Raw genomic sequence first — 70669 nt, 5'->3', positions numbered from 1 at the left:
CAGGGTTTGGAAGGCGGCCCATGTGCTCCCTCTCCACAAAGGTGGTGACCCCTCCGACCTAAATAATGATCATCCTATCTCAAAATTGTCTTGCCTAGCAAAAATGTTAGAATCATTATTCAACTGTCAGCTAAGATTCTTCCTAGCTACGAGATGCATTCTAAGTGTTCACCAGTCTGGCCGGGTCATAGCACCATCTCAGCTGCAACCTTGGTGTAGAAGGGATACTTCGGGATTTTGCCAATGAGGCCCTTTATCTACTACCCCAGAGTCCCTTTAAATTATGTGGTAAAGGGTATGGATAGGAGGAAGCAATGTGCTGCCCTCTTTATTGACTTATCGAAGGCTTTTGACACTGTTTATTGATTCAAAGATTGTCTGCAATCGGTATGGATCAGGTGTGATGTAATTGGTTACAAAATTACTTGACCGATAAGACACAGTGTGTTTTTTCTGATGGTGTTAAGTCAGGTTTCCTTTATATTACGAAAGGTAAGAAAACAGGGATAGATTTGAGGTCCTGTACTTTTTACTGTCTATATAAACAATGTTGGTTTATTTGCAAAACATTTTAACATATACCTGTATGCAGATGACACTGTTGTGTAGTATGCTATTGCACCCACGGTTGACCGGGCTCTTTTGGAGCTTCAATTTGGCCTTCATTGCTTTGCAGAAAGCCTTTGCAAACATCTTGTCTGAATTTAAAAGTAATCCAAGAAGTAATCAGCTAATTATAGAAAAGTATCTGTAATCTGATTACAGTATTTTTGCTGGTAACGTAACGGTTTCAGTTACTGTTTTTTTGTAATCAGATTACATCTAACTGATTACATGTAATCGTCACTCCCCAGTCATGGTATCATAGTGCACTACGCATAATTACAGGCGATAGGTTCAATATGCGTGACTTGATGACTTGGAATAAAACAATAGCCATCAAATTAAACAAATGAAATTTACACAACAACTGAAATATTTTATTAAAGTAATGTGAATAAATGATGGTTAATAAGTGATAAGCATTAATGGGCAAACACTACCATCATGGGACTTGTTTGTTTTATTCTGTGTTATTACAGCATTCAACCTACATAATGCATAGTCATAGTGCATTTAATGTCTAAAAAAAAGAATAAAAACCGAAATAGAAAACGGTGAATATTTTTTAAAACCGAACCAACCTCAAAAAGCACTAATCGCTCAGCACTAGCATACTAACACTTCTAACTCATTACGTTTGTACAAATACAAAACTTCCAATCAATCATTCACTGGTGTGTCATCACTATAATTTCCATTCCGACATTACATGTATCCATTACAGTGCCATTATATACCGTCAAAGTACAGTTCTAGGTAATTGTACATAACATACTGTATGTAGGTCACATTTTTCAACAGAATCGTCAGAATGAATACACCCCTGATCACCCACAAACACAGTTCACTTTCATAGCAGCCACATACAAACAGCATCATCACTTTGCTTGTTGTATAATTCCTTCTCGATATCCTTCTCTCACCTTTTCCTTTCGCTTGTAGACTTCAGTGCATAACACAACAGCTGTCTGTGACCAGGCGAAAAAACCTTTCCAAGCCAAACCTTCATACCAACCGCTACACAAAGCATACATCGTTGTCACCATATTAGCTAATGTCATAGTCAACATAGCTACTAGCTAGAACTAATGCATTAGTAAACACACTACAATCATGCAGGACAGTGTACTGCAAGCAGATTAGCAGTTACACCGGCGGGCCCATGTGGCAATAAATGAATAAAGCCAAATGTTTACCATGACAAGGAAGAGTTCCAGTGTTGGATAGCCATAGTCAGCTATCTAACATAGCATCCCTTTCTGTTTGAGCCGGGTGTCTGAGTAAGCTAAACTAGCTAGCTGCATTAGATGACCAACTTCACATAGAAATGTGTGTTATAGATCTGTCAATATCATTGAAAGCAAGTCTAAGAAGCGCTAGATCTGTTCTGTGTGCGCTATTTCTATGCTTCCCGTTCTTAAGTTTCGTATTTGCGTCTTTTACTTTCGCTTTTGTAATCCAGCTTCAAACAGCTGAATATACAATATTTTTGGTTATGGAAAATATATTTCACAGTGGTTTCGATGGTACAATGATTCTTTACAATATACTTGCTTGCTGAAATTAAGCTAACTATTAGAATTTTAGCAACCAGGAAATAGAGGAGGGATTTCTGCATAGTGCATCTTTAAGTGAAAGTGAAAAAAATACAACGAAATATAGCAAATATAAATATCTCTCTCTCTTTCTCTCTCTCTCTTGCTTCTCCTTCATTTTTGAAGAAATTCTCTCTCTTTGAGTCAACTACTCACCACATTTTATGCACTGCAGTTCTAGCTGGCTGTAGCTTATGCTTTCACTACTAGATTAGTTATCTGATCCTTTGATTGGGTGGACAACATGTCAGTTCATGCTGCAAGAGCTCTGATAGGTTGGTGGACGTCCTCCGGAAGTTGTCGTAATTACTGTGTAAGTCTATGGAAGGGGGTGAGAACCATGAGCCTCCAAGGTTTTGTATTGGAAACTAGATGTCTTCTGGCTGGCTACATCATGGTGCTACCCCAGAGAGTGCTGTTGAGGCTACTGTAGACCTTCACTGCAAAACAATGTGTTTTAATAAATGATTTGGTGACGTGAATATATTTAGTATAGTTTTATCTAAAAATGATAACTTTTTTATGTTATAATATTTGTAGATTTATGAAATTCACTGAGGAGGATGTTCCTCCCCTTCTTCCTCTAAGGAGCCTCCACTGGCAGGTCATATAAACTTCATGCACAACTTCCGAAGACAAGGTTGCATGCACTCTCCCATATAGCGTTCTTGTCTTCCTCCACAACCACCGATCTGAGACCCATGACTGTTGCCTCGCAGATTTGTTCCTCCGTCCACCACAGTCTTTAGCGGGCACACGAATGTCAGAATTTGAGTCTGTTTTTGTTGCTTCTTGAAGACTAGAACTAGCTAGCTAGCTAGCTGGTAAATTAGTATTTTCCCAAAAGCCCGTTGGCAAGACCTCCCCCTTTTTCAAGCCGGAGTTTCCAGACCAGTAAGTCACAGGTCGCTGTGTAGTCACATGGGTCATGCATCAGCCAGGCTAACCAATCTTTCCTCTAAACACATTTAAATGTTGGGGCACTACTACCAACATACAGTGGGGAAAAAAAGTATTTAGTCAGCCACCAATTGTGCAAGTTCTCCCACTTAAAAAGATGAGAGAGGCCTGTAATTTTCATCATAGGTACACGTCAACTATGACAGACAAATTGAGCATTTTTTTCCCCAGAAAATCACATTGTAGGGTTTTGTATGAATTTATTTGCAAATTATGGTGGAAAATAAGTATTTGGTCACCTACAAACAAGCAAGATTTCTGGCTCTCACAGACCTGTAACTTCTTCTTTAAGAGGCTCCTCTGTCCTCCACTCGTTACCTGTATTAATGGCACCTGTTTGAACTTGTTATCAGTATAAAAGACACCTGTCCACAACCTCAAACAGTCACACTCCAAACTCCACTATGGCCAAGACCAAAGAGCTGTCAAAGCACACCAGAAACAAAATTGTAGACCTGCACCAGGCTGGGAAGACTGAATCTGCAATAGGTAAGCAGCTTGGTTTGAAGAAATCAACTGTGGGAGCAATTATTAGGAAATGGAAGACATACAAGACCACTGATAATCTCCCTCGATCTGGGGCTCCACGCAAGATCTCACCCCGTGGGGTCAAAATGATCACAAGAACGGTGAGCAAAAACCCCAGAACCACACGGGGGGACCTAGTGAATGACCTGCAGAGAGCTGGGACCAAAGTAACAAAGCCTACCATCAGTAACACACTACGCCGCCAGGGACTCAAATCCTGCAGACATGTCCCCCTGCTTAAGCCAGTACATGTCCAGGCCCGTCTGAAGTTTGCTAGAGGGCATTTGGATGATCCAGAAGAGGATTGGGAGAATGTCATATGGTCAGACGAAACCAAAATAGAACTTATTGGTAAAAACTCAACTCGTCGTGTTTGGAGGACAAAGAATGCTGAGTTGCATCCAAAGAACACCATACCTACTGTGAAGCATGGGGGTGGAAACACCATGCTTTGGGGCTGTTTTTCTGCAAAGGGACCAGGACGACTGATCCGTGTAAAGGAAAGAATGAATGGGGCCATGTATCGTGAGATTTTGAGTGAAAACCTCCTTCCATCAGCAAGGGCATTGAAGATGAAACGTGGCTGGGTCTTTCAGCATGACAATGATCCCAAACACACCGCCTGGGCATCGAAGGAGTGGCTTCGTAAGAAGCATTTCAAGGTCCTGGAGTGGCCTAGTCAGTCTCCAGATCTCAACCCCATAGAAAATCTTTGGAGGGAGTTGAAAGTCCGTGTTGCCCAGCGACAGCCCCAAAACATCACTGCTCTAGAGGAGATCTGCATGGAGGAATGGGCCAAAATACCAGCAACAGTGTGTGAAAACCTTGTGAAGACTTACAGAAAACGTTTGACCTGTGTCATTGCCAACAAAGGGTATATAACAAAGTATTGAGAAACTTTTGTTATTGACCAAATACTTATTTTCCATCATAATTTGCAAATAAATTCATAACAAATCCTACAATGTGATTTTCTGGATTTTTTTCCCTCATTTTGTCTGTCATAGTTGAAGTGTACCTACGATGAAAATTACAGGCCTCTCTCATCTTTTTAAGTGGGAGAACTTGCACAATTGGTGGCTGACTAAATACTTTTTCCCCCCACTGTATCTGTTAAATTGGTACAGCACTCTCAACAAATGTAGCCTCTTACAAGGCAACCTCAAAATATATTCATGAGCCAGAAACAACAATACCACGCACCCAGTAGTGGCCAAAAGGTTTTCGGCGCTCCAAAGATACGGTAGGGTACTGTATTCTATAAAATAATGTACTGTTAAACCAACATTTCATTGGAATTTATGATATAATTGACCAGTTACACCCAAAGTGCATTGCGATTTATGGCAATTTACCGTAAATAATTAATACGGTACATTGCTGTTAGTTTATTGTATAATACTGTAAAAACAACAAGATTTTTTAACAGTGAAAGAAAGAAACGTTGCACGGGTAAATGGGTCATATATTTTTAACAGTTGCTAGAAACAAGGCGTTTTCTCTGTAGCAATGGTGCATAACGGTCACGAATCTGCACTCCGTTTATTCACTATGGCACCAAGAGGTCACGGTTCAGTGAAGCCTGATCCTGTGTAGCTCAGTTGGTAGAGCATGGTGCTTGGAAAGCCAGGGTTGTGGGTTTGATTTCCACAGGGGACTAGGATGAAAAAAAGTATGAAAATGTATGCACTCACTACTGTAAGTCGCTCCGGAAAAGAGCGTCTACTAAATGACTAAAATGTACTACAATTATTATCTGGGTGATTTATTTTGTATTTATATTTACTAGAATAGTCTCACCCGACAGAATGAGGTTGGCGCCTGAAACTAAACATTTTAATCTACAGTAGGCATAAGCTATTACTGTAAAGAAATACAGTATGTTAGAGAAATATTAAAGGAATCTTCCAATTAAAGTTAATAACAGTATTTCTCAGCATTTTACCCATAATGCTGTGTAATCAACAGCATTAATTCTTTAAAACACATTCAAGGTTTGTTACTGTGCATTCTGCAGTGTTTTACTATTGAAATTACAGAAAGGTCTTACAGTGAAGCTGTATTTTATTTATCGCCTTTCCTTTTCTATTTTCTATTTATCGCCTTCCTCTCAATATTTAAAGACAGTATTATTGTAGTAAGATCTAGTCATTGTCTGATTGCAAAGAGTTTGCGATCATACACTGCTCAAAAAAATAAAAGGAACACTTAAACAACACAATGTCACTCCAAGTCAATCACACTTATATGAAATCAAACTGTCCACTTAGGAAGCAACACTGATTGACAATAAATGTCACATGCTGTTGTGCAAATGGAATAGACAACAGGTGGAAATTATAGGCAATTAGCAAGACACCCCCAATAAAGAAGTGGTTCTGCAGATGGTGACCACAGACCACTTCTCAGTTCCTATGCATCCTGACTGATGTTTTGGTCACTTTTGAATGCTGGCGGTGCTTTCACTCTAGTGGTAGCATGAGACGGAGTCTACAACCCACACAAGTGGCTCAGGTAGTGCAGCTCATCCAGGATGGCACATCAATGCGAGCTGTGGCAAGAAGGTTTGCTGTGTCTGTCAGCATAGTGTCCAGAGCATGGAGGCGCTACCAGGAGACAGGCCAATACATCAAGAGACGTGGAGGAGGCCGTAGGAGGGCAACAACCCAGCAGTAGGACCGCTACCTCCGCCTTTGTGCAAGGAGGAGCAGGAGGAGCACTGCCAGAGCCCTGCAAAATGTCCTCCAGCAGGCCACAAATGTGCATGTGTCTGCTCAAACGGTCAGAAACAGACTCCATGAGGGTGGTATGAGGGCCCAACGTCCACAGGTGGGGGTTGTGCTTACAGCCCAACACCATGCAGGACATTTGGCATTTGCCAGAGAACACCAAGATTGGCAAATTCGCCACTGGCGCCCTGTGCTCTTCACAGATGAAAGCAGGTTCACACTGAGCACGTGACAGACGTGACAGAGTCTGGAGACGCCGTGGAGAACGTTCTGCTGCCTGCAACATCCTCCAGCATGACCGGTTTGGTGGTGGGTCAGTCATGGTGTGGGGTGGCATTTCTTTGGGGGGCCGCACAGCCCTCCATGTGCTCGCCAGAGGTAGCCTGACTGCCATTAGGTACCGAGATGAGATCCTCAGACCCCTTGTGAGACCATATGCTGGTGCGGTTGGCCCTGGGTTCCTCCTAATGCAAGACAATGCTAGACCTCATGTGGCTGGAGTGTGTCAGCAGTTCCTGCAAGAGGAAGGCATTGATGCTATGGACTGGCCCGCCCGTTCCCCAGACCTGAATCCAATTGAGCACATCTGGGACATCATGTCTCGCTCCATCCACCAAACCTTGTTGCACCACAGACTGTCCAGGAGTTGGCGGATGCTTTAGTCCAGGTCTGGGAGGAGATCCCTCAGGAGACCATCCGCCACCTCATCAGGAGCATGCCCAGGCGTTGTAGGGAGGTCATACAGGCACGTGGAGGCCACACACACTACTGAGCCTCATTTTTACTTGTTTTAAGGACATTACATCAATGTTGGATCAGCCTGTAGTGTGGTTTTCCACTTTAATTTTGAGGGTGACTCCAAATCCAGATCTCCATGGGTTGATACATTTGATTTCCATTGAAAATTTTTGTGTAATTGTGTTGTCAGCACATTCAACTATGTAAAGAAAAAAGTATTTAATAAGATTATTTCATTCATTCAGATCTAGGATGTGTTGTTTAAGTGTTCCCTTTATTTTTTTGAGCAGTGTATATATCATGTTGAATTGATGTGAATGTGGCTGAAGATTAGGTATTTAAAATGTTTTAATAAAAGGAAAATGTACAACTATGTACTCAATACAATACAACTTAATCAAACAAGTTATGTAAGCCTGAATTTCTTCAAAATAAAAGGTTATATCTATCTACAGTTGAAGTCGGAAGTTTACATAGACTTAGGTTGGAGTCATTAAAACTCGTTTTTCAACCACTCGACAAATTTCTTGTTAACAAACTATAGTTTTGGCAAGTCGGTTAGGACATCTACTTTGTGCATGACACAAGTAATTTTTCCAACAATTGTTTACAGACAGATTATTTCACTTATAATTCACTGTATCACAATTCCAGTGTGTTTACATACACTAAATTGACTGTGCCTTTAAACCGCTTGGACAATTCCAGAAAAGGATGTCATGGCTTTAGAAACTTCTGATAGGCTAATTTACATCATATGAGTCAATTGGAGGTGTACCTGTGGATGTATTTCAAGGCCTACCTTCAAACTCAATGCCTCTTTGCTTGACATCATGGGAAAATCAAAAGAAATCAGCCAAGACCTCAGAAAAAAAATTGTAGACCTCCACAAGTCTGGTTCATCCTTGGGAGCAATTTCCAAACGCCTGAAGGTACCACGTTCATCTGTACAAACAATAGTATGCAAGTATAAACACCATGGGACCACGCAGCCATCATACCTCTCAGGAAAGAGACGCGTTCTGTCTCCTAGAGATGAACGTACTTTGGTGCGAAAAGTGCAAATCAATCCCAGAACAACAGCAAAGGACCTTGTGAAGATGCAGGAGGAAACAGTTACAAAAGTATCTATATCCACAGTAAAACAAGTCCTATATCGACATAACCTGAAAGGCCATTCAGCAAGGAAGAAGCCACTGCTCCAAAACCGCCATTAAAAGCCAGACTACGGTTTGCAACTGCACATGGGAACAAAGATCGTGCTTTTTGGAGAAATGTCCTCTGGTCTGATGAAACAAAAATAGAACTGGTTGGCCATAATGACCATCGTTTTGTTTGGAGGAAAAAGGGGGAAATTGCAAGCCGAAGAACACCATCCCAACCGTGAAGTACGGGGGTGGCAGCATCATGCTGTGGGGGTGCTTTGCTGCAGGAGGGACTGGTGCACTTCACAAAATAGATGGCATCATGAGGAAGGAAAAGAATGTGGATATATTGAAGCAACATCTCAAGACATCAGTCAGGAAGTTAAAGCTTGGTCGCAAATGGGTCTTCCAAATGGACAATGATACTTCCAAAGTTGTGGCAAAATGGCTTACGGACAACAAAGTCAAGGTATTGGAGTGGCCATCTCAAAGCACTAACCTCAATCCTATAGAAAATTGGTGGGCAGAATTGAAAAAGCGTGTGCGAGCAAGGAGTCCTACAAACCTGTCTCAGTTACACCAGCTTTGTCAGGAGGAATGGGCTAAAATTCACCCAACTTATTATGGGAAGCTTGTGGAAGGCTCCCCGAAATGTTTGACCCAAGTTAAACAATTTAAAGGCAATGCTACCAAATACTAATTGAGTGTATGTAAACTTCTGACCCACTGAGAATGTGATGAAAGAAATAAAAGCTGAAATAAATCATTCTCTCTACTATTATTCTGACATTTCACATTCTTAAAATAAAGTGGTGAGCCTAACTGACCTAAGACAGGGAATTTTTACTAGGATTAAATGTCAAGAATTGTGAAAAACTGAGTTTAAATGTATTTGGCTAATTTGTATGTAAACTTCCGACTTCAATTGTATATATATATATATATATATATATATATATATATATATATATATATATATATATATATATACACAGTATATATGAGGATCAACAAAGGGAGAAGATTACAATCATGAAAAAAGTAAGCAATGATGAAATTAAACAGTAACATCTAGGCCTATCTACAGAATTTACACGTGTAAGGTGCAGAGGATGCAGAGGGTTCTATATACAGTAAATGGAAGACCCCTATGACCACATACTGTTCAGCTCACAGTACTTCCTGGAGAGGAGAAGGGGGGGCTTCTGGGCGTCCAAACCTGATCTTGTCATACAGAGTCTGCGGCTAAATGTGACAGACAATCAAGAAGAAACTGTTTCAGCATCAAGAAAGGAATAGACAATTCTAAAATTCCATTCAATCACAGACATTTTAAGATTATGACCTTTTATATCTTACCTTGTTCAATCTTGGTAAAACCAGATCATTGACAGTCTCATAGAATGACATTGGGTTTACCTGACTGTTTGATCTTGTCTGGAATAAAAATACAGTCCATTACAATACAGTACATACAGCTTCCACATATTCAGATACAGTGAGGGAAAAAAGTATTTGATCCCTTGCTGATTTTGTACTTTTGCCCACTGACAAAGACATGATCAGTCTATAATTTTAATGGTAGGTTTATTTGAACAGTGAGAGACAGAATAACAACAAAAAAATCCAGAAAAACGCATGTCAAAAATGTTATAAATTGATTTGCATTTTAATGAGGGAAATAAGTATTTGACCCCTCTGCAAAACATGACTTAGTACTTGGTGGCAAAACCCTTGTTGGCAATCACAGAGGTCAGACGTTTCTTGTAGTTGGCCACCAGGTTTGCACACATCTCAGGAGGGATTTTGTTCCACTCCTCTTTGCAGATCTTCTCCAAGTCATTAAGGTTTCAAGGCTGACGTTTGGCAACTCGAACCATCAGCTCTCTCCACAGATTTTCTATGGGATTAAAGTCTGGAGACTGGCTAGGCCACTCCAGGACCTTAATGTACTTCTTCTTGAGCCACTCCTTTGTTGCCTTGGCCGTGTCCCCTTAGCAGAAAAACACCCCCAAAGCATAATGTTTCCACCTCCATGTTTGACGGTGGGTTTGGTGTTCTTGGGGTCATAGGCAGCATTCCTCCTCCTCCAAACACAGCGAGTTGAGTTGATGCCAAAGAGCTCGATTTTGGTCTCATCTGACCATAACACTTTCACCCAGTTCTCCTCTGAATCATTCAGATGTTCACTGGCAAACTTCAGACGGGTCTGTATATGTGCTTTCTTGAGCAGGGGGACCTTGCATGCGCTGCAGGATTTCAGCCCTTCACGGCGTAGTGTGTTACCAATTGTTTTCTTGGTGACTATGGTCCCAGCTGCCTTGAGATCATTGATAAGATCCTCCCGTGTAGTTCTGGGCTAATTCCTCACCGTTCTCATGATCATTGCAACTCCACGAGGTGAGATCTTGCATGCAGCCCCAGGCCGAGGGAGATTAACAGTTATTTTGTGTTTCTTCCATTTGCGAATAATCGCACCAACTGTTGTCATCTTCTCACCAAGCTGCTTGGCGATGGTCTGGTAGCCCATTCCAGCCTTGTGTAGGTCTACAATATTGTCCCTGACATCCTTGGAGAGCTCTTTGGTCTTGGCCATGGTGGAGAGTTTGGAATCTGATTGATTGATTGCTTCTGTGGACAGGTGTCTTTTATACAGGTAACAAGCTGAGATTAGGAGCACTCCCTTTAAGAGTGTGCTCCTAATATCAGCTCGTTACCTGTATAAAAGACACCTGGGAGCCAGAAATCTTTCTGATTGAGAGGGGGTCAAATACTTATTTCCCTCATTAAAATGCAAATCAATTTATAACATTCTTGACATGCGTTTTTCTGGATTTTTTTGTTGTTATTCTGTCTCTCACTGTTCAAATAAACCTACCATTAAAATTATAGACTGATCATTTCTTTGTCAGTGGTCAAACGTACAACATCAGCAGGGGATCAAATACTTTTTTCCCTCACTGTACATAATAACGGCAATGCATACTTACATCTTTAATTATTGTGTTGTCCATAACATCAGCATATATTGTGTTGTCAGGTAGATCTGCTGTGTTTGATAAGAACAAAATATCAACCAATCAGATACATTTTAAACAGGATATCAACAAACATACCCAGGAATTAATAAACAACACTGATGAGGGGTCTCACACTTTTTTCAATTTCTAGCAAATCCCCAAATGGAAGAAAAAATAAATCATATCAGCTGAACAATATTTCTAGAACCACCTGAAATGTAACTTTAAGTATAGTTAAGGGCCCTAAGCTGTACATACCTGTGTCACGGCGGCCCCTGCAGTAGCACACTGCCACAGCTACAGTGAGGATCAGCACCACAGCGCCTCCTACTGATACTCCGATGTAGATGGTATACCATGCCAGTCCTGTCACATATTGTACAACACACATGATTAGACTATACAATACGATGAAGATTACAGGGCTCTATATCTTATACAGGTAACTGCCAAAATAAACGAAACCCTTGAGTAAATGAAAATTGAAACCAGGTGCTTCCACACAGGTGTGGTTCCTGAGTTAATTAAGCAATTAACATCCCGTCATGCTTAGGGTCATGTATAAAAATGCCCAGTTGCCCATTCTTTTCGCTACCATGGCTACAAGAAGACATCTCAGGGACTTTTCAAGAGGGGTCTCAAAGGAGCATAGGGGGTTTAAAGGGTGTGTGTCTGTGTGTCAATCAGTCAACAGATCTCAACCCAATTGAATACTTATGGGAGATTCGGGTCTGGAGTGGCGCCTGAGACAGCGTTTTTCACCTACCATCAACAAAACACTAGATTATGTAATTTCTCATTGAAGAATGGTGTTCCATCCCTCCAACAGAGTTCCAGACAATTGTACAATCCAAGCCAAGGAACGCCTTATTAATACACTTTATGTTTGTGTTTCTTTTATTTCGGCACTTACCTGTACACACTACTGTACTCCCCCTCCCACACACACACACACACAGTTTAGAGCATGGGGCCATTAACCGAAAGGTTGTTGATTTGAATACCCGAGCCGGATAACAGTGTCTGCTAAATGATGTAAATGTAATCATAAGTATTACATATTATATTTGACAACATAAGTGTATAAGCACCCTGAAAAGTGTTTGGAAGGGATTATTATGATATCTACGGACCTGGGTTGGTTGTGTCATTACTACACTTTACTGTCGCTAAGGCAATTTTCCAACTGATTATGTTGGAGGCGTTGCACGTTACACTAATGTCTCCCTCTGCTGGTGAGAGAGAGAAGTGAATCTGCTGGACGTCCATGTACATCTCATTGTCTCTCTTCCAGATGTAGGTGAGGTTGGAGTAACTGGATGCGTTGCACACCAGCCACACTGAACAGGAGTGGTTGGCCAATAGCTTGATGTCTGTCTGGATCACCACCTTGGATATAGGCTCTGAGAGAGAGAGCGAGAGAGAGAGAGAGAGAGAGAGAGAGAGAGAGAGAGAGAGAGAGAGAGAGAGAGAGAGAGAGAGAGAGAGAGAGAGAGAGAGAGAGAGAGAGATGTAATCAGTCGTCAACAAGATGTTACCAGAGTGTAAGACAAAGGATGGAAGATGTCATTAACACTATAGTCATTGAAAAGTAGCTGCCTACCGTGAACCTGCAGAGTCACAGCCTTAGTGGGAAGTTGCTTGTCTGTTTCAGCAATAACTACATATTCCCCTGAGTCTTGCAGAGTCAGTTTCCTAATTGTTAAACTGAAGTCATTGGCATTCATTTCTAGTCTCCCCTTGAACTGGGATCCATGGAAATATAAAACTTCTGAGTTGAATTCTGCAATATCCTTTTCGCTATACCTCCATTTAACTAGGGTGACATTTTGCCCCTCTAAGCCTGCAGGCATCGTCACAGAGTCCCCTACTGTCTTGTGGAATGACAGGTATGAAGAAACACCCACACCTGAAACACAAAAATTGACATTGGCATTCTGACATCAATCAATGGTTACACTTACTGCTGTGTAATTATTCATGTATGTATGGTGTAGCAAGTATTGTAATTACTCATTTTTACACTGTAATACTTGTTACAGTGTGCCTACATGAATAATTACACAATAATACACTGCAATGCAAAGAGAATGGCGCCAGAGAAGATGGCTGCCGTTTTACAGCCCTCTAACCAATTGTACTATAATGTGTGTTTTTCCGCGTTATTTGTAATTTATTTTGTACATGATGTTTCTGCCATCGTCTCGTATAACCAAAAAGAGCTTCTGGATATCAGGACAGCGATTACTCACCTCGTATTGGACGAAGATTTTTTCTTCAATGAGGCGGCCGCGAAGGATATCCTATAGACACCCGACAAGGCCCAAATCCCCGTCATTCGCATGAGAAAGAGACGGAGATATCGTGGACGTAGGTCGGGGTGCCTTGTAAGGATCCGACGGCGAGCGAGTAAACTGCCTCTCCCATCAATCCTATTAGCCAATCTTCAATCATTTGAGAATAAATTGGATGACCTAAGATTACGGTTATCCTACCAATGGGACATTAAAAACTGTAATATCTTATGTTTCACCGAGTCGTGGCTGAACGACGACACGGACAATATACAGCTAGCGGGCTATACGCTACATCGGCAGGATAGAACGGCTGACTCCGGTAAGACAAGGGGTGGCGGTCTGTGTATATTTGTAAACACCAGCTGGTGCACAAAATCAAATACTAAGGAAGTCTCAAGGTTTTGCTCGCCTGAGGTAGAGTATCTTATGATAAGCTATAGACCACAATATTTACCAAGAGAGTTTTCATCTATATTTTTCATAGCTGTCTATTTACCACCACAAACCAATGCTGGCATTAAGATTGCACTGAATGAGCTGTATAAGGCCATAAGTGAACAGGAAAACGCTCATCCAGAGGCAGCGCTCCTAGTGGCCGGGGACTTTAATGCAGGGAAACTTAAATCCGTTCTACCTAATTTCTACCAGCATGTTAAATGTGCAACCAGGGGAAAAAAAACTCTAGACTACCTTTACTCCACACACAGAGACGCATACAAAGCTCTCCCTCGCCCTCCATTTGGAAAATCTGAACATAACTCTATCCTCCTGATTCCTGCTTATGAGCAAAAACTAAAGCAGGAAGCACCAGTGACTCGGTTAATAAAAAAGTGGTCAGATGACGCAGATGCTAAGCTACAGGACTGTTTTGCTAGCACAGACTGGAACATGTTCCGGGATTCTTCAGATAGCATTGAGGAGTACACCACATCAGTCACTGGCTTCATCAATAAGTGCATCGATGATGTCGTCCCCACAGTGACCGTACGTACATACCCCAACCAGAAGCCATGGATTACAGGAAACATCCGCACTGAGCTAAAGGGTAGAGCTGCCGCTCTCAAGGAGCGGGACTCTAACCCGGACGCTTATAAGAAATCCCACTATGCCCTCCGACGAACCATCAAACAGGCAAAGAGTCAATACAGGACTAAGATTGAATCGTACTACACCGGCTCTGACGCTCGTCGGATGTGGCAGGGCTTGAAAACTATTACAGACTACAAAGGGAAGCACAGCCGCGAGCTGCCCAGTGACACAAGACTTCCAGACGAGCTAAACCACTTCTATGCTCGCTTCGAGGCAAGCAACACTGAAGCATGCATGAGAGCACCAGCTGTTCCGGATGACTATGTGATCACTACAGGAAAAATAAGAGGACTGAGCACGCCCCCATTCTCATCGACGGGGCTGTAGTGGAACAGGTTGAGAGCTTCAAGTTCCTTGGTGTCCACATCACCAACGAACTATCATGGTCCAAACACAACAAGACAGTCGTGAAGAGGGCACGACAAAGCCTATTCCCCCTCAGGAGACTGAAAAGATTTGGCATGGGTCCTCAGATCCTCAAATAATTATACAGCTGCACCATCGAGAGCATCCTGACTGGTTGCATCACCGCCTGGTATGGCAACTGCTTGGCCTCCGACCGCAAGGCACTACAGAGGGTAGTGCGTACGGCCCAGTACATCACTGGGGCCAAGCTTCCTGCCATCCAAGACCTCTATACCAGGCGGTGTCAGAGGAAGGCCCTCAAAATTGTCAAAGACTCCAGCCACCCTAGTCATAGACTGTTCTCTCTGCTAACGCACGGCAAGCGGTACCGGAGTGCCAAGTCTAGGTCCAAAAGACTTCTCAACAGCTTCTACCCCCAAGCCATAAGACTCCTGAACAGCTAATTATGGCTACCCGGACTATTTGCACTGCCCCCCCACCCCATCTTTTTACGCGGCTGCTACTCTGTTAATTATTTATGCATAGTCACTTTAACTCTACCCACATGTACATATTACTTCAACTACCTCAACTAGCCGGTGCCCCCGCACATTGACTCTGCACCGGTACCCCCCTGTATATATAGCCTCCCTACTGTTATTTTATTTTTCTCAACACTTTTTCGTTGTTGTTTTATTTTACTTTTTTATTAAAAATAAATGCACTGTTGGTTAAGGGCTGTAAGTAAGCATTTCACTGTAATGTCTGCACCTGTTGTATTTGGCGCATGTGGCCAATAAAATTTGATTTGATTTGTTATCCAATCAATTCATAGATAATAATGGATTGGATTTATATAGCACTTTTCCAGGTTTCATTTATACTGTAAATGGCACTTTACATATTTGAACTTTATATCTTTACGTATCTGTGTGTGCGTTTTATTTCACTTCATTAAAGTCCACTCCTCCCCCACATTCAGCAGAACAGTATGAGATGACAAGAAAAGAGAAGTGGGGGTGGATCTGATAACCCCTCCTCAGCTCACAAGTACAAATCACACTGTGGTTACTGTGTAATTACTCACCACCAATGCATCATATACTGCATGGGCGACATTATAAATACATTATAAATACATTATAAATACATTATAAATACATGTCAGTCTGAAACAAGGTATGATAAACCTTTACACAAAGACAGCTCTGTCATGAATTAAGACAAAATAAAGTTACAGCTCAATGAAGTGTGGTATTTAGGGCATAACTGCAGTTATCCTAGTCCTACGGTGTATCTTATTATGTAATAGAAACAATAATTCGATACAGTCTCATATGGCCTTAAATTCTATGAATGACGTGCATCTAGCACAGGGTCGTAAGATCTTTTGTGTTCCAGAAACACTGCAACAGCTGCTGACTCAACCACACCATTTACACTCATTCAAAACTGCAGAATCACTTCATCATGACATTTTGCTAAATATAGGTATTATGTAGGTGTTATCACACAGTAAAGCAAAATATTTGAAATATCCAATCAATCACTGATGACTAGGCATTCTACAGTCAACACACACCATGCAAAGAACAACAAGGAAGTTAGAGAAAGCTTATTGTTTTACTAACTTTATAATGCAAGAAAGCACATGCAATAGATACAAAGCATGAACAGGAGAAATATTATTATTTTTACAAATCCTACCATAGTGGAGGTTGGAGAGTAGGAGAAGGAGTATTCCCTGTTTGGAGAAGCAGGAGAAGGGACCACCAGACATCTCTTTAAGGCGTTGTATGACTGTTTCCTCTGGCTGTATGTCCTTATCTATCACTGTCACTGCTAGCTAGCAGTTGACTAATCAAAACACACAGAGAAGAAAGAGTAGAGAAAGAGCAGATACTTCCTTTTGATGAGAGCTGCTGTTCTGTAAAATTATTCCTGTATGTTAGTTGAAAAGGAAGACACATTCTATAGTTGCTCTCTGAAAAAAAGACTTCGCTCAGCTTGAGAGTTAGACAATGAGGTGTGGGTGTGTTTGGGGACTGGCACTGTGTTGATCAGTCTGGTGGTGGTGGTTTTGGAGCCTTTGTTTCCTAGCTGCTGGTGGTTGTGTGGTTAATGGTCATGGTGTTTCACAGATACCGGTAGCGTTGCTACTTTATGAGCAGACCACTCAAAGTTGCAGAGAAAGATAGAGGGAGAGAGAGAGAGAGACATAGACAGAGAGAGAAAGAGAGAAAGTGATAGAGAGATAGAGAGAGAGACAGAGCGTGAGAAAGATAGGAAGAGAAAGAGAGTGGGGGTGTTAGAGAGAGCGAGAGAGAGAGAGAAAATATCATAACAGTGTGTGTGCATTTTCATCTAGGCTTCAAATGCCTGGAGAAGTGTTTGCATGACTTCTTTTGCATGCTCATAGGTTAGTGTGGCTGAGGGACATCAAACACCTGCCAACTCTATCGGAAGGTAGTGGGTCTCAGGTTACTGACACAGGCCCGTCTTCTACTTGGAATTCAACACAGTAATGGAAATATTCAATATAGTTTCCATGTAAATCCCACACCCTGGCTCATGAGTCTGACCTTTGCTTACTTGGAAGACCGCTTTGCCATCGTAGATGTGCATGTCAACATTTCAATATTAAGAGGAAGTGATACACAGTACCAGTACTGACCAGCTCCTCAGAACTCTTGCAGAGAGTATATGACATCATAAAACTGAGAAGAACTGTTCTTTCAGGCACACCCTTCCTCAACAAGTCATTCTGAAAATCTCAATGGGTCTTCAGCTGATGGGGTATGACATTTGAACTTTGCTCATGAGGCATTTATGTTATATTCTTCAAGATTCAACGGGTATATATAATTAAGTCCAACAATGGATGTAGCAATAGCAGATTGCCCCTTTAATTCACACATTGTGAAGCCTAACACTTTGAACACACCAACTGCATCATTGCGCATAATAGTATGCAGCATCATCTAGATATGTGTGCAACAAAAGTTCAACATTCATTTTCTGCTACCATTGCTGTCAACCCGTTTACGCATACAGTTTGACACATACGTTCGATAAATCCAACGTATGCACCACACAGAACGCACTGCGACTGCCTCTGCAACGCAATGCTGCAAGGCAAACGCAGCGTTCCATTGGAAATGAATGTACTTCTGGTGTACCAAACCGCAATGATGCAGTCGGTGTGTTCAAAGCCTAAGATCTATACTAGGCTGAAAGGAAGTTTGACCAAAGAAGGTTATATTGAAAAGTTGACGATGATGAGAATATCCATTTACTGTAAGAAAGCACTCATTCCATCTGGTGGATAAAAATAGTTCATTAAAAAAGCTCAATACAAAGATATTGTAAAAGTACAGGCCATTAGAAGAAAAATATATACTTACACTATTTTGGAAATTCATATTCAAATATGTTATTCTATCATCTGAATGACAGACATAATAAATCAAAGATAATACATTTTAATACATTTACAACTGTTATGACGAGTTTCTCTGGTATCTCGTACTTCAGGATGTAAGACAATATTTAAACACTTAGATGGAGAGTTGATTCATAGTTATTTAACATGACAAGCGGTACGGGTGTAGCCTCTTGTCATCCGAATGACTTACATATAAAAATCTCTCAGTTTATATAATGCTTTCCAAGCTACTTCCATCCAACAGTTGCCAACCATTATTGAGTGTCACTCATCTCCTACATTAGGATCCCCCTACATGGTATCCTGTGGCACCCTAGCCAGGCCATTCCGTCACATACTGCTTCTAAGATAAGCACCAGTGGCCCCCAATCTATCTTGGCACGCCGACCTTCTGTCACCCCCCAGTGACATCCAAAACACATGGCGTGTCCTTACCCTCTCTCCTACGTACAGCTCATGTGTTTAAAGACATGAACAAATACTGTATTAAAAGATGTTATATCAACAACCAAACAATACAATTCAATACACAATACAAAACAGATACAATTGCTGTAGCTGCAGATAAGATCCATCATCATTACACCATATAATTAAACAAACTGTTACAGTAATACACAATTAAACCATGCGTAAATACAATATATCTGTTGGTAAATAAAATACGAAAAAAATCCTTAATGTAAAAGGTGTTATTGTGTGTGTTTGTGCGTGTGTGTGTGTGCTTGCGTGCGTTCGTTGAGCGTGCATAATCCATGTTCCCGGGTTCCTTCTGCTCCTCCTTGTCACACTCTGGCTCCAGGACTTGTGTATTTGAGCCAGGGTGTATGTTGTTTTGTTGGGTTTTGGGTGATTGTTTATGTTTGCATGTCTGTCACGTTTATTTCTAGGTTGGGAGTTCTGGGTGTCTATTTCTAGGTCGTTGATTGGTGTCGTGTGACTCCCAATCGGAGGTAACGAGTGTCAGCTGTCGGCTCGTTATCTCTGATTGGGAGCCATATTTAAACTGTTGTGTTTCACTGTTTGTTGGTGGGTTTTTGTTCCATGTTTCTGTCAGTGTTACAGAGGACTTCACGTATCGTCATTTGTTGTTTTTTCGTGGTTGCTTTAATTAAATAAAGTCATCATGTTCACTCCACGCGCTGCGTATTGGTCCGCTCCTTCAGACGATCGTGACAGAAAAACCCACCATAAAAGGACCAAGCAGCGTGTCAAGCGGCAACAGGATCCACCTACACAGGATTTATATCCACCCATAAAGGATTCATGGACATGGGAGGAGATACTGGATGGTAAGGGTCCTTGGGCACAACCGGGAGAATATCGCCTCCCTCGTGAAGAGCTGGAGGCAGCTAAAGCCGAGAGGAGGCGATATGAGGAGGCAGCACGGAGGCAAGGCTGGAAGCCCGGGAGTACTACCCAAAAAAATTTTTGGGGGGGGCACATGGCTTGGGCGCCTGGGCAGCAGGAGGCTGCCACAGGGAGATGTGGAGAGAAGGCTATCGGATTACGGGAGCCATTGGCGAGTAGAGGGAGGGAAGTTGTTGTCGCACGGCATAAGAGACTGAAGTGTGTTACCAGTCCGGTCCGGCCCGTTCCTGATCCCCAGTTAAGGCCAGTGGTGTGTGTTCCCGGTACGGACCGGCCTGTTCCTGCTCCACGCACGTATCCTACGGGGTGCGTCACCAGCCCAGCCCGGCCTGTTCCTTCAGAGCCGTCCGCCAGACCGGAGCCGCTAGAGCCTTCCGCCAGACAGAATCATACACCTGCTATGGAATCAGCAGGAGCCGACGCAGCCTATGCTGGACTGGAGGCTCGGGTTCGTGACCGGCAGGAGCGGCTCATGCGGATGGGAGCCGTCCTGCTGGAGGTGATGACTGCAATCCAAGGCTGGGGTCCGCCTCCACCGCTAGCCGCCCAGCCAGCACCATCAGCCAGCCATGAGCAGCCAGACCCGTCAGCCAGCCATGAGCAGCCAGATCCGTCAGCCAGCCATGAGCAGCCAGATCCGTCAGCCAGCCATGAGCAGCCAGATCCGTCAGCCCGCCATGAGCAGCCAGATCCGTCAGCTAGCCATGAGCAGCCAGATCCGTCAGCCAGCCATGAGCAGCCAGATCCGTCAGCCAGCCACGAGCAGCCAGATCTGTCAGCCAGCCATGAGCAGCCAGATCTGTCAACCAGCCATGAGCAGCCAGATCCGTCAGCCAGCCATGAGCAGCCAGATCCGTCAGCCAGCCATGAGCAGCCAGATCCGTCAGCTAGCCATGAGCAGCCAGATCCGTCAGCCAGCCATGAGCAGCCAGATCCGTCAGCCAGCCATGAGCAGCCAGACCCGTCAGCCAGCCAGGATCCGCCAGAGCCGTCTAGCCAGGATCCGCCAGAGCCGTCCAGCCAGGATCTGCCAGAGCCGTCCAGCCAGGATCCGCCAGAGCCGTCCAGCCAGGATCCGCCAGAGCCGTCCAGCCGGGATCCGCCAGAGCCGTCCAGCCGGGATCCGCCAGAGCCGTCCAGCCGGGATCCGCCAGAGCCGACCAGCCAGGATCTGCCAGAGCCGTCCAGCCAGGATCCGCCAGAGCCGTCCAGCCAGGATCTGCCAGAGCTGTCCAGCCAGGATCCGCCAGCCAGCCAGGATCCGCCAGAGCCGTCCAGCCAGGATCCGCCAGAGCCGTCCAGCCAGGATCCGCCAGAGCCGTCCAGCCAGGATCCGCCAGAGTCGTCCAGCCAGGACCCGCCAGAGCCGTCCAGCCGGGATCCGCCAGTGCCGTCCAGCCGGGATCCGCCAGAGCCGTCCAGCCGGGATCCGCCAGAGCCGTCCAGCCGGGATCCGCCAGAGCCGTCCAGCCGGGGATCCGCCAGAGCCGTCCAGCCGGGATCCGCCAGAGCCGTCCAGCCGGGATCCGCCAGAGCCGACCAGCCAGGAGCCACCAGAGCCGTCCAGCCAGTATCCGCCATTCAGCCTGGTACTGCCCCTTAGTCCGGTACTGCCCCTTAGTCCGGTACTGCCCCTTAGTCCGGTGCTGCCCCTTAGTCCGGTGCCGCCCCTTAACCCAGTGGGGTTTAGTTGGGGGGTGGTCATGTGGAGGAGGCTAGGGAAGCGGGTGGTGACTAAGGTGGGATGGGGACCACGACCAGGGGCAGAACCGCCACCGTGGACAGACGCCCACCCAGACCCTCCCCTAGACTGTATGCTGGTGCGCCCGGAGTTCGCACCTTTAGGGGGGGGTACTGTCACACTCTGGCTCCAGGACTTGTGTATTTGAGCCAGGGTGTATGTTGTTTTGTTGGGTTTTGGGTGATTGTTTATGTTTGCATGTCTGTCACGTTTATTTCTAGGTTGGGAGTTCTGGGTGTCTATTTCTAGGTCGTTGATTGGTGTCGTGTGACTCCCAATCGGAGGTAACGAGTGTCAGCTGTCGGCTCGTTATCTCTGATTGGGAGCCATATTTAAACTGTTGTGTTTCACTGTTTGTTGGTGGGTTTTTGTTCCATGTTTCTGTCAGTGTTACAGAGGACTTCACGTATCGTCATTTGTTGTTTTTTCGTGGTTGCTTTAATTAAATAAAGTCATCATGTTCACTCCACGCGCTGCGTATTGGTCCGCTCCTTCAGACGATCGTGACACTCCTCTGATGGTGTGTCCCTCCATCCATCCTTCCATCCCTCCATCTCTCCATCCTTCCATCCTTCCATCCGTCCATCCCTGCCCCCCTCAAGGACCTGCAACATATCAACACACAAAGTTGTTTAGGACATGCAGTCAAACAAACTCTTAAGAATCAAACAAAGAGACATACTTTAAATAGATACAGTATACTTTGATATCAGAGCATTAGTTCCATATTAGTATCATATTAGTATCAATAGCATATGGCTATTAGTCTTACCTGGGGCTGTGACTGGCTTCACTTGAGAATAGACCGAATCTGCCTCAGGTGGGGTTTCTGTTTCTGTAAGGGGTGAGGATAAACATCAGAATAATAGAACAGTTATATACATAATAATATACAGCTAGTCAATATGGGTTCAAAGAGGTGTGAGGTTATGATAGGGGGAATATGGAAGGAGGGATGTCTAGTCTGACCTTTCTTCTTCTTGGCTTTGGCCTTCTGTTTAAGGTCAACCTCAGCATAGGTCACATCAACAGGTCCAGTTGATGCTGAAAATTGAAATTTCCAGTCAACAAATGATGGAAATAGCTTATTCCTTATTCTGCATTTTCATCGAAACTCCAAAATCCCACATTTAGATTTCACTGATTGCCAACCTGTAGAATGGGTCTTTTTTTTTGGGGGGGGGGGGGAATGGATCAGCTTAATATTGCAGATAGATTGTATCTTCTATCAATGTAATTGTCTGCATCACTTCCAATCCCCCATGTGTAGAATGGGTCTTACCTGTAGCCTTCCCTGTCTTGGCATTTCTGAGGAGGACTTTTTTTGTTTTATTTTTTTTACCCCTTTTTCTCCCCAATTGGTAGCTACAGTCTTGTCCCATCGATGCAACTCCCTTACGGACTCGGGAGAGGCGAAGGATGAGAGCCATGCGTCCTCCGAAACATGACCCTGCCAAGCCGCACAGCTTCTTGACACATGCTCGCTTAACCCAGAAGCCAGCCGCACCAATGTGTCGGAGGAAACACTGTACAACTGGCGACTGTGTCAGAGCGCGATGGGACAAGGACATCGCTGCCGGCCAAACCCTCCCTTAACCCGGACGACTCTGCCAATTGTGTGCCGCCTCATGGGTCTCCGGTTGCGGCCGACTGCGAAATAGCCCGGGATAGAACCCGGATCTGTAGTAACGCCTCAAGCACTGCGATGCAGTATCTTAGACCGCTGAGCCACTCGGGAGGCCCATGGAGGACTTTTTTTATGAGTAAAAAACACTGCTGCATTTTGTATAAATTCATGTGACAGTTGAGAATTACTTGTCTTTTTCTTGTCCAACTTTTTGAGTTGAATCTGGGCGTACATCACATCACTTGGTCCAGCAGTAGCAGCAGCAGCATCTGAAACATACAGGTAATACACTAATATCTCTACTTAGTCTTAGTATGCTAGTCATATTAAACATATGAAGAACAACTGCAACAACAACTCTATACTGTGTTCATGCTAAATTTAACATACAGTATACAGTACCATTGTCATAATTGTCTGAGGGAGTGATTGTATCATAGATGTTAGCGCCACCTGTTGGTCAAAGAAGAGAGAGAAATATTAATTGGTTGGTTATCCCTCAGATTGCCTAGGGACATAAAGTACAGTAACATGTTGTATACAAAGTGGATGGTGAAAAGTCAGTGGATTAAGTTACAGAGAGAGGAGAGTGATAGTGATCTGGGCTGAGAGACTGACCATGCTGCAGACGTGTATACCCAGCATCAGGAGCCTGGCCCTGGGTAGATCCTTGGTCCTGTTGGGGGTCCAGGTTGTTCAGACATTTTTCTCCTAAACATGAACTAAAAAGTTAAATGAGAATGGATAAAAGTCTCACATGGTACCAGTACCAGGAGAATGGCCAGTAGAACACCAGCAACAACCAGGCCCACAACCACTACTACTAGGACTGATGTAGAGGGTCCAGGAGTTATGCCTGGAGAGAGAACAGCAAATCACCATCAGACTCTGAGGTAGTTATAGAAAATAAATAAAGTAGTGGACAAAGTGAAACAATTCTGTAGATACATTATATATTTGACATCTAACTTGAGATCAGATGACCAGCTTGAGCTTGCAACTCCAAACCTACAGTCTGCTTTTTCACACTACATATCACTGATGACCACAGATATTATGAAAAGGTAATGTGATCATAACCGTTTCTCACCTCTCACAGTCACTAAGCTCTCTGGTAACTCTCCTTTATTAGATTTATAGATGCCTTCACCTGACTTGGATACTGCAGGGATGGTCATCTCTCCTGTGGTCTCATTCCTGATGAGTTCTCCATCTTTGTAGAAATCAACCTTGGGGTTTGGGTTTGTTTCCTGATATCTATTTGTACAGAGCAGAGTCACAGAGTCTCCCTCAGTCATGGGATAGGCAGGGCTCTCCAGGATCACAGCACCAGCTGTGTAACATAATATATAAATAAAACTTTAAATCTGGAGTAATCACACACAATATATGAATGTCTTATGAGCTTGCATTTTATATGAGATAAATTCATTCAGTTTCAGAATTGAACATCATTATCATACATTAAAATGTAAAAAAGGTTAGTGAATGTTGTACAATAGACGTACCATCCACTGTGATGTTGACAGCATTACTGTTCTCTCCTGATGCAGACTCACACCAGTACACTCCACTGTCCTTTTCAAGTGTGGACCTGATGGTACATGTGGACCCTGCTATTGATCCCCAGTTAGAGCCACACCCTGACTCCACTCCTCTCCCTCTGTATCTCTTCAGTCTCCATCCAGTAGAGTTTCCCTTCTCCTCACAGCTCAGTGAGAGAGACTTGGATGTAAAGTGTTGAGTTCTGTTGGGTCTTATTCTGAGAGACACTGAAGGATGCAGGTCTGAAACAAAGAGGAAAAGTCAAACTTATAGTTATATATACACATGAGGATGACTTAAATGTGGTTAAATGCAGTTTCAATGCAGTTAGTTACCTCCTGACCAGAGAAACTGAGGTTCACTGTAGAGTGTGTCATAGACTGGGTCTCCTCTCCCAGCTCTACACACATATCCTCCTGTGTGATTAGGATCAGCAGGGATCAGAGTGTAGGAGTCTTCAGTAGTCCCATTGCCAGATAGAGGCTCTACAGAGTAGGACTTGTCCAATAGGGAGGGTAACCCAGCTCTGTAGGGAACAGTTCGGTACCAGAAGAACCTCCAGCCTGTAGATGACTCTTTAACCCCACAGCTCAGAGTAACTGAGTCTCCAGGGTTCAGCCACTGAGGAGAGACACTCAGGACAGCTTGGGGTTTATCTGTTATGAAGGAGATGATATGATTAAAATGTTCAGTCTTTAATGAAATCATTTTAGTTTAACATTTTTACCCATTTTGTTATCATGGTATTGTACCTTACCCCAAAATCAAACTATAGTTTAGTTCCATCATTGATCTAACTGTCTGCTATTTGAGCTCATCCCTTTTGTCTTTTCCTCACTATTCTGTCTCTTTCTCTTGCAATCCCATTAAAACAGACTTACCTAACACGGTCAATTGTATAGCATTAGTTGACTCTGAGTGTTTTAAGCAATAGTTTTTTTGAAGATCTTCACAGTATATAGACCATTCTTTGCAGGACTGATTCTGTACTCAGGTTCTATATTCGCGTAGACCAACTTCCGAACACTGTTATAAAAACTCTATCTCTTCTCTTCCCTGCAAGTCACATCTGAGAGTGACAGTCTCTCCGCTGAATACGTGGGGCCAGTTGGGTTGGAGGGTCAGAACAGCCACAGGTCTCTCTGCACAGACACACAACAGAAAATAAACATTATCACACACCTTAGAATGTAAAATAATGTTGATCAGCATTTATCACAACATGACCATATCATAAGTTGTCATTTCTGAACATACAGTATGCAGTCTGAACTGTCTGACTTACCAAGATATAGTCATCAGAATACTGACATATACAGTGATGTCTACACACACACAGTCTTGCGCAGCTAACTTTGTAGGGACATTGTCACAACTTCGTCGTCACCGGCTTTCTAGCTGCCACCGATCTACGTTTCTTTTTCCATTTGTTTTGTCTTGATTGTACACACCTGGTTCCCATTACATTATATTATTTCCCTATTTTACCCTCTGGTTCCCACATGGTTTTGTGCGTGTTTGTTCTTTGTTTTGTGTCCAAGACTTATGTGAGCTGGTGTGTTTTCCCTGCGTGGAAATTAGTGTTGTTTAATTTTCGAGTAAAGTACGTCGTTTACTCAGTTCTGTGTCCTGCGCCTGACTCCGTCCTACCGCTGCACATTGACCATCAACTTCAGATCAACCCACACCGATGTCCACCCCTCCGTCACCTGGACCAAGTGGGATTCGGCTCTCGCTTCCGAGGGCATATGATGGGACGGCTGCCGGGTGCCAGGGGTTCCTGCTCCAGGTGGAGCTCTACCTGGCGACCATCCACCCGGCTCCTTCGGGATACGAGAGCGTGTCTGCCCTCATCTCCTGTCTGTCGGGGAGAGCGCTTGAGTGGGGCAACGCTGAATGGGGAGGAATAGACACAGCGTTGGTTCGCTATGAGGATTTCACCCGCCGCTTCCGGGCGGTCTTCGATCATCCACCTGAGAGGAGAGCGGCGGGGGAATGCTTGTTCCAGCTCAGACAGGGGAAGAGGAGCGCACAGGACTTCGCACTGGACTGCAGGACCTTGGCTGCCAGCGCGGGATGGAATGAGAGAGCCCTGATCGACCATTATCGGTGTAGTCTACGTGAGGACGTTCGTCTGGAGCTGGCATGCAGGGACACCACACTTACCCTCGACCAGCTGGTGGATGTATCTATACGGCTGGATAACCTGTTGGCCACCCGCGGACGTCCGGGTCAGGGTCCGTCCATTCCATCCCCCAGCACCTCCGACCCTACCCCTATGGAGCTTGGAGGTGCTGCTCGAAGGGTGACTGGAGGGGGGGCCGTTTCCTGCACCAACTGAGGCCGCAGAGGGCACACTGCTGGTCAGTGCTGGGGAAGTTCCCAGCACTGGTGGATCATCCCAGGTGAGTAGGCACCCGACTCACCCAGAGCTCCCTGTTGCACACATGTGGGTATGCATGGAATTTCCTGAGTTTTCCCCGCATTCCCAGCATAAGGCGCTAGTAGATTCAGGCGCAGCTGGGAACCTTATTGACCGTTCATTTGCACGTAGATTAGGGATCCCTATTGTTCCTGTTGATGTGCCCTTCCCTGTACATGCCTTAGATTGTCGTCCTTTAGGGTCGGGCCTGATTAGGGAGGTCACAGCTCCACTATGTATGAAAACGCAGGAGGGTCATGAGGAGAGAATGAGTCTCTTCCTGATCGATGCTCCTGCGTTTCCTGTGGTGTTGGGGCTTCCCTGGTTGGCCTCTCATGACCCCACAATTTTTTGGTAACAGAGGGCTCTCAAGGGATGGTCACATCAGTGCTCAGGGAGGTGTGTAGGTGTTTCCATAGGTGCAACTACGGTGGAGTGTCCAAACCAGGTCTCCACTATGCACATTCCCCCCGAATATGCCGATTTGGCTCTCGCCTTCTGTAAAAAGAAGGCGACTCAACTACCACCCCATCGACAGGGGGACTGTGCGATAAATCTCCAGGTAGGCGCAGCACTTCCCAGGAGTCACGTGTATCCTCTGTCTCAGGAGGAGATGGCGGCTATGGAAACATATATCTCAGAATCGCTGGGACAGGGATACATTTGGCCTTCCACTTCACCTGCCTCCTCAAGTTTCTTTTTTGTGAAGAAGAAGGATGGAGGTTTACGCCCGTGCATTGACTATCGAGGTCTAAATCTGATCACTGTGAAGTACAGTTACCCACTGCCTCTCATAGCCAGTGTGACAGAGTCATTGTACGGGGCGCGCTTCTTCACCAAATTTGATCTCAGGAGCGCTTACAACCTGGTGTGTATCCGGTAGGGGGATGAGTGGAAGACGGCATTTAGTACCACCTCTGGGCACTATGAGTACCTCGTCATGCCCTACGGGTTGATGAATGCTCCATCAGTCTTCCAATCCTTTGTAGACGAGATTTTCAGGGACCTGCACGGGCAGGGTGTAGTGGTGTATTTAGATGACATTCTAATATACTCCGCTACACGCGACGAGCATGTGTCCCTGGTGCACAAGGTGCTTGGTCGACTGTTGGAGCATGACCTGTACGTCAAGGCTGAGAAATGTCTGTTCTTCCAACAGTCCGTCTCCTTCCTAGGGTACCGCCTGTCCGCGTCAGGGGTGGAGATGGAGAATGACTGCATTTCAGCCGTATGGTAAAGGAGGTGCAGCGGTTTCTTAGGGTTTGCCAACTACTACCGGAGGTTTATCCGGGGCTTTGGTCAGGTAGCGGCTCCCATTACCTCCTTGCTGAAGGGGGGACCGGTGCGACTGCAGTGGTCAGCTGGGGCGGACAGGGCTTTTGGTCACCTGAAGGCTCTGTTTACCTCAGCTCCCGTGCTGGCTTATCCTGATCCCTCATTGGCATTCATAGTAGAGGTGGACGCATCCGAGGCTGGGATAGGAGCTGTGCTGTCTCAGCGCTCGGGTACGCCACCAAAGCTCAGCCCCTGTGCTTTCTTTTCGAAGAAGCTCAGCCCGGCGGAGCGAAACTATGATCTGGGGGACCGGGAGCTGTTAGCTGTTGTCAAGGCTCTGAAGGCGTGGAGGCATTGGCTTGAGGGGTCCAAACACCCTTTCCTCATTTGGACTGACCACCGCAATCTGGAGTACATCCGGGCAGCGAAGAGACTGAACCCTCGCCAGGCAAGGTTGGCAATGTTTTTCACCTGTTTTGTTTTCACCCTATCCTACAGACCAGGTTCCCTGAACGCTAAGGCAGACGCACTATCCCGGATGTATGACACAGAGGAGCGGTCCACGGATCCCACTCCCATACTTCCGGCTTCTTGCCTGGTGGCACCGGTGGTATGGGAGGTTGACGCGGACATCGAGTGGGCGTTATGTACGGAGCCCACTCCCACCCAGTGTCCAGTTGGGCGTCTGTACGTTCCGTCTGATGTCCGCGATCGATTGATCTGTTGGGCCCACACGTCACCCTCCTCTGGTCATGCTGGCATCGGTCAGACAGTGCACTGTCTTAGTGGGAAGTACTGGTGGCCCACTTTAGCTAAGGACGTGAGGGTTTATGTTTCCTCCTGCTCTGTGTGCGCCCAGTGCAAGGCACCTAGACACCTGCCCAGAGGGAAATTACACCCCCTAACCGTTCCACAACGGCAGTGGTCACACCTATCGGTGGACTTCCTCCGTCACAAGGTAACACCACGATCCTGGTCGTTGTTGATTGGTTTTCTAAGTCCTGCCGTCTCCTTCCTTTGCCCGGTCTCCCTACGGCCCTACAGACTGCGGAGGCCCTGTTTACCCACGTCTTCCGGCACTACGGGGTGCCTGAGGATATAGTGTCTGATCGGGGTCCCCAGTTCACATCGAGGGTCTGGAGGGCGTTCATGGAATGTCAGGGGGTCTCGGTCCGCCTGACCTCAGGTTTTCACCCCAAGAGTAATCCGAAACCTGCCCCTTCGCCTGCTCTGCTGGAATCTGGGTCTGCGGTTTGTGGGGCCATTTAAAGTCCTGAGGAGACTGAACGAGGTATGCTATAGGTTACAGCTCCCCCGTGATTACCGTGTTAACCCCTCGTTCCATGTGTCTCTCCTCAGGCCGGTGGTGGCAGGTCCGCTCCAGCAGACTGAGGTACGGGAGGTTCCTCCGCTCCCGCTGGACATCGAGGGGGCCCCGGCGTATACTGTGCGAGCCATCATGGACTCAAGACGTCGGGCGAGGGGCCTTCAGTACCTCGTGGAGTGGGAGGGGTACGGTCCGGAGGAGAGATGCTGGTTGCCGGTGGAGGACATCCTGGACCCTGCCGTACTGCAGGAATTTCACCGTCTCCACCCGGATCGTCCTGCGCCTCGTCCTCCGGGTCGTCCCTGAGGCCGGTGTCGGCGTGCAGCTGGAGCCGCGTGTCAAGGGGGGGGTACTAACCCCAAACCAAACCTAACATTAATTCGTACCATTACCCTAACCCTAACCCAAAAAACCTTAACCCTAATTCTAACCCTAACACTAATTCTAACCTTAACTCTAAACTCCCTAGAAATAGCATTTGACCATGTGGGGACCACCAAAATGTCCTCAGTTGATCAACATTTTCTTGGTTTACTATTCTTGTGGGGACTTCTGGTCCCCACAAGTATAGTTAAACACGTCCCACACACACACACACACACACACACACACACATTATTCACCAATCACATTGATAGTGACAGGATCACTGATTATATGGATCTGGACTGGATCTCTCCCTGACACCAGTAGAGGCCCTGGTCAGACTCAGCAGCTCTACTGATGGTGAAGGTGGCTCCTGTTGTAGTGTGTCTGTCAGACTGGGGCACTAGTTTTTCAGTGTTGTCTTTGAACCACGTATAGCTCCAGTAAATGTAAGGCCAGAATGAACACATCAGAGTTACTGTCTCTCCAGTGTACACAGGGTTTGGATTAAGGTCAGTGTAGTTCCAGGAACAGCTAAGAAAACAGAAAGCAGAATATCAAAACATCTGGATACATGCTTGGTAACTTTATATATATATATACAGTGGGGAGAACAAGTATTTGATACACTGCCGATTTTGCAGGTTTTCCTACTTACAAAGCATGTAGAGGCCTGTAATTTTTATCATAGGTACACTTCAACTGTGAGAGACGGAATCTAAAACAAAAATCCAGAAAATCACATTGTATGATTTTTAAGTAATTAATTTGCATTTTATTGCATGACATAAGTATTTGATCACCTACCAACCAGTAAGAATTCCGTCTCTCACAGACCTGTTAGTTTTTCTTTAAGAAGCCCTCCTGTTCTCCACTCATTACCTGTATTAACTGCACATGTTTGAACTCGTTACCTGTATAAAAGACACCTGTCCACACACTCAATCAAACAGACTCCAACCTCTCCACAATGGCCAAGACCAGAGAGCTGTGTAAGGACATCAGGGATAAAATTGTAGACTTGCACAAGGCTGGATGGGCTACAGGACAATAGGCAAGCAGCTTGGTGAGAAGGCAACAACTGTTGGCGCAATTGTTAGAAAATGGAAGAAGTTCAAGATGACGGTCAATCACCCTCGGTCTGGGGCTCCATGCAACATCTCACCTCGTGGGGCATCAATGATCATGAGGAAGGTGAGGGATCAGCCCAGAACTACACGGCAGGACCTGGTCAATGACCTGAAGAGAGCTGGGAACACAGTCTCAAAGAAAACCATTAGTAACACACTACGCCATCATGGATTAAAATACTGCAGCGCACGCAAGGTCCCCCTGCTCAAGCCAGCGCATGTCCAGGCCCGTCTGAAGTTTGCCAATGACCATCTGGATGATCCAGAGGAGGAATGGGAGAAGGTCATGTGGTCTGATGAGACAAAAATAGAGCTTTTTGGTCTAAACTCCACTCGCCGTGTTTGGAGGAAGAAGAAGGATGAGTACAACCTCAAGAACACCATCCCAACCGTGAAGCATGGAGGTGGAAACATCATTCTTTGGGGATGCTTTTCTGCAAAGGGGACATGACGACTGCACCGTATTGAGGGGAGGATGGATGGTGCCATGTATCGCGAGATCTTGGCCAACAACCTCCTTCCCTCAGTAAGAGCATTGAAGATGGGTCGTGGCTGGGTCTTCCAGCATGACAACGACCCGAAACACACAGCCAGGGCAACTAAGGAGTGGCTCCGTAAGAAGCATCTCAAGGTACTGGAGTGGCCTAGCCAGTCTCCAGACCTGAACCCAATAGAAAATCTTTGGAGGGAGCTGAAAGTCCGTATTGCCCAGCGACAGCCCCGAAACCTGAAGGATCTGGAGAAGGTCTGTATGGAGGAGTGGGCCAAAATCCCTGCTGCAGTGTGTGCAAACCTGGTAAAGACCTAGAGGAAACGTATGATCTCTGTAATTGCAAACAAAGGTTTCTGTGACAAATATTAAGTTCTGCTTTTCTGATGTATCAAATACTTATGTCATGCAAGAAAATGCTAATTAATTACTTAAAAATCATACAATGTGATTTTCTGGATTTTTGTTTTAGATTCCGTCTCTCACAGTTGAAGTGTACCTATGATAAAAATGACAGACCTCTACATGCTTTGTAAGTAGGAAAACCTGCAAAATCGGCAGTGTATCAAATACTTGTTCTCCCCACTGTATATATATATAATTTATTTATTAAGTTAAATGAAGACTAATGAAATTAGTGTACCAATCAGTTAAAAGTATGATCTTAGTACCGTACCCCATATTTCTTACAATTATTACATGAAATTAGAATGAATTAATGGGGGAATCTGAACAGCAATGGTAGACAGACCTTTTTAAAACGACTAAATAGCCTCCTTAAAATGGGGCCCAATGTCAAGTGTTTATGGGCATGGAGGCACTGTTGTGAACGAGAGATAAGATGACTTACCTGTCACCGTCAGTCTGATTACATCACTCCACTCAGAATGCTTCTTCTGATCAATATGTGTAGCCAGACACCTGTAGTCACCACTGTCTGAAATCTTAACCTCACTGATCTCATATTCATGCTTCCTACTGAGGGAGTGTATGACATCCTTGCGCCATTTGTATTCCCAGTCAGTGACTTCTCCTCTCTGTATGTTACATCTGAGAGTGACAGACTCTCTACTGAATATCTGGGAGTATTTGGGGTGTATGGTCAGAACAGCCTTTGCCTGTCCTGCACAAAATAAAAACTGGCATGATACAATTGCTTTACACATGTTATTTTGAGACACTCAAAACACAAAATATGTCTATCCAAAAGCAGTTTAAAAAATCACAAACAAAGAAATATGATGAAGCATTAAGAGATGAAGGCTTGATCAAGTGTACAGATATCTACCATCATCATCTTCAGAGTGTCCAGAGTAGATGTGTGTACTCAGCACTACAACAAAGAAAGTCACAATGCTCCAATATTAGCTTGAAATAAATAACAACATGCCATATTCATGTTACTGTTTACCAAATCCATCCTGTACTTTATTTTAATGGTGCAATCTGCGTTTTCTACATAGATTTCTACACTATTAAATGAATTACAGAAATTCAAGTCTTATTCCATCATAACCCAAAATATATGTTTATTTTATGACAATTATTGTAAACAATGTAGATGAATGAATTTCCTTAGACCCATCCCTCAGCCGTATACTACAACAAGTGGCATTGTGAGCTTTTTGTGGTAGTTTGAATTAAGGACTGCAGCTTTAAATGACCACTGACTTCCCATGTTCTGCACACAGAGAGAGTACAGAGACCAAAAACACCAAAACACCACTAATTCATCTCTTAACACAGTTTACTATAACTGTAGCAAAGGAACCCACAACCATTTACAATAAACACAACTTGATACTACAACACATCCAATAAATATTGCATTTTGTATTCATTGTCATTGACAGCACATTTTGCAAGCACTGAGTTAGCGTCAATCTTTAGTTCCTGAGTGATGACCTGGCTAAATGCACACTAACCATGTCTGCATGGCATCGGCTAAACAAGCTCCGGTTCTTACAGAGATACAACATCAATGTAGGGTGGTCACATTCTTACTTCATATCTAAACCATACCTGTAGCAACTTCCTTTTACACTGTTTTCTCAACAAGGGACAAAAAACAATGTCTTATTCCTTTTTCTCTTAAAGGCTTAGTAAATCAGGTAATTAGTGTTCATAAACAAACACACTAACTCAGTTTATTTATTCTAAAATTGATTAAATAAATAAAAATCCTCATAATGACAAAGTGGAAACAGGTTTAGAAATTTTTGCAAATGTATATAAAAAAAATTAAAACACTTTATTTACATAAGTATTCAGACCCTTTGCTATGAGACTCGAAATTGAGCTCAGATGCATCCTGTTTCCATTGATCATCCTTGAGATGTTTCTACTTGATTGGAGTCCACCTGTTGTAAATTCAATTGATTGGACATGATTTGGAAAGGCACACACCTGTCTATATAAGGTCCCAGAGTTGACATGCATGTCAGAGCAAAACAAGCCATGAGGTCGAAGGAATTGTCCGTAGAGCTCTAGGACCGGATTGCGTTGAGGCACAGATCTGTGGAAGGGTACCAAAAAAGTTCTGCAGCATTGAAGGTCCCCAAAAACACTGTGGCCTCCATCATTCTTAAATGGAATAAGTTTGGAGCCACCAAGACTCTTCCTAGTTCTGGCTGCCCGGCCAAACTGAGCAATCGGGGGACAAAGGCCTTGGTCAGGGAGGTGACCAAGAACCCAATGGTCACTCTGAGAGCACTCCAGAGTTCCTCTGTGGAGATGGGAGAACCTTCCAGAAGGACAACCATCTCTGCAGCACTCCACCAATCAGGCCTTTATGGTACTGGCCTGGTTTTTCAGCGGCAGGGACTGGGAGACTAGTCAGGATCGAGTGAAAGATGATCGGAGCAAAGTACAGAGAGATCCTTGATGAAAACCTGTTCCAGATCGAAGGTTCACCTTCCAAAAGGACAATGACCCTAAGCACACAACCAAGACTACGCAGGAGTGGCTTCAGGACAAGTCTCTGAATGTCCTTGAGTGGCCCAGCCAGAGCCCGGACTTGAACCCGATCTAACATATCTGGAGAGACCTGAAAATAGCTGTGCAGCGACGCTCCCCATCCAACCTGACAGAGCTTGAGAGGATCCGCAGAGAAAAATGGGAGAAACTCCCCAATACAGGTGTGCCAAGCTTGTAGCGTCTTACCCAAGAAGACTCGAGGCTGTAATTGCTGCCAAAGGTGCTTCAACAAAGTACTGAGTAAAGGGTCTGAATACTTATGTTAATGTGATATTTCAATTATTATTTTTTTTATGTGTAAAAATGTCTAAACCTGTTTTTGCTTTGTCATTAAGGGGTATTGATGAGGAAAAAACAACAATATAATCAATTTTAGAATAAGGCTGTAACGTAACAAAATGTGAAAAAGTAAAGGGGTCTGAATACTTTCTGAATGCGCTGTACATAGTAGCAAACAGAGCAAGGTGTGCTCCATTCTGTCCCCACAGACAAGTTACTTTCTATACAACTACAGTCCTTCTGACAAACCACTCTACAGTCTGCTTAGATCACACCTCTTCACCGTCACACAGAAAAACAGAGAGAGAAAGATTCAAGAGAAATGTCAAAAGATTGTGAGAAAAAATAGTAGCAGTTGATAGCGTGTTTATATTCTGACCAACTTCTCCTTCTAGTTGGCTACATGGTCTCACACTCGCTCCTTAGAGACCTGAATTGATGAGATCAGAGCTTGTGGTTTTATATCAGAATGTGTAGATGTTTGTTTTATGCTGCACCATGCACAGATAGATAGATAGATAGATAGATAGATATATAGATAGATAGATAGATAGATAGATAGATAGATAGATAGATAGATAGATAGATAGATAGATAGATAGATAGATAGATAGATAGTGTAGGCCTCCCCTCAAACCTTTGCTCAGCTGTCAGGTGGCAAGCCTAGCCAGCTAACCTCAGTTGTTCCACAATGGAAATGGACATCTTCTGCCACCCCCTCAATTATGAGGAATACGTTTAGTTAGATACTGTCTACATAGATATGTTTGTTATTGTGTTGTTTATGGTTGTATTTCAATTTGTCTGTTTATGTGATGTGCCTCAGGGTTATTGTTCATGTACTGTATCATGTTTTTGTGTGTGTGTGTGTTTTGTGTGTGTGTGTGTGGTTTGTGTGTGTTGTGTGGTTTGTGTGTGTGTACATCAGTGGCAGAGCTAAGCGGAATTTATTACCACTGACCAGAGATGGGAGGAGTTTCAAAGCTTAAACGATTTACCTTTAAAAATATCTAAGTGGTTTGTTGTAGAGTGTAGAGTGAGACACTGCGTGAAGAAACAAGGTAAACATCTGGGGTTTCTTATCGCCCATCAGGACTGTAACTACTCCACATACTTGTGGATCACAATATTGAAGCTAATGTGGTCATTGGTCACATAGCAACAACATAACCCCTCAGTCTACTGGGTCTGCCCTCTTATTCCTTCCTCTCTCTATGTCATCATATTAGTACAGACATGGACCACTTCTGTATGGGTTCATATCAGTAGAAGTCCAATCTGTATGTGTTTTACAGAAGACTGACAGCACTATGGTGCATAGAGATTTTGTTAATGGGGCTTTGACCGAATTAGAAAGGTACAGATGCTTAAAGAGAAACAGAAAAAAATTGAATCTGATGTCATGTTCATCTCTACACAACTTCCTCTTACTGTAAAATAAATGGACACATCAACACTGTGGTCTTTCTGTGAGTGGAAGAGAGAACTATAGTATATATCTGAGGAAGGAACTTTGTGGATAATAACATATTTGTGCAAAAAGTCAAGTCAATATTGCATATACCATACCTGGTCATGTTGACATTTTCAGTCCAATCTTTAATGTCACTAGGAGAGGTGTCAAAGGTTTGACTTCATGACATATTTATCATTTGGTTTATGTTGTAGCTATTTGGAGGTCAACTGCATGTAGATGTTCTTGAGTTACAGCACAAACAAGGTAGGTCTGTCAACTGTTCAAAGTAATAACCCAAGAAAGTGGTGATCACAGTGATAGATTGAATGTAAAAGAGAAATTAATAAGTGAACTACAGAATATGTATGCTGAAAGAACATTGTCATTCTTCTCTCTGAAAAGGACATAAATCCCTGCACACCTTTTCATGTGTACTTATCATCCCAGCAACTAGGTTTTCACCGGTTTTTGTATATGACTACAACCATTCTCTATTTGTCTCTCTCTGATCACAGAGGGAAAAGACAGCTTCACACAGTGCCTTCCTTCACAAACACACACTGCTTAAGACGAAGACAGCAAACCATGACCACTCAACTATGACAAACAAGTGCCCTAATGTAAAGTTCCTCAGCCTTTTAATTTCATTCACTGCGCTCTAGATAAAATCAAACTTAACCAACTGATTAATTAGCGTTATTATGCAAGTTGAGTGGACTTAAAAAGGACAAGAATTTGAGCCAATGTGTTAGTGTCTTCAATCAAGTAACTCTGCTTGAAGTCAGTTGTATTTGAATAAGCTTGTTGAGTAAAATTACAAATTCCTGTTTGCTGAAAACAACTCAAAACCACGCCAATCATTATCATGATCATTATTCCAGCATGCTCTCTTGCAGGTTGATTTTCAGAATGGTTTGTCTCAATACCTGTGTATTTGCATGTACTTTAGAAAAATGTATGTTATCTATGTTTGTGTAGCATAAGATTAATCAACCAATCAAACTAATCCAATCTGTTAGTAGTTCGATTTATTACACACATTACAGATATGGCTGTTCCAGTTTATATAATTTAGGCAGGCTCAGTAATCAATCTTCCCTACCCCAACAGTCATTCTGAATGCAGGTTGCGTGTGATTAAAAGTTCAAATAGTTGGATATCCTAACTCTGGCTGGATTCCAATAGGAATTACACATCACTTTCCAAGCCAGCATAATGTGACTTGCAGGCTTGATGTGGTCTGTAAACCAGGAGTTTCAGACCAGTGTGTTAGGGTGTAACTAGGCCCTCAAAGGTTTTATGATATATGTTATGTGTTGTCATAAGGAGTTTAATTTTAAAGATAACATTCACTTAGACACTCACTTGGTGAAGGCTACTGTCACGTTGCTGTGGATTGGTGTGGTGTAGAATCAGGCGCAGGAAGCAGAGGATAAGTCCAACCAGACTTTACTAGAGCACAACACAAAATAAATCCAAAACAGCCCGGAGGCAAAAGGACGCACAAAGGCGTAAAATAGCGAGCGCACACACAGGTGCGTAATACTCTCCTAAATACAAGGAGGAAGCTATGAACATAGCGTACCGACACGGGTAGCGTAACAACACGACACAAACAATTACACACAACACTAAACTAACAACAAGGAAACTAAATAGGGTGCTAAATGAGACATAACACAAAACAGGTGTGACTAACAGACAAAACCAATCAAACAAGAAACATAGAGCGGTGGCAGCTAGAACTCCGGAGACGACGACCGGCGAAACCTGCCCGAACAAGGAGGAGGAGCCGCCTCGGCCGAAACCGTGACAGCCGCGCGCCGCCTCCGGCCTCGAGGCCGACCAGGAGGACGCGGAGCAGGGCGCGTAGGATGACCACGACGGAATTCGGTCATCAGGGACGGATCCAGAATGTCCCTCCTCGGCACCCAGCACCGCTCCTCCGGACCGTACCCCTCCCACTCCACGAGATATTGGAGACCCCCCATCCGGCGTCTCGAATCCAGGATGGTCCGAACAGTGTACGCCGGAGCCCCCTCGATGTCCAACGGGGGCGGAGGAGTCTCCTCAATCTCAAAGTCCTGGAGTGGACCAGCTACCACCGGCCTGAGGAGAGACACATGGAACGAGGGGTTAATATTCTTGTAATCAATAGGTAGTTCTAACCTGTAACTCACCTCGTTCAATCTCCTCAGGACTTTAAAAGGCCCCACAAACCGCCGACCCAGCTTCCGGCAGGGCAGGCGGAGGGGCAGGTTTCTGGTTGAGAGCCAGACTCGATCTCCAGGTGCGTACACTGGCCCCTCACTGCGGTGTAGGTCGGCGCTCGTCTTCTGTCGACGTATGGCACGCTGCAGATGGGACGTGTGCAGCGTTCCCACGTCTCCTCCGAGCGCCGCACCCACTCATCCACAGCGGGGGCCTCGATCTGGCTCTCATGCCACGGTGCCAGAACCGGCTGGTACCCCAACACACACTGGAAAGGGGTTAGTTGGGTGGAGGAGTGGCGGAGAGAGTTCTGTGCCATCTCGGCCCAGGGCACATATCTCGCCCACTCCTCCGGCCGGCCCTGACAATATGACCTCAGAAACCTACCCACATCCTGGTTGACTCGTTCAACCTGCCCATTACTCTCCGGGTGGTAACCCGAGGTAAGGCTCACCGAGACCCCCAAACGTTCCATAAATGCTCTCCAGACTCTGGAGGTAAACTGGGGGCCTCGATCGGACACTATATCCTCGAGCACCCCGTAATGCCAGAAGACGTGAGTAAATAGAGCCTCAGCGGTCTGTAGGGCCGTAGGAAGACCCGGCATAGGAAGGAGACGACAGGCCTTCGAGAACCGATCCACAACGACCAGGATGGTGGTATTCCCCTGTGAGGAGGGAAGATCGGTAACAAAATCCACCGAGAGGTGAGACCAGGGTCGTTGTGGAACGGGCAGGGGCTGTAATTTACCCCTGGGCAAGTGTCTGGGCGCCTTACACTGGGCACACACTGAGCAGGAGGAGACATAAACCCTCACATCCCTGGCTAACGTTGGCCACCAGTACTTCGTACTAAGGCAGTGCACTGTCCGGCCAATACCCGGATGTCCAGAGGAGGGGGACGTGTGAGCCCAATAAATCAGCCGATCCCGGACCTCGAGCGGGACGTACGCCCGACCCACCGGACACTGTGGAGGACTAGGCTCGGTGCGTAACGCCGCTCGATCTCCGCATCGACCTCCCACACCACCGGTGCCACCAGACAAGACTCCGGTAGTATGGGAATGGACTCCACGCACCTCTCCTCCGTGTCATACCGACGGGACAGAGCATCTGCCTTCCCGTTCTGGGACCCAGGGATGTAAGTGATCTTGAACACAAACCGGGCGAGAAACATAGTCCATCGAGCCTGGCGAGGATTCAGTCTCCTAGCTGCCCGAATGTATTCCAGGTTACGACGGTCGGTCAGAATGAGGAAAAGGGTGCTGAGCCCCCTCAAGCCAATGCCTCCACACCTTTAGGGCCTGTACTACGGCTAACAGCTCCCTGTCCCCTACGTCATAATTCCGCTCCGCCGGACTGAGCTTCTTAGAATAAAAAGCACAGGGGCGGAGCTAGGTGGTGTACCGGATCGTTGAGAAAGAACTGCCCCGATACCGGCCTCAGACGCGTCCACCTCAACTTGGAAGGGTAAAGTGGGATCCGGGTGCGCCAACACCGGAGCCGAGGTAAACAGGTCCTTCAGTCTCCCAAAGGCCCTGTCCGCCTCAGCCGACCACTGCAAGCGCACCGACCCCCTTCAGAAGAGACGTTATGGGAGCTGCCACCTGTCCAAAACCCCGGATAAACCTCCGGTAGTAATTCGCAAAACCCAAGAACCGCTGCACCTCTTTAACCGTAGTTGGGGTTTGCCAATTACGCACGGCGGACACTCGGTCCACCTCCATTCTCACCCCTGACGCAGACAACTGGTAACCTAAAAAGGAAACTGACTCCTGGAAGAACAGACATTTCTCAGCTTTGACATACAGGTCATGCTCCAACAGTCTCCTCAATACCCTGCGCACCAGGGCTACATGCTCGGCCCAAGTAGCACTGTACACAAGAATATCATCTATGTACACCACTACTCCCTGCGCCTGCATGTCCCGGAAAAGTTCATCTACAAACGATTGGAAGACTGATGGAGCATTCATTAACCCATATGGCATGACGAGATACTCGTAATGGCCGGAGGTAGTACTAAATGCTGTCTTCCACTCATCGCCCTCCCTAATGCGCACCAAGTTATATGCGCTCCTGAGATCCAATTTTGTGAAGAACCTTGCCCCGTGTAAGGACTCCGTCATGGTCCCAATCAGCGGGAGTGGATAACTATATTTCACAGTCACCTGATTGAGACCGCGGTAATCAATACACGGACGCAAACCTCCATCCTTTTCTTCACAAAAAAGAAGCTTGAGGACGCGGGGAGAAGTGGAGGACCGTATGTATCCCTGTCTCAGAGACTCGGCAATGTAAGTTTCCATTGCCCTTTTCTCCTCCTGTGACAAAGGATACACATGGCTCGCGAAGCGCTGCTCCTGTCTGGAGGGTCTATCGCACAATCCCCTTGTCTATGAGGTGGCAACTGTGCCGCTCTGGTCTTACTAAACAAGAGCGCCAAATCCTCATACTCAGGAGGAATGTGCAGTGCTGGCATCTGGTTCGGACTCTCCACCGAGGTCGCCCCTACGGAAACACCCAGACATAACCCCTCACACTGAGCAGACCACCCTTTAAGAGCTTTCTCTCGCACGAAATAGTAGGATCATGGGTCATCAACCAGGGAAGCCCCAGTACCACCGGATACGCAGGAGAGTCGATCAGATAGAGTTGAATCGTCTCCTCATGACCCCCTGCGTCATCATCCTAAGTGGCGCTGTGACCTCCCCAATCAACCCAGATCCTAACGGACGACTATCTAAGGCATGTACAGGAAAGGGTTTTTCGACTGGAAGGAGGGGAATCCCTAACTTAACACAGAATCTCCGATCTACAAAATTCCCAGCTGCGCCTGAATCGACTAGCGCCTTATGCTGGGACCGAGGTGCAACCTGTGGGAAACAAACAGGTAATGTAATGTGTACGACAGAAAGCTCTGGGTAAGTAGGGCGCCTACTCACCTGGGAGGACTCCCCACTGTATGACCTGCCATCTCCCTCACCAGGGGACCCTCCCCAGCACCTAGCCGCGGTGTGCCCTCCGCGCCCACACTTGGTGCAGGAGACTGCCCCCCTCGGGCTCCTACCTCCTCTCCCTCTAGCGCCAGCACCTCCCAGCTCCATCGGACACTGCTCGGAGGCGCTGGAGGGTGGAATGGGGGGACCCCACCTGGGACGTCTGCGGGTCGCAAGCAGGTTGTCCAGTCGAATGGCCATGTCCACCAGCTGGTCAAATGTTAGTGTAGTGTCCCTGCATGCTAACTCCCTGCGGACGTCCTCCCGAAGGCTACATCTGAAGTGGTCTATGAGGGCCCTCTCATTCCACCCAGCATCAGCCGCTAGCGTCCGGAACTCCAGCGCAAACTCCTGAGCGCTCCTCATCCCCTGTCGGAGGTGGAATAGACGTTCCCCCGCCACTTTCCCCTCCGGTGGATGGTCGAAGACCGCACGGAAGCGACGGGAGAACTCCGCATAGGTGACTGTGGCGGCGTCTATTCCCCTCCATTCGGCGTTGGCCCACTCCAACGCCTTGCCGGTGAGACAGGAGATGAGGGCGGAAACGCTCTCGTATCCCGAGGGCGCCGGGTGTATGGTGGCAATGTAGAGCTCCACTTGTAAGAGGAACCCCTGACACCCGGCAGCGGTGCCGTCGTACGCCCTCGGGAGCGAGAGCCGAATCCCACTGGGTTCCGGTCGATGGACGGCCTGGCTGTCCGGTGGTGATGGTGCGATAGGTGGGGCTGTGGGAACCCCGCTGGTCTCCCATCGACGAAGGGTGTCCATGACGCCCTCCAAGGCGTGCCCGATCCGGTTGATACGGTGCTCTTGACCAAGGAGACGCTCCTCCATGGTGTCGACGGGTGCTCCTGCTGATTCCATGTTCTGGTGTGTAATTCTGTCACGTTGCTGTGGATTGGTGTGGTGTAGAATCAGGCGCAGGAAGCAGAGGATAGGTCCAACCAGACTTTACTAGAGCACAACACAAAATAAATCCAAAACAGCCCGGAGGCAAAAGGACGCACAAAGGCGTAAAATAGCGAGCGCACACACAGGTGCGTAATACTCTCCTAAATACAAGGAGGAAGCTATGAACATAGCGTACCGACACGGGTAGCGTAACAACACGACACGAACAATTACACACAACACTAAACTAACAACAAGGAAACTAAATAGGGTGCTAAATGAGACATAACACAAAACAGGTGTGACTAACAGACAAAACCAATCAAACAAGAAACATAGAGCGGTGGCAGCTAGAACTCCGGAGACGACGACCGGCGAAACCTGCCCGAACAAGGAGGAGGAGCCGCCTCGGCCGAAACCGTGACAGCTACAGTGCTGAAAACTATTCAATACAACAACCATGTCTCTGTGGCTAACAAATACAGTCATGGGAGGTAACTACAATGCACTCTAAATACAAGGCACTCAAGCTATGCAAAAAGGTAGAATATTTTTTTTATTCTGTGAACAGCATATATATTTTTTTAGAATTAACTGAATTCCATCTGGATATTGGGACAGACATGCATGCCATTTTGGACATGCGGACAAATCAAATAAGACCAACAACAATCCACACGCAACCAAGGCTCTCCAGCATATACTCTGTGATTACAACCTCATTGATGCCTGGCAAGCACTTAATCCTAATGCAAAAGAGTATACTTTCTACTCACAGGCATAAATCATTCTCACAAATCAATGTCATACTATTATCTACAACTCTTCTCTTTAATCAAGAAAATAGAAATTCGACATATGAGCTTGTTTGATCACCACTCCTACAACTGCATGTTACACATTTCAGAATCTCCTAATTGTAACTAGGCCCTCAAAGAAAGACATAAGGCCTTATGATACACTGTAAAGGGAGAAGATTACAATCATGAAAAAGTAAGCAAATAGTGTAGGTCGTGATGAAATTAACCAGTAACATCTTGGCCTAACTACAGAATATTCACATGCAAGATGCAGAGGATGCAGAGTGTTCTATATCTATGAAAGGCCCAGCCTTTGACCACATCCTGTTCAGCTCACAGTACTTTCTGGTAGGGAGAGGTGGGGGGCTCTGGGCGTCCAAATGCGATCTTGTCATACAGAGTCTGCGGCTACATGTGACAGATAATCAAGAAAAAACTGTTTCAGCATCAAGAAAGGTATAGACAATTATCAAAGTAGACTACATAGTCTTCCATTCAATAACAGACATTCAAATTCAATATTCAAATACAAATCAATAATATCATCTGAAGAATATTTCTAGATCCACCTGAAATGTAACTTTAAGTATAGTTAAGGGCCCTAAGCAGTACATATCTGGGTTACTGCGGCCCCTGCAGTAGCACACTGCCACAGCTACAGTGAGGATCAGCACCACAGTGCCTCCTACTGATACTCTGATGTAGATGGTATACCATGCCAGCCCTGTCACATATTGTACAACGCACATGATTAGACTATACAATATGATAAAGACTAAATGGCTCTATATCATACACTTCCAAGGTAATCACAAGCATTATATATTTTATTTGACAACATAAGCGTATAATCACACTGAAAAGTGTATGGAAGGGATTATTATGATATCTAGGTACCTGGGGCGGTTTTGTCATTACCACCCTTTACTATCGCAAAGACAGTTTTCCAACTGACTAGGTTGGAGGCGTTGCACGTTACACTGATGTCTCTCTCTGCAGGAGAGAGAGAGAAGTGAATCTGCTGGGTGTCCCCGTACATCTCATTGTCTCTCTCCCAGGTGTATGTAAGGTTGGAGTAGCAGGACACGTTGCACACCAACCGCACCGTACAGGAGTGGTTGGCTAATAGCGTGATGTCTGTCTGGATCACCACTTTGGATATAGGCTCTGACCAACCAGGAGAGAGATAGAGACACATAATCAGTCTTCTAAATGTACCCTACCATAGCCATACCACCAGGAGAAAGACGACAGAGGATAAAACTTGTTAATGTGATGGAAATGTATCAAAGCATGGTGAGTAAGGTCAGTATAAAACCAACAAATCTTCATTATAGTTTAAAGATCATCAGATAACCCATGGATATAAATTAGAATGATATCAAAATAGGATGCAAAAAGGTGATAACAGCCTACCGTGGCCCTTCAGAGTGATGGTCTTACTGCCAATCTGACCTTTGTCCCCTTCGCCTGTAACTAGAAAATCCCCTGAGTCTTGCAGTGGCAGTTCTCTGACCGTTAAACTAAAGTTTTTGTTGTTCATCTTTAGTCTCCCCTCAAACTGGGATCCAGGTGAATATACACCTTCTGAGTTGACTTCTACAATATCCTTTACCCTATACTTCCACTCCAATGATTTGAAATGTCCCCTCTCTAAGCCTGACAGCAGCTCCATGGAGTCCCCCACTGTCTTGTTGATGAACAGAGGAACACCCACACCTGAAACACACAAATATATATGTTATTCTGACATCAATCAATGGTTGCATACTATATTACAATGATCTTTTCACTGTATAATTATTAATGTAAGTATTGTGTAGCAAGTATTGTAATTACTCATTGTTACGTTGTAATATTTGTTACAGTGTGCCTACATGAATAATTACACAATAATACACTGCAATGCAAAGTGTTACACAATCAATTAATAGATAATAATGGATTGGATTTATATAGTGCTTTTCCAGGTTTCATTTATACTGTAAATGGCACTTTACATATTTTCACTTTATATCTGTACATATCTGAGTGTGTGGGTCCTATTTTACTTCATTAAAGTCCACTCCTTCCCCACATTCAGCAGAACAGGATGAGATGACAGGAAAAGAGAAGTGGGGGTGGATCTGATAACTCCTCCTCAGCTCACAAGTACAAATCCCACTGTGGTTACTGTGTAATTACTCACCAGAAATGCATCATATACTGCATGGGCAACATTATAAATACATTATAAATACATTATAAATACATGTCAGTCTGGAGTGATGTTTTATAAACCCTTACACAAAAACAGCTCTGTCATGAATTAAGACAAAATAAAGTTACAGCTCAATGAAGTGTGGTATTTAGGGCATAACTGCAGTTATCCTAGTCCTACAGTTTATCTTATTATGTAATAGAAACAATCATTCCATACAGTCCCGTATTGCCTTAAATGTAATGAGTGACATGCATCTAGCACAGGGTCATAAGATCTTTTCAGTTCTAGTAGCACTGCAACAGCTGCTGGCCCAACCACACCATTGGCACTCATTCAAAACTGCAGAATCAATACATCATGATATGTTGCTGAATATAGATATTATGTAGGTGTTATCATACAGTAATAAAGCAAATGTTTCGAGATATCCAACCAATCACTGATGACTAGGCATTCTACAGTCAACACACACCATGCAAAGACCAACAATTAATTTAGAGAAAGCTAACGGTTTTCCTAGAGTTATCATGTAAGAAAGCACATGCAATAGATCCTGTGTGAGGATGATTCTACCCTTTGGTGTCACATTAGACTAAGGAGACCGTTGAAAAGACCCTAAGCAGCCAACAGACTAAAGTCAGTAAGTGGTTATCCATTTAGGCAAGACAGAAAGTATCCCTTTTTGTTCCTAACACAAAGTGAGAAACTCTTCCAACTTCTCGGTCAAGTTTAATGGTGTAGCGGTGAAGGAAAAATGCTCTGTTACATACACTGGGATGTGAACTGGACCAACACATGACATGTGAATTTATGGCTCTGAAGGCCATTGGAAATGTTCACTGCAGGACAAAGTTCCTGGCAAGGGTAGCCAAGTTCCTGTATACAGAGAGTATGAGGACCCTGGCAACATCTCTGATACGGTGCCACTATGACTATGCTTCTATCTCATGGTTCAGTAGCATAACAAAGAATCTGAAGGACAAACTTAAAACGACCCAAAACAAACTAATGAGAATTATACTGAAGCTCAGCCATTGGGACGCACATTGGTCTTAATCATTTCAGGGAACTGAGCTGGCTTCCAGTTGATCTGGTGGTGGTGCAGATTAAACTGTTGATGGTTTTTAAAGTGAGACATGACCTTGCCCCCAGTTACCTGTCTGGTTATTTTAATTTCAGTAGACTCTCATAGCTATCACACCAGAGCTAATGTTGCCAATATCAGACTGCTGCACTGTAGGAGCATGGCTGGAAAAAGCTCTCTCGAAAGAGAAAGAAAGAGAAAGAAAGAGAAAAAAAGAGAGAGAGAGCGAGAGAAAGAGGGGGAGAGAGAGCGAGCGAGAGAGGGGGGTTAGAGAGAGAGAGCGAGAGAGAGAGAAAATATGTGTGTGTGCATTTTCATCTAGGCTTCATATGTCTGGAGAAGTGTTTGTATGACCTCTTTTGCATGCTCATAGGTCAGTGTGGCTGAGGGATATGAAACACCTGCCAACTTTTTCAGAAGATATTGGGTCCCAGGTTTCTGACAAAGGCCCCACTTCTACGTTTCAGGTAACATCTTTTGGTGATGTCATTTCCAGTTTCTGTTTTCTCAGGAGCAGTGCCAATGACTGCTGGCTGTCTGTCTGACCACATAGACATAAACACATAGACACAGAAACCCCCTAACTGGAACAGTGACCTTCCAGACCATGCAGGGATACTGAAAATAGTCATACACCACTAATGTCATTATTCGGCATGACCTATCTTTAGGATGAGGAGGCAATATGGGAAAACTGGTAATCATGCATCCGTAGGTTACTACCTGGAATTCAACACAGTAATACAAATATTCAGTATTGTTTCCATGTAAATACCAGACCCTGGCCCATGAGTCTGACCTTTGCTTTCTTGGAAGATCCCTTTGCCATCATAGACTTGCATGTCCACATTTCAATATTAAAAGGAAGTGATACACAGTACCAGTACTGACCAGCTCCTCAGAACTCCTGCAGACAGGATATCAAATCATATCAAATCAAATTGTATTTGTCACATTAAATTTTACATTTTAGTCATTTAGAAGGCGCTCTTATCCAGAGCGACTTACAGTTAGTGAGTGCATACATTTTCACATGCGCAAATACAACAGGTGTAGACCTTACTGTGAAATGCTTACTTACAAGCCGTTAACCAACAATGCAGTTCAAAAATAGAGTTTAGAAAATATTTACTAAATAAACTAAAGTAAAAAATAAAGTAACACAAGAAAATTATATAACAATAACAAGGAAATATACAGGGGGTACTGGTACCGAGTCAATGTGTGGGGGTACAGGTTAGTCAAGATAATTTGTACATTGTGAACATGCATAAATAATAAACAGCGAGTTACAGCAGTGTAAAAATAAAGGGGGGGGTGTCAATATAAACAGTCCAGGTGGCCATTTGATCAATAGTTCAGCGGTCTTATGGCTTGGGGGTAGAAGCTGTTAAGGAGCCTTTAGGACCTAGACTTGGCGCTCTGGTACCGCTTGCCGTGTAGTAGCAGAGAGATCAGTCAATAACATGGATGACTGGAGTATTTGAAAATTCTTTGGGCCTTCCTCTGACACCGCCTAGTATATAGGTCCTGGATTGCAGGATGGTTGGTCCCAGTGATGTACTGGGACGTACGCACTACCCTCTGTAACGCCTTACGGTTAGATGCCAAGCAGTTGCCATACCAGGTGGTGATGCAACCGGTCAGGATGCTCTCGATGGTGCAGCTGTAGAACCTTTTGAGGATCTGGGGACCCCTGCCAAATCTTTTCAGTCTCCTGAGGGGGAAAAGGTGTTGTCGTGCCCTCTTCACAACTGTCTTGGTGTGTTTGGACCATGATAGTTCGTTGGTGATGTGGACACCAATGAATTTGAAACTCTCGACCCACTCCACTACAGCCCCGTCGTTGCTAATGGGGGCCTGTTCGGCCATCCTTTTCCTACAGTCCACGATGAGCTCCTTTGTCTTGCTCACATTGAGGGAGAGGTTGTTGTCCTGGCATCACACTGCCAGGTCTCTGACCTCCTCCCTATAGGCTGTCTCATCGTTGTCTGTGATCAGGCCTACCACTGTTGTGTCGTCAGCAAACTTAATGATGGTGTTGAGTCGTGCTTGGCCACGCAGTCGTGGGTGAACAAGGAGTACAGGAGAGGACTAATCATTTAGGAAGGTTACCTTCGCTTTCTTGGGCACAGGGACTATGGTGGTCTGTTTGAATATGACATCATAAAACTGAGACGGCACACTTCCCCAAAAAGTCATTCTGAAAATCTAAATGGGTCTTTCACTGATGGAGTACAGCATTTTTACTTTAACTCACACATTTAGGAGCCTAAGATCTATATTAGGCTGAAAGGAGGTTTGACCAAAGCAGGTTATATGGAAAAGTTGATGATGATGACAATATCCATTTACTGTAAGAAAGCACTCATGCCATCTGGTGGATAAAAAGTAGTTTATTAAAAAGCACAATACAAAGATATTGTAAAAGTACAGGTCATTAGAAGAAGATGTGAATAATACCTACAATATTTTGGAAATTCATATACAAATATGTTATTGTATCATCTGAATGACAGATATAATACATTAAAGATGATACATTTTAACGCATTTACAACAAAACAATAATACTCAATACACAATACAAGGCAGATAATTCCTGTAGCTGCAGATAAGATCCGTTATCATTACACCTTATATTTTATATAAAGCTGTAACAGTAATACACAATTAAACCATGCTTAAGTAAAATATATCTGTTGGTAAATAAAATACGAAAAAAAATCCTTAAAGTACAAGGTGTTATTGTGTGTGTGTGTCTGTTTGCTTGTGTGCATTGAGCGTGCATAATCCATGTTCCCGCGTTTCCTTCCGCTCCTCCTCTGATGGTGTGTCCCTCCATTCTTCCATCCCTCCATCCTTCCACCCATCCATCCCTCCATTCGTCCATCACTCCATCCTTCCATCCTTCCATCCCTCCATCCTTCCATCCCTCCATCCTTCCATCCTTCCATCCCTCCATTCCTCAATCCCTCCATCCCTCAATCCCTCCATCCCTCCATTCCTCCATCCCTGCCCCCCTCAAGGTCCTGCAACATATCACCACACAAAGTTGTTTAGGACATGCAGTCAAACAAACTCTTAAGAATCAAACAAAAATACATACTTTAAATACATACATTATCCTTCAGAGAAATAGTTCCATATTAGTATCATATTAAGTATCAATAGCACATGGCTATTAGTCTTACCTGGGGCTGTGACTGGCTTCACTTGAGAATAGACCGAATCTGCCTCAGGTGGGGTTTCTGTTTCTGTAAGGGGTGAGGATAAACATCAGAATAATAGAACAGTTATATACATAATAATATACAGCTAGTCAATAAGGGGTCAAAGAGGTGTGAGGTTATGATAGGGGGAATATGGAAGGAGGGATTTCTAGTCTGACCTTTCTTCTTCTTGGCTTTGGCCTTCTGTTTAAGGTCAACCTCAGCATGTCCAGTTGCTGCTGAAAATGGAAATATCCAGTCAACAAATTAAGGAAATAGCTTATTGCATATTCTGCATCTTCATTGAAATTCCAAAATTGTACATTTAGATTTCACTGACTGCCGACCTGTAGAATGGGTCTTACCTGTGGCCTTCCCTGTCTTGACCTCAGAATAGACTGGATTTTCTTTTGGAACAGCTGGCTTTTCTAAGGAGGAGGAGGGGAAGGAAGAGGAGGAGGAGGAGAGAATTTGTAAGTTTGTATCAAATTTGATGAGTAAAAAACACTGCTACATTTTGTATTAATTTATGTGACAGTTAAGAATTACTTTTCTTTTTCTTGTCGAACTTTTTGAGTTGAATCTGGGCGTACATCACATCACTTGGTCCAGCAGTAGCAGCAGCAGCATCTGAAACATACAGGTAATACACTAATATCTCTACTTAGTCTTAGTATGCTAGTCTTATTAACCACATGAAGAACAACAGCAACAACAACTCTATACTGTATTCATGCTTAACATACATTAACAGTACCATTGTCATTATTGTCTGAGGGAGTGATTGTACCGTAGATGTTAGCGCCACCAATTGGTCAAAGAAGAGAGAGAAAGATTAATTGGTTAGTTATCCCTCAGATTGCCTAGGGACAGAGTACATTAACATGTTTAACACAAAGTGGATGGTGAAAAGTCACTGGATGAAGTTACAGAGAGAGGAGAGTGATAGTGATCTGGGCTGAGAGACTGACCATGCTGCGGACGTGTATACCCAGCATCAGGAGCCTGGCTCTGGGTAGATCCTTGGTCCTGTTTGGGGTCCAGGTTGGTGCTGTGTGGCTGGGGGGGCCTACATGGAGAGAGATACTCATGAAACACACAGATGATATTTTACTGTATGAAAAGGAACGTAGTTGAAAGACAGGTGTACTCACGAGAATATCCTGTTACAACAGGAACCTGTAATGAAAAATGCATATAATTATATCAGGACATTATTGTTTTGAACTTTTGAAATGAGACATTTGTCTCTTAAACAAGTTAAATGAGAATTGATAAAAGTCTCACCTTTGGCGTTTTTATATCGACACAGCAGTACCAGGAGAATGGCCATTAGAACACCAGCAACAACCAGGCCCACAACCACTACTACTAGGACTGATGTAGAGGGTCCAGGAGTTACGCCTGGAGAGAGAACAGCAAATCAGCATCAGACTCTGAGGTAGTTATAGAAAATAAATAAAGTAGTGGACAAAGTGAAACAATTCTGTAGATACATTATATATTTGACATCTAACTTGAGATCAGATGACCAGCCTGAGCTTGCAACTCCAAACCTACAGTATGCTTTTTAACAATACAAATCACTGATGACCACAGATATTATGAAAAGGTAATGTGATCAAAACCGATTTCTCACCTCTCACTGTCACCCAGCTCTCTGGTGATTCTCCTTCAGTAGATTTACACTTATAGAAGCCTTCATCTGACTTGGATACTGCAGGGATGGTCATCTCTCCTGTGGTCTCATTCCTGATGAGTACTCCATCTTTGTAGAAATCAACCTTGGGGATTGGGTTTGTTTCCTGATATCTATTTGTACAGCGCAGAGTCACAGAGTCTCCCTCAGTCATGGGATAGGCAGGGCTCTCCAGGATCACAGCACCAGCTGTGTAACATAATATATAAATAATACTGTAAATCTGGAGTAATCACACACAATATTTTAATGTCTTATGAGCTTGCATTTTATATGAGATACATTCATTCAGTTTCAGAATTGAACATCATTATCATACATTGAAATGTAAAAAAGGTTAGTGAATGTTGTACAATAAACGTACCATCCACTGTGATATTGACAGCATTACTGTACTCTCCTGATCCAGACTCACACCAGTACACTCCACTGTCCTTTTCAAGTGTGAACCTGATGGTACATGTGGACCCTGCTATTGATCCCCAGTAAGAGCCACACCATGACTCCACTCCTCTCTCTCTGTATCTCTTCAGTCTCCATCCAGTAGAGTTCCCCTTCTCCTCACAGCTTAGTGAGAGAGACTTTGATGTAAAGTGTTGAGTTCTGTTGGGTCTTATTCTGAGAGACACTGAAGGATGCAGGTCTGATACAAAGAGAAAGACTCAAACTTATAGTGATATATACACATGAGGATGACTTAAATGTGGTTAAATGCAGTTTCAATGCAGTTAGTTACCTCCTGACCAGAGAAACTGAGGTTCACTGTAGAGTGTGTCATAGACTGGGTCTCCTCTCCCAGCTCTACACACATATCCTCCTGTGTGATTAGGACCAGCAGGGATCAGAGTGTAGGAGTCTTCAGTAGTCCCATTGCCAGATAGAGGCTCTACAGAGTAGGACTTGTCCAATAGGGAGGGTAACCCAGCTCTGTAGGGAACAGTTCGGTACCAGAAGAACCTCCAGCCTATAGATGACTCTTTAACCCCACAGCTCAGAGTAACTGAGTCTCCAGGGTTCAGCCACTGAGGAGAGACACTCAGGACAGCTTGGGGTTTATCTGTTATAAAGGAGATGTCACAATTAAAATGTTTGTTCTTTAATTAAATAATTTTAGTATAAAATGTTTACCCATTTTTTTAATCATGGTATTGTACCTTAAACCAAAATCAAAATAAGTTTAGTTCCATCATTGATCTCACTGTCTGCTATTTGACCTCATCCCTTTTGTATTTTTCTCACTATTCTGTCTCTTTCTCTTGCAATCCCATAAAAACAGACTTACCTAACACGGTCAATTGTATAGCATTACTTGTCTCGGAGTGTTTTAAGCCATTGATTTTCTGAAGACCTTCACAGGTATATAGACCATTCTTTGCAGGACTGATTCTGTACTCAGGCTCTGTTTTCGAGTAGAACGACTTCCCACTGTTATAAAAAGCATACTCAATCCGTTTTCCTCCCTGTATGTCACATCTGAGTGTGACAGTCTCTCCACTGAATATCTGAGGCCAGTTGGGTTGGAGGGTCAGAACAGCCACAGGTCTCTCTGTATAGACACACCACAGACAATAAATACCATCACACAACTTAGAATGTAAAATAATGTTGATCAGCATTTATCACAATATGACCATATCATAAGTTGCCATTTTTGAACATACAGTATGCAGTCTGAACTGTCTGATTTACCAAGATCTAGTCATCAGAATACTGACATATACAGTGATGTCTACACACACACAGATACACACACACACACACACACACACACACACACACACACACACACACACACACACACACACACACACACAATTCCTCACCAATCACAGTGATATTGACAGGATCACTGATGATTGATGATATGGATCTGGACTGGATCTCTCCCTGACACCAGTAGAGGCTCTGGTCAGACACAGCAGGTCTACTGATGGTGAAGGTGGCTCCTGTTGTAGTGTGTCTGTCAGACTGGGGCACTACTTTCTTAGTGTTGTCTTTGTACCATGTATAGCTCCAGGCATTGTCATACCCCACTGAACACGTCAGAGTTACTGTCTCTCCAGTGTACACAGGGTTTGGATTTATGGTCAGTATAGCTTTGGGCAGGGCTGTGAGAAAAGAGCATAATTTAAAGATCTGGATACATGCTTAGCAATATCCAAAGATTTAGTTGTTGTTGGAACGTTTTCATACTATAAAAGTCCACTATGGGTGTATGTTGACTTGATTTGGTGTGAATTGAACATATGATTCTGTTTTTTTCCTAAAAATGTTATTTAAAAAAAGACTTTCACTATCATACTATCCAGGTCTGTGCCCAAACAGTTTGAGCTTCTACTTCTAAAAATCCACCTTTCCAGAAATAAGTCTCTCACTGTTGCCGCTTGCTACAGACCCCCCTCAGCCCCCAGCTGTGCCCTGGACACCATATGTGAATTGATTGCCCCCCATTTATCCTCTGAGTTTGTACTGCTTGGTGACCTAAATTGGGATATGCTTAATACCCCAGCCATCCTACAATCCAAGCTAGATGCCCTCAACCTCATGCAAATTATCAACGAACCTACCAGGTACAACCCTAAATCCTTAAACATGGGTACCCTCATAGATATCATCCTGACTAACATACCCTCTAAATACACCTCAGCTGTCTTCAACCAGGATCTCAGCGATCACTGCCTTATTGCCTGCGTCCGTAACGGGTCCGTGGTCAAACGACCACCCCTCATCACTGTCAAACGCTCCCTAAAACACTTTAGCGAGGAGGCCTTCCTAATTGACCTGGCCCAGGTATCCTGGATGGATATAGATCTCATTCCGTCAGTAGAGGATGCCTGGTTGTTCCTTAAAAGTAATTTCCTCTCAATCTTAAATAAACATGCCCCATTCAAAAAATACAGAACTAAGAACCGATATAGCCCCTGGTTCTCCTCAGACTTGACTGCCCTTGACCAGCACAAAAACATCCTGTGGCGTACAGCATTAGCATCAAATAGCCCCCGCGATATGCAACTTTTCAGGGAAGTTAGGAACCAATATACACAAGCAGTCAGGAAAGCAAAGGCTAACTTTTTCAAACAGAAATTTGCATCCTGTAGCACTAACTCCAAAAAGTTTTGGGACACTGTAAAGTCCATGGAGAATAAGAGCACTTCCTCCCAGCTGCCCACTGCACTGAGGCTAGGAAACACTATCACCACCGATAAATCTACAATAATCGAGAATTTCAACAAGCATTTTGCTACAGCTGGCCATGCTTTCCATCTGGCTACCACTAACCCGGCCACCAACTCTGCACCCTCTGCTGCAACTTGCCCATGCCCCCCGCTTCTCCTTCACACAAATTCAGACAGCTGATGTTTTGAAAGCGCTGCAAAATCTGGACCCCTACAAATCAGCTGGGCTAGACAATCTGGACCCTTTCTTTCTAAAACTAGCCGCCGAAATTGTCGCAACCCCTATTACTAGTCTGTTCAACCTCTCTTTCATAACGTCTGAGATCCCCAGAGATTGGAAAGCTGCCGCGGTCATCCCCCTCTTCAAAGGGGGTGACACTCTAGATCCAAACTGCTACAGACCTATATCCATCCTGCCCTGCCTTTCGAAAGTATTCGAAAGCCAAGTTAACAAACAGATCATCGACCATTTCGAATACCACCGTACCTTCTCCGCTATGCAATCCGGTTTCCGAGCTGGTCACGGGTGCACTTCAGCCACGCTCAAGGTCCTAAACGATATTATAACCACGATTGATAATAGACAGTACTGTGCAGCCGTCTTCATCGACCTGGCCAAGGCTTTCGACTCTGTCAACCACCGCATTCTTATTGGCAGACTAAATAGCCTTGGTTTCTCAAATGACTGCCTCGCCTGGTTCACCAACTACTTCTCAGATAGAGTTCAGTGTGTCAAATCGGAGGGCCTGTTGTCTGGACCTATGGCAGTCTCTATGGGGGTGCCACAGGGTTCAATTCTTGGGCCGACACTTTTCTCTGTGTATATCAATGATGTCGCTCTTGCTGCTGGTGACTCTCAGATCCACCTCTACGCAGACGACACCATTTTGTATACATCTGGCCCTTCATTGGACACTGTGTTAACAAACCTCCAAACGAGCTTCAATGCCATACAACAATCCTTCAGTAGCCTTCAACTGCTCTTAAACACTAGTAAAACTAAATGCATGCTTTTCAATCGAACGCTGCTAGCACCCGCCCACCTGACTAGAATCACCACTCTCGACGGGTCTGACCTAGAGTATGTGGACAACTACAAATATCTAGGTGTCTGGTTAGACTGTAAACTCAACTTCCAGACTCACATAAAGAATCTCCAATCCAAAGTTAAATCTAGAATCGGCTTCCTATTCCGCAACAAAGCCTCCTTCACTCATGCTGCCAAACATGCCCTCGTAAAACTGACTATCCTACCGATCCTTGACTTCGGCGATGTCATTTACAAAATAGCCTCCAACACTCTACTCAGCAAATTGGATGTAGTCTATCACAGTGCCATGCGTTTTGTCTCCAAAGCCCCATACACTACCCACCACTGTGACCTGTACGCTCTTGTTGGCTGGTCCTCACTACATGTTCGTCGTCAAACCCACTGGCTCCAGGCCATCTATAAATCACTGCTAGGCAAATCCCTGCCTTATCTTAGCTCATTGGTCACCATAGCAGCACCCACCCGTAGTCTGCGCTCCAGCAGGTATATCTCACTGGTCATTCCCAAAGCCAACACCTCCTTTGGCCGCCATTCCTTCCAGTTCTCTGCTGCCAATGACTGGAACGAATTGCAAAAATCTCTGAAGCTGGAGACTCTTATCTCCCCTCAATAACTTTAAGCATCAGTTGTCAGAGCACCTTACCGATCACTGCACCTGTACACAGCCCATCTGAAATTAGCCCACCCAACTACCTCATCCCTATATTGTTATTTATTTTGCTCTTTTGCACCCCAGTATCTCTATTTGCACATCATCTCTTGCACATCTAGCATTCCAGTGTTAATACTATTGTAATTATTCTGCACTATAGCCTATTTATTGCCTTACCTCCATAACTTGCTACATTTGCACACACTGTATATATATTTTCTGTTGTATTTCTGACTTTATGTTTTTTTTACCCCATATGTAACTCTGTGTTGTTTTTATTGCACTACTTTGCTTTATCTTGGCCAGGTCGCAGTTCTAAATGAGAACCTGTTCTCAACTGGCTTACCTGGTTAAATAAAGGTGAAAAAAAAAAAAAATGTATACAGTTGAAGTCAGAAGTTTACATACACTTAGGTTGGAGTCATTAAAACTCGTTTTTCAACCACTACACACATTTCTTGTTAACAAACTATAGTTTTGGCAAGTCGGTTAGGACATCTACTTTGTGCATGACACAAGTATTTTCTCCAACAATTGTTTACAGACAGATCATTTCACTTATAATTCACTGTATCACAATTCCAGTGGGTCAGAAGTTTACATACACTAAGTTGACTGTGCCTTTAAACAGCATGGAAAATTCGAGAAAATTATGTAAAGGTAGGCTAATTGACATCATTTGAGTCAATTTGAGGTGTACCTGTGGATGAAATTCAAGGCCTACCTTCAAACCCAGTGCCTCGTTGCTTGACATCATGGGAAAATCAAAAGAAATCAGCCAAGCCCTCAGAAAAAAAATTGTAGACCTCCACAAGTCTGGTTTATCCTTGGGAGCAATTTCCAAATGCCTGAAGGTACCACGTTCATCTGTACAAACAATAGTATAAACACCATAGGACCACGCTGCCGTCATACCGCTCAGGAAGGAGACGCGTTCGGTCTCCTAGAGATTAACGTACTTTGGTGCGAAAAGTGCAAATCAATCCCAGAATAACAGCAAAGGACCTTGTGAAGATGCTGGAAGAAACAGGTACAAAAGTATCTATATCCACAGTAAAACAAGTAAAATTTCGACATAACCTGAAAGGCCGCTCAGCAAGGAAGAAGCCACTGCTCCTAAACCGCCATAAAAAAGCCAGACTACGGTTTGCATCTGCACATAGGGACAAAGATAATACTTTTTGGAGAAATGTCCTCAGGTCTGATGAAACAAAAATACAACTGTTTGGCCATAATGACCATTGTTATGTTTGGAGGAAAAACGGGGCTCTTGCAAGCCGAAGAACACCATCCCAACCTTGAAGCATGGGGGTGGCAGCATCATGCTGTGGGGGTGCTTTGCTGCAGGAGGGACTGGTGCACTTCACAAAATAGATGGCATCATGAGGAAGGAAAAATATGTGGATATATTGAAGCAACATCTCAAGACATCAGTCAGGAAGTTAAAGCTTGGTCGCAAATGGGTCTTCCAAATGGACAATGACCCCAAGCATACTTCCAAAGTTGTAGCAAAATGGCTTAAGGATAATGAAGTCAAGTTTCCCACGGGGGGCCAGTATGAAAATGTATGCACTCACCAACTGTAAGTCGCTCTGGATAAGAGTGTCTGCTAAATGACTAAAATGTAAATGTAAATGTATTGGAGTGGCCATCACAAAGCCCTGACCTCAATCCTATAGAACATTTGTGGGCAGAACTGAAAAAGCGTGTGCGAGCAAGGAGGCCTGCAAACCGGACTCCGTTACACCAACTCTGTCAGGAGGAATGGGCCAAACTTCACCCAACTTATAGTGGGAAGCTTGTGGAAGGCTACCCAAAACGTTTGACCCAAGTTAAAGAATTTAAAGGCAATGCTACCAAATACTAATTGAGTGTATGTAAACTTCTGACCCACTGGGAATGTGATGAAAGTAATAAAATCTGAAATAAATAATTTTCTCTACTATTATTCTGACATTTCACATTCTTAAAATAAAGTGGTGATCCTAACTGACCTAAGACAGGGAATTTTTACTAGGATTAAATGTCAGGAATTGTGAAAAACTGAGTTTAAATGTATTTGGCGAAGGTGTACGTAAAGTTTCGACTTCAACTGTACATGGATCATGTCTACATGATTTACTCAATATAAATAGTGTCCATTTGTATGATAAAAAACACAAAACAAAGTAACTCACCTTTCACAGTGATAGTGACAGGATCACTGATGATTGATGATATGGATCTGGACTGGATCTCTCCCTGACACCAGTAGAGACCCTGGTCAGACTCAGCAGCTCTACTGATGGTGAAGGTGGCTCCTGTTGTAGTGTGTCTGCCAGACAAGGTCACTACTTTCTTAGTGTTGTCTTTGTACCATGTATAGCTCCAGTCACTGTCAGACCCCACTGAGCACATCAGAGTTACTGTCTCTCCAGTGTATGCAGGGTTTGGATTTACGGTCAGTGTAGTTTCAGGCAGAGCTAAGAAAACAGATAGCAGAATATCAAAACATCTGGATACATGCTTGGCCATTTTTAATTATTTAGCTGTTGCAGTTAAGTTTTGATAAAAGCTGATTTTAGGGGTATGTTCACTCTATTCAGTTTCAATTTACAGTGTATACTGTATATATGTAATTAGATGAACCCTCATTGGCTCAGATTTTTGAATGTCCAGATAGTGATTGAAGATAAATAATTAGCTCACCAGTGACGCTGATGTGGAGAGATGAGCTGAGATATGACTTCTGGGGCCGTCTTGTCCTTCTCCCCTCACACTGGTACTGACCAGCCTGGTCAGAGAGAAAGATGGTGGTGGTTTTACTGGTGTGACTGGAAAGCCGTTCTTTATTTATTAACCAGTGGTACGTCCAGTCTGTGTAGTCTGATATGTCACACTGCAGCTTGACTGTGTCTCCGGAGTACAGTGGTTCCTGGGTAGTGACTATCTTAACTGAGGCTGTAGGCAGAGCTGAGGAAACAGTTAAATGAAGACAAATGCAATTAGTGCACCAATCAGTTAAAAGTATGCTCTTACCCCATATTTCTTCAATTATCAAATGAAATGTGGAAGAATTAATGGAGGAATCTGAACAGCAATGGTAGGCTGACATTTTTTAAATGACAAAATAGCATCCTTAAAATGGGGCCAAATGTCAAGTGGTTATGGGCATGGAGGCACTGATGTGAATGAGAGATAAGATGACTTACCTGTCACCGTCAGTCTGACTCGATTACTCCACTTAGAATCCTTCTTCTGATCAATATGTGTACCGAGACACCAGTAGTCACCACTGTCTGACATCTTAACCTCACTGATCTCATATTCATGCTTCTTACTGAGTAAGTCTACACCATCCTTGTGCCATGTGTATTCCCAGTCAGTGACTTCTCCTCTCTTTATGTTACATCTGAGAGTAACAGACTCTCCACTGAATATCTGTGAGGATTTGGGGTGTATGGTCAGATCAGCCTTTGCCTGTCCTGCTCAAAATAAAACCAGCATGATAAAATTGCTTTACAAATGTTATTTTGAGACACTCAAAACACAACATATGTCTATCCAAAAGCAGCTTTAAACATCACAAAGAAATATGATGAAGCATTAAGAGATGAAGGCTTGATCAAGTGTACAAATATCTACCATCATCATCTTCAGAGTGTCCAGAGTAGATGTGTGTACTCAGCACTACAACAAAGAAAGTCACATTGCTCCAATATTAGTTTTGAAATAAATAACAACATTCCATATTCATGTTACTGTTTACAAAATCCATCCTGTGCTTTATTTTAAAGATGCAATCTGCGTTTTCTACATAGATTTCTACACTACTAAATGAATCACAGCAATTCAAGTCTTATTCCATCATAACCCAAAATATATGTTTATTTTATGACAATTATTGTAAACAATGTAGATGAATGAATTTCCTTAGCCCCTTCCCTCAGCCGTATACCACAACAAGTGGCAGGGTGGCCATTTTAAGGTAGTTTGAATTACAGACTGCAGCTATAAATGGCCACTGACTTCCCATGTTCTGCACACAGTGAGAGTACAGAGACCAAAAACACCAAAACACCACTCATTCATCTCTTAACACAGTTTACTATAACTGTAGCAAAGGAACCCTCAACCATTTACAATAATCAAAACTTGATACTACAACACATCCAACAAATATTGCATTTTGTATTCATTGTCATTGACAGCACATTTTGCATCCACTGAGTTAACACCAGTCTTTAGTTCCTGAGGTATGACCTGGCTAAATGCACACCACCACACTAACCATGTCTGCATGGCATCATCTCTATAAGCTTAGGTTCTCACCATGATGCAACTGTCTTACTCCATATCTACACCATATTTTGCTGCAATTTCCTTTTAGTGCCGTTTTCTAATGTTTTCTCAATAAGGGATACAAAAAAACAAAGATAAAGCTTGAAACTGTCTTCATTTCCATTAATGTCTTATTCCTTCTTACCTTAAGGGCTTAGTAAATCAGGTAATTAGTGTTCATACACACACACACTAACTCAGTACTTACCTAGTAGCAAACAGAGCAAGGTGCTCTCCATTCTGTCCCCACAGACAAGTGACTTTCTCTAGAACTATAGTCCTTCTGACAAACCCCTCTACTTCCTCTATGATGACAGTCTGCTTAGATCACACCTCTTCACAGACACACAGAAAAACTGAGAGAGAAAGATTCAAGAGGAATGTAAAAAGTCTGAGAAAAAAGAGTCGCGGTTTATAGTCTATTCATATTATATTAGATAGATAGACAGATAGATAGATAGATAGATAGATGGATAGATAGATAGATAGATAGATAGATAGATAGATAGATAGATAGATAGATAGATAGATAGATAGATAGATAGATAGATAGACTAAGTTAGTAGTGCGTGTTCCCAGTCCGGCCCGACCCGTTCCTGCTCCCCGCACTAAGTTAGTAGTGCGTGTTCCCCGTCCGGCCCGACCTGTTCCTGCTCCCCGCACCAAGCTAGTGGTGCGCGTCGCCAGTCCGGCCCGGCCTGTTCCTGCGCCTCGCACCAAGCCAGTGGTGCGCATCGCCAGTCCGGCCCTGCCTGTTACTGCTCCTCGCACCAAGCCAGTGGTGCGCGTCGCCAGTCTGGCCCGGCCTGTTCCTGCTCCTCGCACCAAGCCAGTGGTGCGCGTCGCCAGTCCGGCCAGGCCCGTTCCTGCCCCTCGCACCAAGCCAGTGTTGCGTGTTCCTAGTCCGGTCCGGCCCGTGCCTGCGCCTCGCACCAGACAAGTGGTGCGTTTGTCCAGTCCGGCACGGCCCGTGCCCGTTCCACCGGCACCGGTCAGCTGCTCCACTCCGGAGCCAGAGTAGTCCGCTCCACCGGTGCCCAGTTCAGCTCCGGTCAGCGGCTCCAGTCCGGAGCCTGACGTCAGCCCCTCTCCAGGTTCGGGGTCTCTCACACCAGGGTCCAGACAGGGTCTGGTGTATCGTGGGAGGAAGGAGAGGGTAAGCAGCGCGCTGAGGTCCAGACCGGACCAGGGGCGTAATGGGGGGGAGGAGACATTGTGGTCGTCACGCCCGGAGACGGATCCTTCTCCGAGGCGGAATGCCCACCCGGACCTTTCCCTGTCATGTCAGGTTGGTGCGGTCGGAGTCCGCACCTTTGGGGGGGGGGGGGTACTGTCACCCCCTGACTCAGGGGACTCTTATATGTTGAGTCAGGGTGTGTATATTCTTTGTGGTGTTTTCTATGTTTTGATTTATTATGTGTAGATCTATGTGGTTCCCAATCAGAGGCAGCTGTAGCTCGTTGTCTCTGATTCGGGATCATACTTAGGCAGCCAATTGGCACTAGTGGGTTGTGGGATCTTGTTCCTTGTAAGGTATGTTGTGTGTGCTACCTTGGACTTCACGTTTCGTTTCGTTTATTGTTTTGTCGAGTGTTTATTGGTTGAATAAACATGTACGTATATCACGCTGCGCCTTGGTCTGTCCCGTCATTAAACGAACGTGACAACGTACCATCCACTGTGATGTTGACAGCATTACTGTACTCTCCTGATGCAGACTCACACCAGTACACTCCACTGTCCTTTTCAAGTGTGGACCTGATGGTACATGTGGACCCTGCCATTGATCCCCAGTTAGAGCCACACCCTGACTCCACTCCTCTCTCTCTGTATCTCTTCAGCCTCCATCCAGTAGAGTTCCCCTTCTCCTCACAGCTTAGTGAGAGAGACTTGGATGTAAAGTGTTGAGTTCTGTTTGGTCTTATTCTGAGAGACACTGAAGGATGCAGGTCTGATACAAAGAGAAAGACTCAAACTTTTTGTTATATATACACATGAGGATGACTTACAGTGGGGAAAAAAAAAGTATTTAGTCAACCACCAATTGTGAAAGTTCTCCCACTTAAAAAGATTATAATTTTTTTTCTCCAGAAAATCACATTGTAGGATTTTTTATGAATTTATTTTCAAATGATGGTGGAAAATAAGTATTTGGTCAATAACAAAAGTTTCTCAATACTTTGTTATATACACTTTGTTGGCAATGATACAGGTCAAACGTTTTCTGTAAGTCTTCACAAGGTTTTCACACACTGTTGCTGGTATTTTGGCCCATTCCTCCATGCAGATCTCCTCTAGAGCAGTGATGTTTTGGGGCTGTCGCTGGGCAACACGGACTTTCAACTCCCTCCAAAGATTTTCTATGGGGTTTAGATCTGGAGACTGGCTAGGCCACTCCAGGACCTTGAAATGCTTCTTACGAAGCAACTCCTTCGTTGCCCGGGTGGTGTGTTTGGGATCATTGTTATGCTGAAAGACCCAGCCACGTTTCATCTTCAATGCCCTTGCTGATGGAAGGAGGTTTTCACTCAAAATCTCACGATACATGGCCCCATTCATTCTTTCCTTTACACGGATCAGTGGTCCTGGTCCCTTTGCAGAAAAACAGCCCCAAAGCATGATGTTTCCACCCCCATGCTTCACAGTAGGTATGGTGTTCTTTGGATGCAACTCAGCATTCTTTGTCCTCCAAACACGACGAGTTGAGTTTTTACCAAAAAGTTATATTTTGGTTTCATCTGACCATATGACATTCTCCCAATCCTCTTCTGGATCATCCAAATGCACTCTAGCAAACTTCAGACGGGCCTGGACATGTACTGGCTTAAGCAGGGGGGACACGTCTGGCACTGCAGGATTTGAGTCCCTGGCGGCGTAGTGTGTTACTGATGGTAGGCTTTGTTACTTTGGTCCCAGCTCTCTGCAGGTCATTCACTAGGTCCCCCCGTGTGGTTCTGGGATTTTTGCTCACCGTTCTTGTGATCATTTTGATCCCATGGGGTGAGATCTTGCGTGGAGCCCCAGATCGAGGGAGATTATCAGTGGTCTTGTATGTCTTCCATTTCCTAATAATTGCTCCCACAGTTGATTTCTTCAAACCAAGCTGCTTACCTATTGCAGATTCAGTCTTCCCAGCCTGGTGCAGGTCTACAATTTTGTTTCTGGTGTCCTTTGACAGCTCTTTGGTCTTGGCCATAGTGGAGTTTGGAGTGTGACTGTTTGAGTGATAGATTAATTATTAATGACTAATTATTACACCCTGAAACTGTGTATAATGTGTTAGAAATGTGTGAGTGTAGGACCAGTAAAGGCTATGGCATTGAGCCACTATTTAGCAATGTGAGTAAGAGTTAGGCCAGACAACAAAGACAACTGAGAAACTAAGATAAAGAGGCCTCCCAATTTAGGGAGGGGAGAAACTGTTATGAAAACATGGTGCAGAATATTGTGAGAACGGCAATAACTGAGTAATGCAGGGAGTAGGGTATGTGTGTGTGTGTGTGTGTGTGTGTGTGTGTGTGTGTGTGTGTGTGTGAGTGTGTGTGTGTGTGTGTATGTGTGTATGCATGTGTGTATATGTGTGTGTGTGTGTGTGTGAACTGATGGTCAGTAGAGCAGTTTTAGAGTGGAAAACTACAGCCCGCCTACAGAGGGGAGGGATTTTTTTGTATGACGTATGAGTATAAATGATGGACTCTGAAATTGTGATGGCAGAATTCTCAATGAATAAATATCTCTGACTATGCAGACCGGGACTCTGGCCATTACTTAAATCCCAAAAGACTTACAACCTTTTGGGAGACGCACAGAGAAACTGAAATAGTTTGTTAAATAATTCACATAACATTGAGGTTGTGGACAGGTGTCTTTTATACTGATAACAAGTTCAAACAGGTGCCATTAATACAGGTAATGAGTGGAGGACAGAGGAGCCTCTTAAAGAAGAAGTTACAGGTCTGTGAGAGCCAGAAATCTTGCTTGTTTGTAGGTGACCAAATACTTATTTTCCACCATAATTTGCAAATAAATTCATTAAAAATCCTACAATGTGATTTTCTGGATTTTTTTTTCTCAATGTGTCTGTCATAGTTGACGTGTACCTATGATGAAAATTGCAGGCCTCTCTCATCTTTTTAAGTGGGAGAACTTGCACAATTGGTGGCTGACTAAATACTTTTTCCCCCCCACTGTATATAGACCTTTGCAGGACTGATTCTGTACTCAGGCTCTGTATTCGCGTAGACCAACTAATACTTCAATACAGTCCCATTCAAAAATCCTATTTTCCCTAACAGATTAGATAGATAGATGGATGGATAGATGGATAGATGGATAGATGGATAGATGGATAGATGGATAGATGGATAGATGGATAGATGGATAGATGGATAGATGGATAGATGGATAGATGGATAGATGGATAGATAGATAGATAGATAGATAGATAGATAGATAGATAGATAGATAGATAGATAGATAGATAGATAGATAGATAGATAGATAGATAGATAGATTATTACCACTGACCAGAGATTGGAGGAGTTTCAAAGCTGGAACTGGGTAACCGGGTTTCCAGGTTAAAGTGTATAGTTTCATTTTGCTTCACATCATTACATGTTGAATAAATGAATCAATTTTTGTCAACTATTTACCTCTAAAAATATGTTGTAAAGTGTAGAGTGTGGGACACATGTACAACAAGTGTGAAGAAACAAACATGTGGAGAGAAATGTTACAGGTGAAAGAAGTTAAGAGACTTCACCTTCAGTGGGTATACTAATGTAAACATCTGGGGTTTCTTATCGCCCCCTTCAGGACAGGCCTGTAACTACTCCACATCCTTGTGGATCACAATATAGAAACTCATATGGTCATTGGTCACATAGCAACAACATAACCCCTCAGTCTACTGGGTCTGCCCTCTTATTCCTTCCTCTCTCTATGTCATCATATTAGTACAGACATTGACCACTTCTGTATGGGTTCATATCAGTAGAAGTCCAATCTGAAAGTGGTTTAAGAAGACTGACAGCAATATGGTGTATAGAGATTTTGTTAAAAAGTGTTGCTTTACATAATAAGAAATGTATAGGAATGTTCAAGATGTAAATGCATTGTTTCAACTCAGCAATACAGAGAGTAAAAGGAATATGTCCTTAAATTAAATTATATTTCAAAGCAATACAATGATGTGGGGAATCATCACTTTTCATTTGACAAATGAGAATTAATACAAAATACAAAATGCAACACAACCTCCATTGTCTTACGTCAGGTGGCGTCACTCCTATGTGACTCTCGTCAGGCAGAATCGTCGTGCTATCTGATGTAAGACAATGCACACCCTCTTTATTCAAGTTCAATAGTGGAACACTCATCTGGCTCCTATAACGACTACTGAAGAAATAACATTTAATAAAAAACATATAGACATAGAAGTGGAAAGTATGACAAATGTAAATGAAAATAAGCATTAATTGAGTTAAAAACAAACTATACATGTTCCAACATAACTGTTAAAGTTGTTATAGTAGGTCGGCCAACCAAGTATAAACCCACATTTAGTCCCAGAAAATATTCACATACAGCATATATGCACCTGCATGTAAAAAGCATGACATTATCTAAAATACAACATATTAAAAAAATACAACAAATTCTACTTTTAAACAAAACAGGCACTACACTATTTTTCAATCAACAAACTGAAATCAAAGAGGGGTAAGTGTAATATTTCAAGAATATTAACAACAATCAACAATAACAAAGCATACAAGATCCCAAAAGCTGAAAACGTCAACTTGCTAAATCATAGCATTTAGTATTTGTTCAATTTCATTCAAAGATATTTGACTCAGTAAACGCTATCATAAGTCAATGGCAGGGCAATGGCAAAAACTTTAAAATCATAAAAATGGTCATTCAGCTCACAGTTCATACTGTAAAGATCACACGGATGATTCGGTCTGTTCGATGATATCATCAGATCGTAACTCATCTTGAGGAGATTTGGTTGTTGAACACATGCCTATAGGAATATAACGGATGGAGAGTAGCATTAGAGTTAAACTGATTCAACTGCTCGTTCAACTGCACAACACTAAAATGTAATCCTTCAGAAGTAATGAAAATGTTAGTTTGCCTTTTCTGGGGGAAGAACATTTCCGTAGAAGACATTTAACAGAAATAGCTGCCACTGGGCACTTTGTCTATTTACATTTGAAATGAACAATTTGAGTCAACATTACTTGATAACAGTAATACAAGAGCATGACATAAAGAAGGAAAATATCAAGCTGGATAAGCTTCTTGTAGATACACACTGAAATAAAGTGGTCACCTTGAGCCCTGCAGCATTTCACCATCAGAATGATAGACACCAGTAGAAAGGGAGACAACACCAGTAGACCACAGAGCAGCCTGGACAGCAGACACATGGAGACAATAGAACCTGGAGGGACTATCAAAACATGTGTTTTACCATCAACACAAACACACACACACACACACACACACACACACACACACACACACACACACACACACACACACACACACACACACACACACACACACACACACACACACACACACACACACACACACACACACACACACACACACACACACACACACACACACACACACACACACACACACACACACACACACACTGCTCTTCTCACCTCTCATAGTCACCCAGCTCTCTGGTGATTCTCCTTCATTAGATTTACACTTATAGAAGCCTTCATCTGACTTGGATACTGCAGGGATGGTCATCTCTCCTGTGGTCTCATTCCTGATGAGTTCTCCATCTTTGTAGAAATCAACCTTGGGGTTTGGGTTTGTTTCCTGATATCTATTTGTACAGAGCAGAGTCAAAGAGTCTCCCTCAGTCATGGGATAGGCAGGGTTTTCCAGGATCACAGCACCAGCTGTGTAACATAATATATAAATAAAACTGTAAATCAGGAGTAATCCCTCACAATATATTAACGTCTTATGAGCTTGCATTTTATATGAGATACATTCATTCAGTTTCAGAAATGAACATCATTATCATACATTGAAATGTAAAAAAGGTTAGTGAATGTTGTACAATAGACATACCAGCCACTGTGATGTTGACAGCATTACTGTACTCTCCTGATGCAGACTCACACCAGTACACTCCACTGTCCTTTTCAAGTGTGGACCTGATGGTACATGTGGACCCTGCTATTGATCCCCAGTTAGAGCCACACCTTGACTCCACTCCTCTCTCTCTGTATCTCTTCAGTCTCCATCCAGTAGAGTTCCCCTTCTCCTCACAGCTCAGTGAGAGAGACTTTGATGTAAAGTGTTGAGTTCTGTTGGGTCTTATTCTGAGAGACACTGAAGGATGCAGGTCTGAAACAAAGAGGAAAAGTCAAACATAGTTATATATACACATGAGGATGACTTAAATGTGGTTAAATGCAGTTTCAATGCAGTTAGTTACCTCCTGACCAGAGAAACTGAGGTTCACTGTAGAGTGTGTCATAGACTGGGTCTCCTCTCCCAGCTCTACACACATATCCTCCTGTGTGATTAGGACCAGCAGGGATCAGAGTGTAGGAGTCTTCAGTAGTCCCATAGCCAGATAGAGGCTCTACAGAGTAGGACCTGTCCAATAGGGAGGGTAACCCAGCTGTGTAGGGAACAGTTCGGTACCAGAAGAACCTCCAGCCTGTAGATGACTCTTTAACCCCACAGCTCAGAATAACTGAGTCTCCAGGGTTCAGCCACTGAGGAGAGACACTCAGGACAGCTTGGGGTTTATCTGTTATAAAGGAGATGACACAATTAAAATGTTTGTTCTTTAATTAAATCATTTTAGTATAAAATGTTTACCCATTTTGTTATCATGGTATTGTACCTTACCCCAAAATCAAAATAAGTTTAGTTCCATCATTGATCTCACTGTCTGCTATTTGACCTCATCCCTTTTGTGTTTTCCTCACTATTCTGTCTCTTTCTCTTGCAATCCCATAAAAACAGACTTACCTAACACGGTCAATTGTATAGCATTACTTGTCTCTGAGTGTTTTAAGCCATTGATTTTCTGAAGACATTCACAGGTATATAGACCATTCTTTGCAGGACTGATTCTGTACTCAGGCTCTGTATTCGTGTAGACCAACTTCCCACTGCTATAAAAAGCATACTCAATCTCTTCTCCTCCCTGTATGTTACATCTGAGAGTGACAGTCTCTCCACTGAATATCTGAGGCCAGTTGGGTTGGAGGGTCAGAACAGCCACAGGTCTCTCTGTACAGACACACCACATAAAATAAATATTATCACACACCTTAGAATGTAAAATAATGTTGATCAGCATTTATCACAACATGACCACATCATAAGTTGTCTTTTCTGAACATACAGTATGCAGTCTGAACTGTCTGACTTACCAAGATCTAGTCATCAGAATACTGACATATACAGTGATGTCTACACACACACAGATACACACACACACACACAATTCCTCACCAATTTTTATTTTTTTTATTTCACCTTTATTAACCAGGTAAGCCAGTTGAGAACAAGTTCTCATTTACAACTGCGACCTGGCCAAGATAAAGCAAAGCAGTGCGATAAAAACAACAACACAGAGTTACATATGGGGTAAAAAAAACATAAGGTCATAAAATACAACAGAAAATATATATACAGTGTGTGCAAATGTAGCAAGTTATGGAGGTAAGGCAATAAATAGGCTATAGTGCAAAATAATTACAATTAGTATCAACACTGGAATGCTAGATGTGCAAGAGATTATGTGCAAATAGAGATAATGGGGTGCAAAAGAGCAAAATAAATAACAATATAGGGATGAGGTAGTTGGGTGGGCTAATTTCAGATGGGCTGTGTACATGTGCAGTGATCGGTGAGTGCTCTGACAACTGATGCTTAAAGTTAGTGGGGGAGATAAGAGTGTCCAGCTTCAGAGATTTTTGCAATTCGTTTCAGTCATTGGCAGCAGAGAACTGGAAGGAATGGCGGCCAAAGGAGGTGTTGGCTTTGGGAATGACCAGTGAGATATGCCTGCTGGAGCGCAGACTACGGGTGGGTGCTGCTATGGTGACCAATGAGCTAAGATAAGGCGGGTGTAACGATCCCGGCAGTCTGAGTCGGGTCCTGTCTGTGGACTAGTTTTTTCTGCTCGGGATCTCCAGTTTCCCGAGGGTTCTGGAACGCTCCGGGGAGCTCTCTTGATTTCCGCACCTGCATCCCATCAGCAATCTGCACACCTGGTCCTGATCATCACCCTTCTTAGGCTCTGGCCTAACATCCATTCCCTGCCGGATCGTTAGCCATGAACAGTAGGTTTATCAGAGTATCAGTCTTAGAGCGTTTAGCGTTAGTTTTGTTGTTTTGCACCTTGTTGGGTTGTTGTTTACTTACCTCCGTTTTGTTCCATCTGCAGTCACTCGTCCGGAACCTTCATCCAACCTCTGCCTGGTGGTCGGCGGCTGCCGAGCCATGATTGGATCAACCACTGCACCCCCAACAACTAATCAACGCCGCCCGCTCGGTTCCCTGGATTATTCAGCATCACTCTTGAATTTGTAAATAAACACTCACCTTCGTTTCAACTTACCTTGTCCTGGTCTGCTTCTGGGTTCTGGCTTTGTAACTCGTGACAGAACGATCCGGCCAGTAATGAACCCAGCGGACCTGGACTCTGTTCGCCATGCCATTACCCATCAGGAGAAGATGTTGGGCCATCATAGCACGGAGCTACAGGAGATCGCGTTAGCAGTTCGGAACCTTTCTACCGGTCTGACGGAGGTCCAGAACCAGCGCAAGTTTCCGGTGGAGGATCCACTACCGGTTTCACCCATCTCG

At 44.1% G+C, this 70669-nt stretch overlaps 3 protein-coding genes and 1 long non-coding RNA gene across 4 annotated transcripts; all 4 read right to left on the bottom strand.

Moving 5' to 3' along the window:
- Nucleotides 1–9313: 9313 nt before the first annotated feature.
- LOC121571729 (SLAM family member 8-like) lies at nucleotides 9314–17023 on the bottom strand. The gene is made up of 7 exons (XM_045222333.1): nucleotides 16757–17023; nucleotides 12922–13227; nucleotides 12452–12721; nucleotides 11577–11684; nucleotides 11289–11347; nucleotides 9658–9735; nucleotides 9314–9543 (listed from the first exon to the last, which is right to left on the bottom strand). The coding sequence occupies exons 1-7, from the start codon at nucleotides 16827–16829 to the stop codon at nucleotides 9469–9471; spliced, it is 969 nt and encodes a 322-aa protein (XP_045078268.1). The 5' UTR covers nucleotides 16830–17023; the 3' UTR covers nucleotides 9314–9468.
- A 6401-nt stretch (nucleotides 17024–23424) lies between these two features.
- On the bottom strand, nucleotides 23425–23925 carry LOC123491365. The gene is made up of 3 exons (XR_006661301.1): nucleotides 23852–23925; nucleotides 23636–23686; nucleotides 23425–23502 (listed from the first exon to the last, which is right to left on the bottom strand). It is a non-coding gene; the product is annotated as an uncharacterized LOC123491365 (long non-coding RNA).
- A 19807-nt stretch (nucleotides 23926–43732) lies between these two features.
- Nucleotides 43733–47528, bottom strand: LOC121571707 (SLAM family member 8-like). The gene is made up of 5 exons (XM_045222228.1): nucleotides 47486–47528; nucleotides 44816–45118; nucleotides 44297–44566; nucleotides 43969–44135; nucleotides 43733–43807 (listed from the first exon to the last, which is right to left on the bottom strand). Exons 1-5 carry the CDS (start codon nucleotides 47526–47528, stop codon nucleotides 43733–43735), a joined length of 858 nt encoding a protein of 285 aa, XP_045078163.1.
- A 2150-nt stretch (nucleotides 47529–49678) lies between these two features.
- LOC121571196 (titin-like) lies at nucleotides 49679–69253 on the bottom strand. Its single transcript, XM_045222227.1, has 24 exons — nucleotides 68779–69253; nucleotides 68277–68620; nucleotides 67907–68185; nucleotides 67483–67731; nucleotides 67137–67256; nucleotides 66751–66824; nucleotides 61005–61062; nucleotides 60101–60145; nucleotides 59668–59940; nucleotides 59165–59428; nucleotides 58654–58938; nucleotides 53421–53705; nucleotides 52880–53143; nucleotides 52334–52654; nucleotides 51962–52240; nucleotides 51538–51786; nucleotides 51186–51302; nucleotides 51053–51077; nucleotides 50870–50967; nucleotides 50448–50528; nucleotides 50264–50326; nucleotides 50078–50137; nucleotides 49881–49943; nucleotides 49679–49718 (listed from the first exon to the last, which is right to left on the bottom strand). The coding sequence occupies exons 1-24, from the start codon at nucleotides 69153–69155 to the stop codon at nucleotides 49711–49713; spliced, it is 4281 nt and encodes a 1426-aa protein (XP_045078162.1). The 5' UTR covers nucleotides 69156–69253; the 3' UTR covers nucleotides 49679–49710.
- Between the last annotated feature and the right edge of the window lie 1416 nt (nucleotides 69254–70669).

This window comes from Coregonus clupeaformis, chromosome 8 (genome assembly GCF_020615455.1).
Source record: "Coregonus clupeaformis isolate EN_2021a chromosome 8, ASM2061545v1, whole genome shotgun sequence".
In the NCBI taxonomy this organism is placed as follows: Eukaryota; Metazoa; Chordata; class Actinopteri; order Salmoniformes; family Salmonidae; genus Coregonus; species Coregonus clupeaformis.
Note: the sequence above shows the minus strand (reverse complement) of the source record. Positions and strands in the feature narration are given on the sequence as shown.

Excerpts from the sequence above, each read along its gene's own strand:
- LOC121571729 (XM_045222333.1), bottom strand. The coding sequence starts at position 16,829 with ATGTCTGGTGGTCCCTTCTCCTGCTTCTCCAAACAGGGAATACTCCTT. Across the intron at positions 11,348-11,576 it reads CAGGGGCCGCCGTGACACAG|CAGATCTACCTGACAACACA; the intron begins GTATGTACAGCT and ends TATCAAACACAG. Across the intron at positions 9,736-11,288 it reads ACAACACAATAATTAAAGAT|ACAAGATCAAACAGTCAGGT; the intron begins GTAAGTATGCAT and ends TTTTTATTCCAG.
- LOC121571707 (XM_045222228.1), bottom strand. The coding sequence starts at position 47,528 with ATGCAAGTCTATGATGGCAAAGGGATCTTCCAAGAAAGCAAAG. Across the intron at positions 44,567-44,815 it reads CATCACTCTGAAGGGCCACG|AGCCTATATCCAAAGTGGTG; the intron begins GTAGGCTGTTAT and ends CTGGTTGGTCAG. Across the intron at positions 44,136-44,296 it reads TAATGACAAAACCGCCCCAG|AATATGTGACAGGGCTGGCA; the intron begins GTACCTAGATAT and ends TGTGCGTTGTAC.
- LOC121571196 (XM_045222227.1), bottom strand. The coding sequence starts at position 69,155 with ATGCTGATCAACATTATTTTACATTCTAAGGTGTGTGATAATATTTAT. Across the intron at positions 61,063-66,750 it reads TCGAACAGACCGAATCATCC|AGAAAGTCACTTGTCTGTGG; the intron begins GTGTGATCTTTA and ends CTATAGTTCTAG. Across the intron at positions 49,944-50,077 it reads CAAAGCCAAGAAGAAGAAAG|AAACAGAAACCCCACCTGAG; the intron begins GTCAGACTAGAA and ends CACCCCTTACAG.